At 33.6% G+C, this 72,089-nt stretch overlaps 1 long non-coding RNA gene and 1 pseudogene across 5 annotated transcripts; one reads left to right on the plus strand and one right to left on the minus strand.

Moving 5' to 3' along the window:
• Positions 1–12,655: 12,655 nt before the first annotated feature.
• LOC149551650 (uncharacterized) lies at positions 12,656–34,899 on the minus strand. Of its 4 annotated transcripts, none has more exons than XR_016352793.1 (4): positions 34,622–34,899; positions 33,826–33,908; positions 24,547–24,603; positions 12,656–13,062 (listed from the first exon to the last, which is right to left on the minus strand). It is a non-coding gene; the product is annotated as an uncharacterized LOC149551650 (long non-coding RNA). The 4 variants fall into 4 exon arrangements; XR_016352792.1 differs by having other exon boundaries at positions 23,527–24,603; XR_016352790.1 differs by lacking the exon at positions 33,826–33,908 and having other exon boundaries at positions 23,527–24,603.
• A 13,825-nt stretch (positions 34,900–48,724) lies between these two features.
• On the plus strand, positions 48,725–50,867 carry LOC149551651 (G-type lectin S-receptor-like serine/threonine-protein kinase At2g19130 pseudogene; annotated as a pseudogene). Its single transcript, XR_016353460.1, has 2 exons — positions 48,725–49,897; positions 50,629–50,867. The product of XR_016353460.1 is annotated as a G-type lectin S-receptor-like serine/threonine-protein kinase At2g19130 pseudogene (transcript).
• The last annotated feature ends 21,222 nt before the right edge of the window (positions 50,868–72,089 follow it).

A 72,089-nucleotide genomic window follows, 5' to 3' on the forward strand; every position in this document is an offset into this window, starting at 1 on the left:
ATGGAGAAGAGATTCTAATAAAACAAGTTAATATGATAAGTATAAGTTAGACACTTGTTATTGAAGAGAAATTGGTTTAGAACTTTAATTGTCAAAATAAACATGTTAAATTTAGCTAATGTCATAGAAGTTTAATGTTTCTTATTAAGTAAAACGGGTTTTAACAGGTACCTGAAACCCATCAGTTTACAAAAGATACAGACAATAAATCCTAAACCTAAATAATCAACAAAGAAACAATAGGCCATAGAAAGCCAGGAGAGCTAACAAAATGAAACAATCTCTAAAAAAACATATGAGCAACGGGTTTTAAAAGGACCCAAAACCTCATTCAAAATAGACCATCAAGATTTACATTTTAATCTCGTCTTTTAAGAACATAAAGACATATCAAACAAAGGAATGGAGGACTTGACCTTTTTTCCTTTTACTAATGTCCATTCATCCTCCACCTTCCAACAAACCTTTTGCCAATCAAGGCAATCAGCCCCACAACTACCCCCAAATAGCCTCGCATTAGGGGATAAAAAAGTTGAAGCAGCACCTACAATAATGTTACGAACAGCAACAAAACAGGGACAACACCAATCTAAATCAGAGCTGCCAAAGGGGCAACATTCGAATCAACACATTTCCTTATATATTATTTGATTCTAATATAAGCTAATAGGAGATAAGTTTCATTTTTATTATGAAGTGTACTTTGTTTCGTTCTAACAACTTGATCGTAGCCAGGTTTAATTTTCAGGTTATATTCACGAGGAATTATCAAGAGCAAATTATAAATTCAAAAAAGAATCAGGCCCTAAAATTGATGAAATTATAATGGAATATTTATGTAAAGGCTACGCCAAGGATACCTATCCATCTCTAATCTTTGGTGCCCAATTGAGATGTTTTTTTAAATCTAACCACAATCTTGGGCCTAGTGGCCTACACACACACACATATGTGTGTGTTGTTTGGAAATATATGTCAATTGTAAATTGTAGGATTACATTGTTGAAAATCGATTTAGAAAACTTAGATCTAAGCAATTGGTAAAAATTCAATATTAAATTGTACAAGAAAAATATTATTATCAGTTGGGGTTTGAAAGAAAATTATTTTAAAACTTTAGCAAAAACTCTCAAAAGGATTCATCAAACAAAACATAGGTTTACCTCATATATAAACAAAATTATTGGTTGAAAATCTTTCAAAAAATAAATAGATATATTCAAGATATAAAACTAAGTATATTATGTTTGCATGTTTATGAAGATCATAGACATGTGAAAATTATAATTGCATGCTTATTATTATTTTTAAAATATATTATTTAATTTTCTAATTTAAAAAATAAAAAAACTTTTTTAATCATCAAATATTAATTCTAAAAAAATAAAAAAGATTAGAAAATATATTTTTTCGAAAAAAATTATTTATAATTTTGAAAATTAAATAAATATTTTGGGTGTTAGTATTAATGTTTTCTTATGTTTAGTTAAACTCTTAGTTGCATATAAGTGATTATATATTTATTAATGCAAGTGAAAATTTAATAAATATATATTTTTTATTCTTTTATATTCTAAGAGAAGTTATCATGGAGTTCACTTTGTAATCACCTCATTATAATTATTTGATTTTATGAAAAGAATTATAAATAATTTGATTTAATTTATCACTTCATGTTTAAGTTATCTCTACTTGCACTATTTATTTATTTTGGTTGGTAATAAGATATATATATATATATATTGCATAGCAAAAGGTCCAATTAACAACTAGTCTAGGACCATCAAAGAACACATACACCGCCTAAGCTACAGATTGAGAGAAGCCCCTTTAATTATTTTTTTACAAATATAGCACTTAAACATTTCTAATATAATTTTTAAAAGAATATCCCATCGCCCAGCTACCACAAAAATGCTGAAGTCAATTTCTCAATTGAAGCACACTTTGTCCTTACACCCAACCACCCAAGTTTGCAATTAATGAATTCACACAAAACCAGTGAGCTAAGAAAAAGTCGAATTCATTCTACCATCTTTAATCTTTGCAAAATAGGGGAGCTAAAGAGCTTAAAATCCATCATTTGTCATCCCCCATCGACATAAAAAAACCATTACATTCACCATTAATTTATCCTTTAACTCTCTCGCAAAAAAATCTACTCGAAAGCATCATTTATTGTTCATTATATTTAGTTGCCCAGATCTTCACTTTGGTTCCAAAAAAACATTTCCTCTTCATCCCATTCATTCTACCCTGAAGCTCATCCTCAAAAAAGCAAAATTTCAAAAAAAAAATTGCTAATCATCTCACTCCCCCATAGGAAATTCAACTTGCACCATCATTCTTCGTCGACGAATTGTGGTATACTGACGCATATGAGGATGCCCTTGCTTCAACAATCAACTTTCTCCACTCTACCAGATTTTTTTCTTTATATGCTTCGTTATCCACATCCCCAAGCCACCACAAGAAAGAAAACTTCCCAACTACTTCCCCTTTATCCTCAACTTAAAAGCATTCGCTATAATTGAACCCAACCCCTGGCCATGCCCATTCCAACAAATAATCTAAGCCATCATTTTTTTGGAAACAGGGACTCCACTTCATCTTCTGACACTTCAAGCTCTAAACACCAAGCCATTATCATTGTTGCGACGTCCACATTAATTTTCAAATGGTGGGATATATTTTGAAACATTTCTCCCTGTCCCTTTAACTACATGAATTATGCCCTTTGAAGGGCATTTCAACAAACACTTCAAGCAATGATCTTGGACCGTGCCTAAGGTCGCTTTTTGTTGTTTATTCATCTTGAACATAAAGGTAGCCTCTAGCACAACCAGCTTCAATTCACTTACCATAGATTATCTTCCAATCTGTTATTTTGCACTATCAATTTTAGTTTTTTTTCGTTTATGAGCTTCGCATATATAAACTTGGCTTCCAACTCACATAACCAAACACCCCGTCAAGCAATAATGAAGTGTCACATCATCCTTACAAAACCCCCCGCCCATCATTCGAGTCATTCTCTCACACAAACTAGTTCCACTCATTAATTAATAAGAAGCCAATACTATCATTACATCTGGCACCACAATATTTAATTATTAGTCTCAAATATCCATCACCATCCTAAGAAATCTTCACACACTTACCTCTTTAATAACACACTCTATATTGGGGCTCTTAAACAATGATCATTTCAAGGTCATTTAACAACCCCTCCCCCCAATGGCTACATAGTTCAAATTGACAATCTCCCCCATCTTTAAAATTTGCCACCCATTATAAAAGCTTATCTACCTCACCATTACCTTCTTGGTAGACATAACTAACTTTAAAGTCGTTCAAACTATTGATGAAGGATGCTCTCCTTAATACCATAAACACATAACAGAAACAAAGAAACAACAGCAATTTGCGAGAACGAAATATGGGCTTCTTATTATCGTCGCAAATGCAGAATTCCAAAATTCAGAATTACAATATGCTAACCCACATGGGCGCCTTCATTACAATAATTTGCAAGACTGAGCTGTGAACTATCACCCAGAATTGTCCTAGACAATGTTCGGGCATTTCTTAAATAGGCAATTTTATGTTGTCATGTCCCCAATTTTTGGTGACAGTTCGATTTAATTAATTTAATTAATACTGGTTGTCCAAGAACGACTAATTAATTATTTTAATTAAATAAATAAATAACTTTATATTTAATAAAGTGACTTGGATTATAAAAGTATTTAATAAAGTCACTTGAGGGATAAGATCAAAAATGTTCTAAAAGTCTCTGGAGAGGATGGAGGGAAAAGAATAAATAGGCACCCCGGGGCTCCATTCGAATCAAGCAGTTGTTTATCTACCTTTTGGTTTCAGATTGTGATTCAATCACAGGTGCATTGTGGAACCTAGGGTTTTCGCAATTGTCACAGTTGGCCATTGAGAACGATAACTCTCAATAGGTGCGCAATTTTGAGGGTGTGAAATATCATCTGAATTATTGCAGATTGGAGGTGACGTTACAGTCATTTCATCGGGGCAGAATCTGTGGCCAAGGGCCAACGTGGGAGGAACATCGTGTGAATTATTTGTAGAATAGAGATAGCTGCAGTATAGAATCGCATTTGTTCTTTGTCAGCCAAGATTGAGGAAGAAAATCCATCCGTATTAGCAACGATTGGAAATATATAAATTGCATAGGCATTTAAGGATCAAAGAACGGAAGATGACTTTCATGCTTGATCAATAGCCAGCGGATATCAACAAGGGTGTTGTGCCTCAAAGACAAGTCGAAGGCAATTTAATTAAAGGTGGCGTTTGATACATTAAATCGCATAGACTAGACTGCCGTTTTAAAACAGGGGGACGACAGTATATATTGAATTTCATTACGGTTTGCATGGAATCTGCAGTCGGGCTAGAAGGCGCGGTCTTGGTGTGGTATCGATGACTCACAATCCTCATGCATTTTTCGTCATTGTTTAAGGATTAGTGAATATCACAGGACTTGGGAAAATTTTTGGGCCAGAGCTAGGGTTAAATTACTACATAACTATATTGGGGGTCGGGGTGCATTTGTATGGGCCGGCAGCTAGTCCAAACCCCGTTCCCGACTCTGTTCAGAAACTGCTCTTCCGTAGCTAACTAAGTGCAGATCGCAGGAAGGGACACATAACTTCAGGCAAGCTCTGTCACGCGAGCAGCGCATTGCATGTACATTGTTCAGACATCTGCATCCGAACCTTGGCAAAACGTCAGACAGTGATAACATCATAAAAGATCCACAGTCGGGCCCAACTACAGGAGCGTCTGGGCAGTGAGGGCACCATCTAAACAAATATCAATTACATCGCGATTTCAATACATCGGCAGCCGCGACGAAATATGGAGTAAATAATGTCCAGTGTATAGTTTGAATCTACGGCAATAGCAATAGGACGAAGTTGGAACTTGTTACCGGCAGAACAAATGATAGTTCGAACTCACGCACCAGTCATGGGATTCCTTTGAAGATAATTTGTTCCATTGCTAGCACTCATGAACCAATAACTTGGCTTTCCGACCCGAAATTAACAATCAAGGCACGGGGGAGTTATTTCGTCTCATACTTGAGACAGCTAGACAAAGTATCGACCAGACTACGGATGAAGAGTTAGCTCGACTATCATATTCAGGGAGGTCAGCATTTCCAGTTTGGTGTGCAAATTTGGCTAGACGTCTAGCATTTAGGCTCATACTACCAGCACCGACATCTGCTAGCAACCTTGGTTGCCACAATCGGAGTTGGCATGGAACTCAAATACCAACGAACGTTTCAGGTGCCTAGTTAGCTATTTGTTATAAGCTATAGTTGTAATAACCAATAATTGCAATTCAAGGATTGATCTCAGTTTGTTTAATTTACATGTTATTTGTTTAAGTACTTGTATACAAATAATAAATGAAAAAGCATTCATCCAACACCTCTCTAGAGTGAGAGCCAGCAGGACTCTTATAGTGGTATAAAGCCATTACAGTGAAATCAGAGCTTGTTGGCTAACTGTTTGACAAAATGTCAAACTCTTGAAGTTTAAGATTTTGGTGTTTAAAGAGGCAATAACCTGTCGGGGTTATTTCATATGTAGCCCAGGAAAGTTCTAGAAACTCAAACTTAATACCTAGGGCCAACCCTAACAATACATATAGAGTCGGCCAAATACTTTTTTGATGCTTCTTTTGAAATTTTTGGTCGCCCCAACTTTGGAAGGCCATAACTCTCAAACGGTTGCTATGATTCGCTATTATAACCACTATTTAGAATCCTTGTCTCCTAATCTATAAGCTCAAATCCACGCAATTGCCCATCCATCGAGTTTTTGGGCCTCATCTAGGCACATTTAGGCCTTCAACGGTGAGCCTAAAGTTTTTATACCAAAATTACAAATAAAAAATCCACAGTAAATCCATGAATACTCATGATATAGCATCGAGTCTCTGCCCATCCATCGAGTTTTCAGGCCTCATCCGAGCACATTTAGGCCTTCAAAGGTGAGCCTGAAGTTTTTATACCAAAATTACAAACAAAAAATCCATAGTAAATCCATGAATACTCATGATATGGCACTAAGTCTCAATTGGTAGGCTGATATATCTAAGATGAATGTCCACCTCTAAAATTAGGACATTCCGAGCTCATATGACTAACTTACTAAGTAGCAAGCCTCCACAGATAGCAACTCTGCATTAAGACAACCCTTATTCAAACAATTGAAATGAAATATTTTTTGCTAATGCAAGATTGCTCTTACACTCAAGATGTTCCTGCAACAACTATCTAACTCCTTTCTTATAGCAACCATATAGTTTTCTAAATGCCATGGAGATATATTATTCCTTTTGATTACCTCAATCACAATTAAAGGGTCACCTTCTAAATGAACTTTTTCCCTCCTATATTCTTAGCACATTTGACTACCAACAAGGTTGCTTGAAACTTTGTACTATTTTTTGTTCCATCCTTTAATCTCCTCCCCCCCCTCCCCCGCCCCCCCCCAAAAAAGCCATTGTTTCACCACCCTGATTTCTAAAAATAAATCCTACCCCTAACCACCATGGGTTTCCTATTGCTGCCCCCATCAAAATTTTCTTTAATCCAACCTTCTTCCTAGACTTTCTATTGAGTCCTTTTCTTGCCAATGCTTTTGATTTATCTATATTCCTACTATCTTGTGTCTTGATTTTAATCCTTGGCCACTTTTGTTGAATATCTTCATCTTCTTTAGAAAAAAAAAATTCTTCAAATCTCTTCTAAAAAGCATTGTACTCAATACCTCTTCTATGGCATGATCAATTCACCAAAATAACCTCTCCAAAGACTCAAACTTATCTTGAAAAAATAGAAACTATAGACACAATTGATTTTAACATCAAAATACACCCCCTTGAGGTTAACCATCCCTCCTTCCATCCTTTTTACACATTTCTCCACTAACCCTTTCCACAGGTCAAGCTTGTTTCTTCCTTGAAATGAAGGAATCCCCAAATATCAATTTGGTAAAGCCCCACTCCTTATATTTAGAATCCTGCAAAATGCTCTTTGTTTACAAAGGGAGGTATTGACGAAGAAAACTTCTAATTTATGCCAATTAACTTTTTGTCGTGAAGCTCTATCGTATAAATCTAGCATTTGTTTCATAATTCTAGCCTCCCTTTCAAACGCTTCACTAGCTAAGAAAATGTCATCTACAAACTATAGATGAGAGACAACATCCATCCCTTCAACCACCTTCACACCTTTCCATTGCCTGTCCCTTCTTCTTTTTCCAATCAATCTTCCCAAAACCTCTACTAGATTAATAAAGAGGAAAGGGGAAAGGGGGTCACCTTGTCTTAACCCTTTACCTATTTCAACAAAAAAAACTTAGTGGATTTCCATTTACCAAAACTAAGAAGCGAGTTGTTGAAATACAACTTTTTAATCTCTACTTGCATTATGATTTACAAGAACAGTAAATATTAATTTTGGACTTAAATAGAAGTCATACTAATATTTTAGAAATAAAATTGATACACTCACATATAACCTAATAAAATTATTTAAAATTATTTGAATTAATAATATTATAATATTGCATGATATTTTGTATGAACATAGAGATTTGACATTTAAATACTTATTAATTTAAATAAGTATACAAAGGAAATAATTTATATAAATATGTATATTCTTATTTTATCATTAAACACATCTTTATAGCCAAACTAAACAGTAAAATAATGATGGAATTCAATCATTTCATGGTTGAAACTATGTGTTTCTTTACATTTTATTTTAAGTCTTCTAATATTTATTTCATGGTGGTTTTATGTGAGTTGTGTAGTGTTTAGCTAGCCAACTGGGATATGCACTAGACGCTTTTGATTTCTTTTAAGATTATGTGATTGGATGCCATGATGCACTTTATGATTCAAAATTAAGACTTATGTTTATAAGATTTGTTTTGATGAACATATATGATGAGTTGGGTCTTGAGAACGAACTGTTAATTTCAGGTTGTCTATTATGGAACTAAATTGGACCATTATTATTTTGTAGTATGAGGCATAATTTTGGTTTGTGAGTTTTGGGAAGGTAGTCTAGATGCATCCTAAGGAAGTGGCTTGCAATGGAGGTTGGGGCCCAAAGTGGATGTTAGGGTAACTCATTGTAAGTTGTGTAATAAGTGATATCATAGTAATTAAGCTATTTAGACACACATTAAAAAGATAAGTTAGAAATTTTGTCTCACCCATGCCTTGAGTGCTTGTATAGGCTAAGGATGGAAATGGAATGATACTTAGTGAGAGGTATGCCTAGTTTTCCTCATCTTCATGAGAGGGTATTCTAGTTCCGCATGTGTCATGTTGAGGGTCTAGGGTCCAAAGTGAAAATCCAGGATAACTCGACGCTTGAGCGTGTGGGGTGTAGAGAGACCATCCTAGGGTAACTCAAGTAGTTTGACCATGTGATGACAATTGTTATTTTTTAGTTATTGTTCTTTTGACATTTGGCACTTCGTTTGGAAATGGTTATTCTTTTACTCGTTTATCTCTTTGGTTTCAATACTTGATTTATACTTGGTACCTTTTGTTGACTTTGGTAAATGGTGTTTGAATTAGTTAAGTGTTCTTTCAACTTTGGTTATTTTGTCTTTATCGATAGTTTCTATTATTGTTGAGGTAGATTTGGCTTATATGATTCTTTGTCTAGGATTGATTTTATGATTTGATATTCGTATGTGAATCATACATTATCTCCCCTACACAGTGGGAGTGGGAGCCTAATCAGGTGACCACATGGTAAGAGGGTAGTGACTTCTTACCATTTGAGTCACCTCAAATTGATAGATGATGGATGTTCGATGATGCAGTTGTATCATTATCATTCATGTTCTTGTCTTGGCGACTTCCATTGATTTAATGTATCAATGTATCATGTATTTTGAAATCCTATGGGTTGATGTATTTTATTTCATATACTTGTATTTATTATTGCATACTTTTGGGATATGTGGAGTGGATGTTGTTATCTAGATGTTCTGTATCATTTCACTTGTATTTATGTATTTGTTATTCGTTTATGATTGTGGACATTGTGCTTAAGATTAAAACTAATTAATAAGATAAAATAACTTATTAATGTCCAACGGGAGACCATAAACAGGTCTAAGGGATTGAGAATACAAACAAGGGTCAGAAGGCAGCCAAACCTCCAAACAGTGTCCAAGTACAACAAAACAAAATGGAAACAAGCAGAACAAGAAGTAAAGAAAGAGGAATAACAACAAAAGGGGGATTACAAAACCACAAAACTAGTGGTTCAAAACTGTGGAAAAGTAGCTCAAAATAGAAGGATAGCTAGTTGTGCACAAAGAAATATGAGCTCGATGCTAGGTAGAGGAGGTACATTGCTGCTGCCGGTGCAAGTGGTCTCTATGTGATCTCCTCGATCTAGTGTGAGTCTCTGTAGACGAGCACTGAGGCCACTTGGTTCCCCTAGGAGAGTTAATCAGAGTGAAAAAGGAAGTGATAAATAGATGAAGAGATGCAGACCTAGGGGCAGACAACTCTCGAAGGGTGAAATCCTAAAGACAGAGAGCCTCCTGTAGAAAAAGAGCAAGGCACCGCTAGTCATCATACCTGAAAAAGGAGGACAAGGACCTGCACTCTTTGAATAAGAAATGGAACCTTCCTCTAATCTCATAGTATATGGGACAATAGAATATAAAGTGTATCTCGTTCTCGACCACATCCATGTAACAATACTGACAAATCCTCTCAACTTTTTTGGTTTGATGATTTGTTTGAATACGGAGTCAATGAGAACCGGCTCTGAAAGAGCTTAGCTAGATACGTAGGGCGTGGGGCAATCGTCAAGAAGAGTAGTAAGGATGAACAATGATATTGTCCTAGATGTCAATAAAGTGCTTCGCATAGAAGGCCATACGAGGATGGAGACCCCTCGGCAAGTCGACCCAAGTCACTTGGATATACCTCCTGTAGATGTCCATCTTGGTAATCTCGTTCAACTTTGATCGAGGGGGAAGGAGATGAGTGGGAGCATCCAACAAATACTAAAAAGGGGGAATGTGATGAATATCAATACCAACAGTCCTGAGGAGCCTAGAAACTTGAGCATACCAGCAACAAGCACGTTGAATCTAAGGCAACAATCAAAGTTGAAGAATAGTAAACCAAGTAAGAAGAACAGTATCTACCATCAACAGAGTTTGCAAAACCGTTGAGTTTGTTATGTAACCAAACTAGATAAAATATCGTATAGTCTAAAGGGATGAGCACCTAACTCAACTAAGATAATACTGGTAGAAGTAGTCAACTAACAATGAATGAGGCACTACAGAAGGAGAGTTTGAACTCTCTCCACTGAGGCCTAGTCGATGGTCAGGAGGGAGGGCCCCTAAACGTCCAACCACAAAGGACAATAGGTCTAACCAAGGAGTCTAAAATAGACATCTTAGACATAGTATCTTGGAAATGGTGTTTGAAGCACTGTCACTCAATCAAGACCAGTGAAACCAGCCCCTTATTTACCCAAAGCGTCATGGCTGGTCTCAAACTAAAACATGGTCCTAAAAACAAAATACTCAAATAGGTGTAGTTGGAAATACTCAAATAGGTGTAGTTGGAGGCCCTCTCAATCTCGGTCCCACTTAAAAAGAATTGGCAATCTGAGGCTTTCATGCTATTGAAAACCATAACTCGGGTCCTACCCAAGTTGACCAACAACTCTCGAGAATCACAAAAGGATGCCAAACCATCCAAAAGACACTATAACCCATCAAAGTGAGGACAGAAGCTCCATGTCACCCGCAAAGAGAAGGGTGGACACCTAAACCTCGTAAAGATAACATCCATCCTCATGATGTGAAGCACCCCTCAAGAAAGTCTCAAGCTCATCAATGTAGATGTTGAACAATGTAGGGTAAAGAGGGCATCCCTGCTTAATACCGACAGAACTCTGAATGAAGTCAAATGAGCCCTATGGAGTCCTAAGAAGTCCAATGACACTTCAGTAAAGTCTCATGATGGAAATGAGAAGAATCTCAGAAACCCCAATATCTCTGAGTCGTTGAAATAATGCCACCCAAGGGACCAAATCAAAAGCTTTGTGAAAGTCAACAAAGTAGGAGTAAACTTTCATTGAGTAGTGTCAAGCCTCCTCAATAATGGCCCTAAGAGTGATAATATCATTGGTAGTCTAAAAATCTGCTCTAAAACCTACCTGACCTCTAGCCCTGCAACCCAAACTGTCCAGTTGTCTCGTGAGAGTGATATGTAGCACTATGGCATAGAGTTTGGCAAAGATATGCCCAATCATAATAGTCATGTAGTTGCCTAGATGAGACATCGAACCAACCTTATGGATCAAGTGGATAGTGTGACCAAGAAAGCGAAAAACCGATGCAAACCACTCTGTTGAAAAGAACACAAATAGATTATCCACGGATCAAGATCCCCATCTTGAAGAGCTCCGCCTAGGATCCTTCCTCATTAGCAGCCTTACAAAAACTCATGGTTTTAACAGCCTCGAAGATAGTAGAGACAATTTAAAGGTAGAGATGATAAAAATTTCTTGAACGTGACTCTATAAAGAAACCCTTGAGGAATAGAAATCGTATTTGTAATGTCTTATGTGTACTTGATGTGTGTGTGTGTGTGCACATGTATGTGCGTGTGTGTGTGCATAAAAAAAATGTACTTGATAAAAATCGTATTTGTAATTTCTTGTGTACTTGATATGTGCGTGCATGTGTGTGTGCGTGTGTGTGCATGTGTTGCTTCCACATTATTATCTTGCGTTGTACAAACTTGATAAAAAAAATGTTTGATAAAACATTATAACATAGTAGGTTAATTTATTTTGAGTTCTCTAGCAAGGCATTACACTAGGAAAGTTGCACAACCAATTAAAAGGGTTAGACATTTTCATCTCATTTTAGGAATACCATTCCTCAACTCTATTGCTAAGACTATATAGGCAAGTGGTTTTGTTGTCACTAGCAGAATAAGTAGATATTCATTGAATTAACTTCATATAAGAGCAATACCATAGACTTTCTTGTCAACAATAGGAAAATCCAATTACCATTATCATGCTTCTTAAATCTCTTTCTCAATTCTCATTTTAGCAAATCTAATTGTGCATTCTAGTTCTAGTGTGGGAGCAAAATCATCTGAACATCGTTTGCGAGCACCTTGGAATCAGTTACTGAATAGTGGCAAGGGTTCATTGGGTTCCTTTCAAATTCTAATGAACTAATGGCACAAAGCGGGGTCTAATTCAAAACAAAATGTTGAGAGGAAGGTTTTCTCTGTATCAACCCATATCCTTAGGGAAGCATAGCTGGTGCAAACTTCTATTCGTACGCTATTACATCTTTTTATACCGCCAAGGCATTTGACGCTAGAATTAATTAAGACACCTATCTTTGAAACTTTCCTTACTTTCTTAAGGACCTTTGATAAGGTTTTAGCATCAGTAGAAGTAATTCATGTTTATGTGGTATACTACTCTGTGTTTATGTTTAATAGATGAAGTTAATATTCTTGATTATTAAATCCAATGCATGTGTGTGTGTGTGTGTGTGTGTGTGCGCTTGTGTGCGCGCACTTTGGATAATATACATTTCCATTATAATCATCGACAAATAATAGTATACTTATCAGCAGCCACATTTATATCACATTATTATATGTGATCGAGCTCCTTGATATATCATATACAAGCGAACATTTGTGTTACATTTTGTCTTAACTACACATAACAATAATCATGACACCGAAGAAGCATGACTCACCATGACTCTTCGGAAGTCATGACTCTCCACATTGTATATAAAGAAAGTGCAGATCGTTGAATAAATTATATCAATCCACGACATTTTGTATCAGCAATCTACACTCAGTTTATCACAAACAATTCTCCATTATATATAATTTGCAGGGTTATCAGAAGTCATCTCAAATCATCGGCAATATAGATAAGGAAGTCGACTCTGCTCCCACAGTCCCAGAGATCTGCAATATTCAAAGAACAAGGCTGCTCAACAGTTATACAAGTAAGAGTTACATTATTCTTGTGTTAATTGTTTTATCTATCAAAGATCCAAATAAAACTAACATGGTATCAGAGCCATTCTAATAAGAAAAACCATTACATACATACATATATATATATATATATATATATATATATATATATATATATATATATCATTTTTTTTTGAAAAGAGGCTAAGACTCTAAATTATTAAAATGGTGAATCATGTAAGACTAGAAGATGGGCTTGAGGGTGCATCTAATTTCTCTTCATGGAAAATTAGAGTAATGATAATATTAAGGGAAATGGAATTAGAAGAATTTATTGAATCAAACATGTCTATGCCTGAAAATGGTCCAGAGAAAATAACATGAAAAAGACATAATAACAAAGCAATGAAGATCATTATAGATTCCGTAAAAGATCATATCCTACCATCCATATCTAGTCTCAAGAATAGATTTGAAATGTTTTACACAATTAAAGATACATTTGAAATCAATAATACTAGTAGATTATTAACCTTAAAACAAGATCTACTATACAATAAGATGAAAAATGGAGAATCAATCACCTCATATATTTAAAAATTTCTTAACTAAAAGATCAACTAGCAACAATGGACAATCGAGTTGATGACAAATAACTCAGCATGATAGCACTGAGAGGTCTTCCATTATCATGAGATTCATTTATTCAAGAGTTAACTTCTCTACCCGCACTTCCAGAATTTGATATATTAAAAAATGAATGCACTCAAGAAGAATCTAGACTAGTCTCAAGAGGACTAAGTACAAATCAAGAGGGAGAAATCCAAGCACTTCATGTAAAATCAAATAAGAGAAAATTCAAATACAACAAAAGGGAGTCTAACCAATCTTACAAGCAATGTGATTGGTCAAAAGTTAGATGTTTTAAATGTGACAAAATTGGTCACCCCCACAAATTATGTCCTGAAAAGAAAAGAAAAGAATTCAAGTAGCTCTGGCAGAAATCAAAGACGAGGGTGAAGAGAGAGACAATGGAGCATCTCGACACATTACTAGTTTCAAAGACAAATTTGAAACCTTCACTGAACAAGCCTCAGAAGAAGTTATCATTGGAAATAACTCTACTCATCCTATTAAAGGAATTGGTTTCTAATCAAGTCAACTAAATTCAAGAACCACTCTACAACTCAAGAATGTGTTATATGTACCAAAAATTAAAAGAAACCTAGTTCTTATTTCTGATCTTGCTAATTAAGGTTTCAAAATCACATTTATAGAGGACAAAGTTCTAGCTTGGCCCAAGAATTCTAATATTAAGAAAGTCATTTATGTTGGATTTAGAGATGGAAGTCTTTATAAATTTTGTAATAGCCAAAATTCAAAATTAGCTCCGAGTCATGAAACTTCAAACTCCACTGGAATTTGGCATAGGAGGCTAGGTCCACCTTCACTACCGAGCATTATCATCCTTGGTAAAAATTGTAAAGGTCTTCTTGGCCTAAAATTTGATCACTCAAATCTTTGCAAAGGATGTACCTTAGGCAAAAACACTAAACACTCATTCCTATAAGTGGTCACAAATCTAATTGCATCCTTGAACTAATTCACACTAATCTTTGCAGTCCTATGTCTCAATGTCGTCTCTTAATGGATGCTTCTTGTATATAATTTTTATTGATGATTATTCTAGAAGAACCTGGATCTATTTCTTGAAACAAAGGGAATCAACTGAAGTCTTAATAAAATTCAAAGAATTCAAAGCCTTAGTTGAAAATTAGTCGGGATATAAAATAAAAAGCCCTTAGATCAAACAATGGAGGTGAATATATTTCTGATACTTTTTTTAAAAAAATTGCATTTCTGTTGGGATTAAGAGGGAGTTTTATGTACCCTTATAAATCCTCAACAAAATGGAATTGCGAAACATAAAAATAGAACAATTGTTGAATCAGCCAGAGCAATGATGCACAATCAAAACCTTCATACTTCCTTCTGGGCCGAAGCATCTAATATTATAGTCTATAAACAAAATAGATACCCACACTCAATTTTAGAAAACACCACTCCAAAATAAGTATTCACAGGCATTAAACCTAACCTAAGTCATTTAAGAATTTTTGGATGTCCAGTTTATATTCACATACCTAAAGAGAAAAGAACAAAACTAGAACCTTTCGAAAAAAAGGGAATATTTATTGGATATAGTGAAACAACTATAGGATACAGAATTTTCATTCTAGGACAAAGAACAATTGAGATTAGCAGAGATGTAAATTTTGAAGAAGATATTACATTTAAAATTTCCAAAAACAATGATGAATCTACTACTGAGTCTATTCCTGAAGAAGATCAACAAAGATGAATACACTAATAAAAAGAGACCACTCTGGGCTAGGAAAATGATAAAAGAATATCATGTTGAACCTAATGAAATAATACGAGAGAGCAAAAGAACAAGAAATCAATCATGTTATGTTGCATTGTTAACTAAACTTATCAAATCAGAGCCTTCTACTGTTAAATAAGCACTTTCAAATCACTATTGGAAAGAAGCAATGATTGAAGAATATAACTCTATATTAAAAAATTGATGTATGTGATGTGGTACCAAGACCTAAGAAAAAATCAATGGTTTCTTCCAAATGGCTATTTAAAATTAAACATGCATCTGATGGTAGCATCAAAAAATACAAAGTTAGATTTGTAGCACAAGGGTTCTCACAAAAAGAAAACATTGATTATGAAGAAATTTTTGCTCCAGTTGCTAGAGATACTTCTATCAAAACTATCTTAGCTATTACAGCATCCAAAGGATGGAAAGTACACCAGATGGATGTTAAAACAACATTCCTTAATGGCAAGATTGAAGAAGTTTATATCGAGCAACCAAAAGGATTCAATACTCGTAACAGCAAAACTCATGTCTATAAATTAAAGAAAGCACTTTATGGTCTCAAACAAGCTCCCAGAGCTTGGTACGAAAAGATAGACAACTACTTGCTAAAGTTAAGATATTCCAAAAATGAAGTTGATCCCAACTTATATTTCAAATCAGATGGTGATGGTATGATTATCGTTGTGTTACATGTTGATGATTTGTTGATAATAGGTGAAGCATATCTCATAGAAAAATGCAAGCAAGAGCTCACAACAAAATTTGAAATGAAAGACTTAGATCTACTTCACTATTTTCTTGGTTTAGAAGTTTGGCAATAGGATAACTGTATTATTCTAAATCAAGGAAAATATACAATAGATATCTTAACTAAATTTGGGATGATGGAATGTAAAGCTACAACTACCCCTATGGAAGTAAATTTACATAAATTAAAAGATGATGTGATCAAATCAGAGCCTACAAATTCTACTTACTACAAGCAAATTATTGGATCTTTAATGTATTTGGTTAATACTCGTCCTGACATATGCTACTCGCACCTTGAGTCAATTTATGTGTGCACCTAAGGAGATACATCTACATGCAGTTAAATACATTTGAGATACTTCACAGGCACTATTGGAATGGGAATCAAATATAAGGTCAAAATTGAACTTCATGGATATTCAAATTCTGATTGGGCAGGCAATCCTATTGAACGTAAAAGTACTTCTAGATATTGCTTTAGTCTAGGATCTGGCATGATTTCTTGGTCTAGCAGAAAACAAACTCCAGTTGCACTAAGCTCCATCGAAACAGAATACATCGCATCTTCTTTAGGTGCTAGAGAAGCAGTATAGTTACAAAAGTTGTTAACTGATTTGTTTAAAAGACCTTTGAAGCCCACTATGATTTATTGTGATAATCAAAGTTGTGTTAAGCTTTCAACCAGTCCAATATTCCACAATCACTCCAAACATATTGAAATTCATGTTCATTACATTCGAGATATGGTGAATCAAAGAATCATTCAATTAGAGTATATCTATATTAATGAGCAAACAGTTGATATCTTTATCAAACCTCTTGCTAAAATGAAGTTGAAATACTTCAAAAAAAAACTTGGTATGATTAATTTGTAATATTGAATATTGTATCAAATTTAATTCATGTATGTTTATGCTTCTATTGTTTGTTAGTAGCATCATATGTAATGAAAGGTGATGATCTTTCATATACATATTTATTCAAAAGGTAATTATTAACAAGGTGAAGATCTTGTACGTAATAGGCCTGTTATCATGGACATCTCTAGACATTGCTTAAAGCAATTAGAGATCATAGATAACAAATTCATGTTTTATCATGGACAACTCTAGACATTGCTCGAGCAATTAGAGATCATGAATAGCAAATTTTCGTAGACATCTCTAAACATTGCTTCAAGCAATTAGAGATCATGAAATCCTATGGACATCTCTAGACATTGCCTCAAGCAATTAGAGATCATAGGTAACATTCTTATTGTGGCTTCTCTAGATATTGTTTCAAACAATTAGAGATTTTTAATATGCATTATGACTAGTGTTCATAATTTTGTGTTCTGACTTTTAATTGTTTCATAGTATGAAGATCAAATAAAGTAATTAGATTTCTATACGAAAATTCTAATGGTATTTACTTCTCCCTCGCTAAAGAGGAAGTGTTAATGTTTTAGCATCAATAGAAGTAATTCATGTTTCTCTGATATACTAATCTGTGTTTATGTTTAATAAATGAAATTGTTACTACTTATTTGCATTGCAACTTATTATATGATATACTCCTTTATTTTGCTTGCTTTAATTTGATGATCATGCAAATACTAAAAGCATATGTAGAATTTAGTAAATATTTAATTTCAAAATGTGATTACTTAAAAACTCTGGTTCCTACTTTCTCTTTTATATATATATATATATATATATATATATATATATATATATATATATATATATATATCATAGAAAACTAGTGTTGTGTTCTTTTTTAAAAGGTTAAACCATGATTCATAGTAAACTAATTGAAATTTTCATATTAAAAATTATAGTTGTTCCTAGAAAATTGCTATACATTGTAATTGGTATTAAAACAATAAATAAGAATTAGACGTGCAATTAATTTATGGTACGCCAATGTTAACAATTTATAGATATTGTCTTTGTATTAATTTATTTTCTACAATACTATAAGAGTCGGTAAATTTCCACAATCCTCCAAATTATTAGAAGTTGCTTCTTAATTCAATTGCATATGATTTTTTCATCAAAATTTTCAATCACTCCATGATGCATCATTAAGATGAATAAAGGAAAGTCAAAAGAAAAGAATAGTAATAAAGCTGAAAGGGCCAGCTTTAAAAGACAGAGAAGCTAGAGGTTAAAAATTAAAAAGGGCAAAAGACAAAAGAACCAATAAATCTAAGGAGAAAAGAACAACAAATAAAAATCAAACAAAGAATAAAAATAAACAAACACTTAAAAAAAAATTATATTTTTCTTTATTTTTAACTGTGATGATTTTTTGCCTTTTTTGGTTTGATTTCTATTTTGGGTTTGGTTTGATTTCTATTTTGGGTTTCTTGGGTTAGTAGAGTTATTTTCTCCTTCAACTTATTGGTTCTTTTCTCCTATAGGTGAGGAAATGTTATGAGAGAAAGAAGATTTAGTGAACCAAAAGAGATACTTGTGAAATATAAATTTAATTATAAAGATATTATCCATAGCAAATAAACAACCAATTAAAACTACAATGAGGAAATCATTAACAAAAGTATATAAGCATATATAAGCATATTAATAACATTAGTAACAGCATGGCATGATTTTTTGTAATGTCTTCATGACAAGCCTTCATGACAGATTCATATACTCAGAGCACCTCAAATCGATAAACACATAAAAATAAAGTTCAGTCCTAACAAGAAGATGATACTTCACTCAATTGAACATTAATTGATATCAAAATTTATTTACATATCAAACCGCCCAATCTATAGATGATTTGATGGTAATAACAAAATTACATTTATAAATATACCTTTTCATAATTGGATTGACTTGTACAATATCAAGAACATTTGGAATATGATATCTTAAATATAAAGACATCTTTCGAGTACAAGCTAATAAAATATTTAAGTTTTAGATTATTAAAGCTATCCTCATATTTTTTTGGGTTCTAATGAAACAGACCTAGAAATCCCATTTATACCTATTAGGTTGTGCATCTAAGTTTAGCCCCTTGAACGGATTGCATTGATCAATCAGTAAATCAGATTTCTACAGATATCATATTCTTCTCAAAATTTTGTAACTCTAATGAAATATCTCCAGGTTATTCAAGAGTTCTACAATAAGAACCTGCAATTTTGTTACGTGTATACACAGTTCTAGGAAACATAAAGCATTGCAACCTAAACTAGAAACAGATCATCAAATATGATGCCAACAACCATTCGTATGGGAAATTTCACCATAAATACCATTAAGATAAATATCAACAACTAACATGACTTGTACAGCATATAGCCTTACTGTACCATATATTTATCATCTTTTTCATCCAACACAAATTTACACACAATTCTATCATTTTGTTATACCCAATTTCACCAAGCAACAGAAAAATGGTAGAATACAAAACTCTAGCTCATATTAATGATATGAGATTAATTACATTAAAATGGGACTGATGTATAATAATAACAACAGCAACAACAATCCTAAGAAATCTGAAACAAATGCTCAGATTTGAACACTATTTGGTTAGTATGCTGAGGATTTATGACAAAGACAGTGTTAGTCATCTGTTCAACATATTTCAAATGAAATTTGGATTGCAATGTTGACAAATAATTTTCAGATTATATATGCTCAAAAACGTTTCTGTCAATCAGACCTTGTGTGTAGCAGATGTGGCACAAATAAATTGGGAAAACAAAGTAATTAAAGAAGATTCTTATGGGCCAAAAGATCTGATAAGGCTGCAAAAGAATGCCACTTGTTTTGCAACTAGGATCTATCAATATGAGAATAACCAATAAATATTGCTCCTACTCTAGAAGAATATGAGAAGCGAATAAATCAACTAATCTGAAGATAAAAGAAGGAATCATATGATAATATTGCTGCTGCTGCTACTACTTTAATGGAAACAGTCACCATAATAATTTCTTATGCATATCTCTAAACAAACTAACTAATACATAATTAAGTTTAGCATTAATAAAAATAACTGAAATAAAAGACTACTCTATTTGATCAAAGCTCATTGTAACGAAGATCCTACTACTTCCAATAAATCATTTCCAGAAAATAGTTCCATCTTTCAGGCTTCTTCAGATATAATTGATAAAAGCTTTGCAGTAAGCGCATCCTAATGCCCTACTTAATTGTGGCAGACATATTCCCACTGGTAAATGGGATAAAGATTGAGGTAGATAAAAAATGGACGAATACGTTAAATTTGCATAGGAATGCAACTTATTCTACGAATGATGTCATGGAGATAGAAAGGACTTTTAACACTTATGTTATAATTGGATGCTCGGGTAACTACCCTAAGACCAATTCCTGATTATTTTTATTTTATTTAAACTTAGTTTACAGAAGAATTTATTGCTAAGTTACTGATTTGGGTTTCGGAACGGATTGGGCAGAATTTGGGTTCTTGGGTTCAAGCAAATTTGTTTTTTTCCATTTGGATTCATGGCTGGGTTCGTGAATATATAAATATATATATATATATACAAAAAAATAAGAGAAACCCGCAGGTCCTTCCGTGTTGCTGTGGGTCCTCCCGGACTCATTGAAGGTCCTCCTATGTTCGCCATGGGTCTGCCTGGGTTCACCCAGGTCTGCTGCAGGTCCAGGCAGGGTCCTTATTTTGGACTTTGGGTCCGCACAAGACTGCACCAGAGCGGATCCACAGTCCAAAATAAGAACCCTTCTGGGATTCACTACGAATCCAGATTTGCACAAACCCGGACCTGGATCTGGGCAACAGGGTCTGAACCCGGTAACAGAGATTTATTGTTTTATGATAAAGTGTTCGCCCATCTCTCCTACAGGCAATAGACCATCTTTGCTTATGCTCATTATTGGGAGTCCTTGGTTCATGAATCAATCCCAATCCAAGGTATGTTGGGAAAACATGGGAAAGTTGAGGGCATAATGCAGAATATTGTTTAATGATTCATGCCTATCCAAAACAAGATGACTGTTAGAGTTTGACAAAACAAAAGTCTGTTCTTTGGGATTAAACTATTCCAAACTGCAATTCAATATAATTGTTGAAAATGGAACAAGCAATATCCAGAAACTAAAACCCCAAATAATTTCAAAATTTAAAGAATATATAAGAATCTATAGATCGATGCCTGCCATAACTTTCAAAATGAGCTCCCATGGTCATTTATATTGTCAGCCTTCCATTCTCATCTTCTGTCTACTTTTATATGCACATCTTATCAGCCAATTTATTGTTCTGCAGCGTATCCCATGCATTGTCTACAGACCACAGCTCATTCACGGTAGCAGTTCAATCTTGCAATTTGGATCAACATTTTACATTAAGAATGCTTATTCTACTTGATTTGAGATGATGGGAAGCACAAATTATAAGAGATTAAATTAATTACGAGGTAGAGACACTATATATAAATGTTGATTAAAAGGATGGGAGTTCTAATTGTTTTTATTTTAAGTTGATGAGAAAATTGTTTTACATTATGATTGGTATTGAAAAAATATTATAAGAATTAGATATCGGAAATTAATTTATGAGTCATGACAAGTCAATTTTAACAATTTATAAATATTTTGTCTCTGTACTTACTTGTTTTAATACTATTAGGAGTTGGTACATTTCCACAATCCATTAGATTATCAGAGGTCGCTTCTGGATTCAACTGTAAATGACTTTTTTATCAACATTTTCGATCACACTCCATGACGTATCATAAGGATGAATGAAGGAGTGCCAAAGGAAAAAATGAGTGATATAGTATATAGGGCCAACTTATAAAGAGAGAGAACAAACAGAGATTAAACATTTAAAATGGGGAAGGAGAAAAGAATCCTACAAACCCAGGGCCCCAAAACAAAAATCAAACAAAAAATGAAAATAAACAAGCACTGACAATAAAAAGATTATGATTTTTCCTTGTTTTTTTATCAGTAGTGGTTATTGTTTTTTGTTTGATTCCTATTTTGGGTTTCTTGGGTTAGTTGGGTTCTTCTCAAGTTTATTGGTTCTTCCCTCCCCCCCTCCCTGCCCTAGTCTTAATATTCTTTTCCATTTTTCATTTTTGTCCCTTCTCTCTCTCACACACAGATAGCCCTATCTACTACTTATCTCATTTCTTTCCTTGGTTCTCCAACATTCATCCTGATGATATATCACAGAGTGTGATATGAAATGTTGATGCCAGAAGCCTTACACAATTGAGCCAAAAAGCAGCTTGTAATACAATACTAATCTCAAGCTTTACTTGTTTTCATTCATTTATTTAACTAAAACAAAAGATTTTGCTAAGAAGCATAATTAAGTTAGTGGTACATATAGGGAAGACTCTTAACCTCCATAATAATAAGTTGAATCTTATTACTACTAAAACAATATTAGTCACACCAGAAAATAAGATAACTCTTATCTAAGACAATATTAATGTATTTGATGGCGTAATTCCTGTATTATAATTCTTTAACGAATCCCTGCTGTTGCAATCTTAATTCTATATAATGACGACAAGACAGATACCTCAGATTTTTTTAAAATATAAGATCTTGGACAATCAATTTGAGAAGTCGTACCATATAAATAACATGCTAATTGTCAAAGTTATATAAAATCTTCCTCCAGAAAAGAAAAAAGAAAAAATTGATATTTTGAAATTGGGGTACAAGGCTCACAGTAGTGTTTTCCACAAGTTCCATCAATCAATCAATCATACTAGTATATATGCTAAGAGATTCAAACAAGAACCATAGACAACAAATAGAATAGTTTAATGAATTATATAGATATATTTGATCATGTATCAAATAACACAAATTGGATGATAAAATTATGGATTTCCCAAAACCAAAATCAAATGTCAAAATTTGGGATAAGCAATAGGATGATTTAGGTATAATTTAGATTGTCTAAACTAAGCAGATTAGAAAAAGTTATACCTTATTTATAAATTTACAAATTAGTATTAAAAGATTTATTTTTGTTTAAATCGGGAAGAGGCTGAAGCCAAGATTCCTTATCATTATGTGATGTGATTAATTATTATTATTTATTAAGCTTGTGTAGAGTCGAACCCAAGACCTCTCGGATAAGAGGCTTGCAATTTACCGTAGTGTTGTAGGCTCTTGCCTAGTATTAAAAGGAATTATAGGTGATGGAATGGAACTATTTAAATGATATGCTAATTTGACTTCTCATTTAAGAAATCCACACATTTCTAAGATGGGGAAATCTACGAAACACTAGCAAGCTTATTCTGATTGCACTAATAAGTGTTTAGTATCAATTATACTTACCTCACTTTGTATCCAGACAAAGGTCCAGAATCACCTTTTTATCATATAGGTTCAAATGGCTCTACAGTCTGCATCATATTCTGTTTGCACATATGAGCACGAACAATCTTAAGAGCCAAAGAAATCCCATTGCAGAAGTTGACAAACTCTTCTTGATCTTCTTTGAAATACAAATTGTTGGGTCACAGCACAAAATTGTTAATACATAATTATCAAAGATTTTTGGCCCAGTAATCCTTACATTGAATGGAAAGCCATTTTTAAAATTTGTTATTGTGTTTTCTTATAATCATTTCTTTCAAAAACCAGATCTAACTCTTATTCTAGCATAATTGTAATGATTTCTATCTACTTTGAAGACATCAGCTTTGATCAGAGTTGTCCTTCCTCAACTCCAGCTGAAGTTGTCTCTAAAGTAGATAAAAACTGTTACAACTATGCCACAATAGTATTAAATTTAGTTTTTGAAATAAATAATTGTAAAAAAATGCAACAACAAATCTTGAAAGATGACTTTCCGAGCTATGAGGATGGAAGAAAACTAGAATTGAGAGATGATGGAAATGGTAGGAATCACTTTAAGAAGGCTTTTAAAAGTGATTCAAATAAGTCTATATTTTTATTCATTGACAATTGCACCCACAAGAAAGACTTATAAAAAATTATGACCGAAGACTCACGAGGTCTACCCCATTATAGTAGAGTTTTTATTATGACCAAAATGTGAAATGAAATTTATGTGTTTGACCACCGTGGTTTTCATTGTAAGGTTTATCACAACAAATATCTCTTTAAACAATTTTGTTAACAATTTCATGCAGTGACCCAAAAACGTGTGATCATATCAAAGAAAATCTAGAGGAGATTGTTAAGTCTGCAACGGGATTCCTTTTAACTCTCAAAATTGTCGGTGCTCATTTGCGCAAACAGAAATATGATGTAGGTTGTAGTCCTACTTGAACATATATCAAAATCATAACTCTAACTAAGATCATGCATTTACTATTTTGTGCAGTGAACCTTGCAACTCCGTGTTGAGGACCTCATTCACTGCCTTCAACTTATCTACAATTCCAACTGTTAAAAAGTAAAAGAACTTTATGTTAGCACAGGAAAAGGAAATCAATCATATTAATCAAAGTCACAATAGGATTTATTTTATGCACATTGAGATATTTGAAAAACAAATAGAAATTATCAAACATTTAATTTAAATAATTGATATAACATAAGGATTTGTTCTCTATGTTGTCATATAACCTACAAAAAAAAGCATGTTTGTTATGTTGTCATATAACATATTAAAAAAAGCTAACCAACCACTGGAATCATTTGCTTTTAAAAATGGAAGAATATTTTTGTTTAAAAAAATAATTGTTTTTATAATGGGAAGAAAGTATGTGTCAGCAAATACTATCACCATAACCTCTACCTCTAAAAAGTCCATTTTATCCCATGTAATTTCATTCATAGGACCTACAAAAATGCATCACCAACAAAATCTAATTACGACATTTTAAGAGGGACATAAACACTTTTTTGGGGAATAGCTCCATACTAGGGTTTAAGGCATAATGGAGGTATCTTGTTGTTATGAGGATCTTGTGCTCTCTCCCTTCCAATAGCAATTTGTCCAAACTTGATTGCAACCAACATTGTTTAATACCCAACAAAATTGGTTTGCACTTTTATACAACTCTAATTATCACAATGAATGATTGTTGGATCTAGCTCCAAATCAAAAAGCCCAACTAGATGTTTGTGAAGCTAGATAGCCTCGAATGCAACCATATTGGCTGTAGTATACTTGACCTCCAAAAAAACTTAGTGCAACTCCTTTCTGCTTTCTATTATACAAAAGATTGCTCCTAATCTCAAACTAAAAGTGCACCCTATAATGCTTTTACTCTCAGTTATACTACCTGCCCAATTTGTATCAGTGAACCCTTTGATCTTCACTCATTTATGTTCAACATACCTCAATCCATAATCATCTTTGCCTCAGGGATACTACAAAACATGTTTACAACCACCTAGTGCACTTGCTTAGGCTCTACATAAACTAAGTGAATGAGTTCATTATGAAACAAATATGTAGCCATGTGTTTACTAGATATATAAGAGAGCCACCCTAAAATGCTTTTACTATCATTTGTACTACTTGCCCAATTTACATCAGTGAACCCTTTGATCTTCACTCATTTATCTTCAATATACCTCAATCCATAATCATCTTTGCCTCACGGATAATACAGAACATGCTTCAAAACCACCTAGTCCACCTACTTAGGCTCTACATAAACTGAGTGAATGAGTTCATTATGAAACAAATATGTAGCCATGTGTTTACTAGATACATAAGAGAGCAAATTAACTGTATATCGTCCATTAATCCTAATTTGGAAGCACCAATCTTCTTCTAGTTGGTTTCAAGTGTCGTGCACATAAGCTTACAATCCTCCATCCTAATTCGATTCTTTGTCCAAGGAAGATCTCATCCCCTTTCTACTGTAACTCTAATACTAGAAAGTAATGCATCAACCCAAATCCATCTCGCACTCTCCTCCAAGATCCTACTTGCAATGTGCAATGAGCACCTTGGATCCTATGAGAATTACATCATCAACATACACCACCAATATGCAAGACTTATTGGCTAAACGTTTTGCAAGTCATAGTAACCACAACTCACAAAAGTAGTAACTTTAGGAAATATTAAGTGAGGTTACTCCCTCCTCTCGCTAATAGGAGAGGTTCCCTTCTTACCATAGGTGGCTCCAACAAGGACTTCACGGGTATTTATAAAATATGGTGGTTATCACAATCTATTCCTCTTTTTCTAGTAATGGTTCAAATAACGTCTAAATAGAACTGAAACAAAAAGTGCTTGTTGCTAGGATAATATCACTAGCTTCTAAGTTTCATAAGAACAACACAGAAGATACCAATCTACTTTCTAGTGTGCAAAACAATTGTGAAATTCAAGGTCTTCTACACTTATCACGAATGATGAATTAATAACTTAAATAAACTGTAAAGCTCAAAGTCTGTTGTCAAACACTATCTAGGTATTTGTCAGTGAATACTATCACCATAACCTCTGCCCTAAAATGTTCATTTTATCCCACTTAATTTCATTCATAAGACCTACAAGAATGCATCACAAACAAAATCCATTTAAGGCATTTTAAGAGGGACATAAACACTTTTATGGGGGACAATTCAGTACGGGGGTTTAAGGCATAATGGAGGTGTCTTGTTGTTATGAGGATCTTGTGCTCTCTCCCTTCCAATAGTAATTTGTCCAAACTTGATCGTAACAAGCATCATTTAACACCCCACAAAATCAATTTGCACTTTTACACAACTCTAATAATCACAATGAATGATTGTTGGATCTCGCTCCAAATCAAAAAGCCCAACTAGATGTTTGTGAAGTTAGATAGCCTCAAACGCAACCATATTGGTTGTCATATACTCGACCCCCAAAAAGCTTAGTGCAACTACTTTCTAGTTTTTGTTATACCAAGAGATTGCTCCTAATCCCAAACTAAAAGTGCACACTAAAATGCTTTTACTATCAATTGTACTACCTGCCCAATTTGCATCAATGAACCCTTTGATCTTCACTCCTTTATGTTCAATATAATTCAAGCCATAATCAACTCTATCTCAGGGATACTGCAAAAAATGCTTCATAACCACCTAGTGTACTTGCTTAGGCTCTACATAAACAAACAGAGTGAGTTCATTATGAAACAAATATATAGGCATGTATTTACTAGATACATAAGAGAGAAATTTAATTGTCTACTATCCATTGCTACTAATTTGGAAGCATCAATCTTCTTCTAGTTGGTCACAAGTGTAGTGGACATAAGCTTACAATCCTCCATCCTAATCTGATTCCTTGTCTAAGGAAGATCTCATCCCCTTTCTCCACACCTCAAATCCTAGGAAGTAATGCATCAACCCGAAATCCATCTTGCACTCTCCTCCAAGATCCTACTTGTAATGTGCAATGAGCACCTTGGACCCTATGAGAATCAAGTCATCAATATACAACACCAATATGCAGGGCTTATTGACTATCTATTTTATAAGTCATAGTAACCATAACTCACAAAATTGTGACTTTAGGCAACGTTAAGTGAGATTATTCCCTCCTCTTTTGAATCTGGAAAACCATTTGGATGAGCCAATAGGAGAGGCTTCATTCTTACCATAGGTGGCTCCAACCAAGACTTAACATGTATTTATAAAAAAAGGTGGTTATCACAATCTATTCCTCTTTTTTCGATAATGGTTCAAATAACATCTAAATAGAACTGAAACAAGAAGTGTTGGTTGCTACAATAAGATCACTAGCTTCTAAGTTGACAACACAGAAGATACCAATCTACATTCTAGTGTGCAAAACAATTGCGAAACCCGAAGTCTTCTACACTTATCCTGAATGATGAACTAATAACTTAAATAAACTGTAAAGCTCAAAGTTAGTTGTCAAACATTCTCTGGGTTCTATAAAGAGTACTCAAAACTAAGCACAAAGTCTTTTAGTCTTAAGCATCTGAAACCACTACAAACTATATCAACTTGTCTTTTGTAGCATGAAGTCTACAAAAACTCAAATCAAATGCTCAAAAGATAATGAAAATAAACCACTTAGTGGATCAAAATTTGAATAAGCTATGCAACATAAGAATACATAAATTACTCGCAAGCCTCACAACACAAAGTTTGGGAAAACTTGTTATCTATTATTCATTTTGAAACCTCGAACGATGAATAATAAAATAAATATCATTAGTTTTGATTTTTTCCCCAATTGTTTATGATGGAGATTCGTGTTATGGTTATAGGTGCAATAGTTGACCCTGATGAAAAAGAAAAAAAGCTAGGCCCACTTTGTTTGTCGGACTTCGATCTCTTTGTTAGTAATGTCTCTTGTATATCTTGGTTTAGTGTTAGATTAGTAGCATTTGATGTGGTTACTACCTTTCCATTGTATTCATTGACACATCTGTCTTTAACCATGACAACAATTTATTTCTTTTGTTCTAACTTTTGTGGTAGTTGAGTCACTTGTCTGCTACTGGTCCCCATAGAGTGAGCTCTGTAAATTTTTCACACTTATCTACCAACCTAATTGTACATCACAAGACTTATGTCCCATCCTATCTCATTATTGTTGTTGTTGAGGCCACAAAAGTGACAATTTCAAGTGCATCAATAGTTATGTTGTTTCTCTTCTCTGCAATCTCTTTGATAGGTGTAAAATATTATTGATGCTTTGAAATGGAAAGGTCACCTTGGCAAGGAGTCATCTTTGATTCGATAGATAGATAATTTATAATTCACTATTTACATTGTTATAAATTCTATTAGTAGTCTTTATTGCTCCGTCAAACATTTAAAATGTTGCACCTTTCTTAAGTTGTTAATGATTATCAATTGCTATATTGAAACAAGTAACATGTGTTTTGATTCCTTGTTTTTTCTATTATGTTGAAGCTACATACTTAGTCAGTGCTTTTTTGGTTAATGTATTGTTGTTTATCCCTCTTTATTTTGACACAACCTTTTAGAGTCCATCTTGTTTGGTATGGCTTCAAGTTCTCGGTAGGTGTAATTTGGATTGGTGCTTTTGATAGACTTTGGGTAGCTTGTATACTAAACTATAAATGTTGACAACCTTATGGCCTTTGAGACACGACATTATTTAACTCAACAGGCACGCTTGCAGGCTCAATTGTTGGCTTATTCTATGTGGGCTTGTTGTTTTGTTGAAAAGGAAACCAATTGTCTAATTATCTCTTGGTTTGTAACCATGATCTCAAGATTAACAATTATAACCCACTTGTATATTTGAAACAAGTGTAGTTATTAATATCAACATATTGCAATGGCAAGAGTAATGAGGATCTTGTCTTTATTATTAATGCAGACAAAGGCATCTTCCTTACCTTAATTTACTTGTACTCGAACTATATACTTTGTCAAATAAATTATTGTTCTGATAGTTATGTCCTTTGATGTTATGTAGTGATTGTACCTTGTTGGTAGTGATGCCTTCTTGCTATGCACCCTGTTTGATATCTCTACTTTTTATTGTTTGTTTTGCTCATACTCGTGCATAAAGTTGGAGATAACAACTATTTGTACAGTAGGCTCACATACAAATTCTCCATTTTGGATGAGACTAATTGTATCTTTCGTATGTTCTTTAGCCATGTTCAACAAATCGTGACTATTTCTGCAAACCACTGTGCGTGTAAGTTTCTTGGTAGTTGAAAATTTCTTTTCTACTTTGCTTGTTTCCACTTTTTTTGAATGATGAGTTTTGTTTGTTGCTCATGCTCATGCCTAAAGCTAGAGATAACAACTATTTGAATGGTAGGCTCAAATAGAAATTCCCCACTGTGGATGAGGCTAATTGTATCTTTACTCTGTTATGTAGCCATGTTCAACAAATCATGACTATATCTACAAACCACCGTGCATGTAAGTTTCTTGGTGGTTGTCATATTTTTTTCTATTTTGCTTGTTATTATTTTTTTTAAATGATGGGTTTGAGACCATAGCTAGTTATAACCAATAGCTTACATATTAGGGATTCTCCTTTTGTTTGGTCTTATTTTCTTTTCCTTGTGTTATAGTGCATATCTACTACAAAATAGTGCCTAAAGTTGTGTAGTAGAAAACTTATATAAGATTGTTGTCTCATACAATGATAAATTGATGAACTCATGAACTCGTGAGAAAATCTAAAGATAACATTGATATATATTGGCTAAAAAAATAATTTTTAAGACATCAAAATTATCTATACAATATTTTATGAGATTAATATTACAAAGAGCTATGTTATCAAAGGCAATATTTTCAATAAACAACATTGTTCAAGAAAGCATGGATATTGCTATGTCTATTATGTAAAGAGATTCATAGTACAAAAAACTATCCAATCAAAGGCAATACATTTAAAATAATACACTAGAAAGCCCAATCCACCATTTTAGAAACCATTATTGAAGCATAAAACATATATTCTTGAAGACATGGACATAATTCTAGTATTTTACGAGATAATATTCTAGAGAGCTATGTTATCAAAGGAATTATTCTCAGTATATAACGTTGTTGAAGAAGTCATGGACATCACTAAGTCTAATACATAAAGAGATTCATATTCCAGAAAGCTCTTAAGTCAAAGGAAACACATTTAGTATATAATACTAGGAAGCCTAATCTACGATTTTCGAAAGTATTGCAAGAGTGCATATAACGCATTTTTCAAATTTAAACAAGTTTTATTTGAGAACCTCCCAAAAAGGTTTAGATCATTTTGTACGTAATACAAAACAAATGTTTACTTATTCTTCAAGCTTTGACACAAATAGTCATTTTTCAATAATGTTGTTATAGTTTGGCAAAAAAGTTATGCATTGCCATAGTGATTTTGTTGTGATATTGCTATCAAGATTCAAAAGTGGAGTTTTTCGAGTCAAACTCGTTGGTTTCCTAAGTAGTGGTTCACAGTCATACATACCCCATCTCTCATGAGAATGAATGGAACACTTAGCACTTGCCATCAAAATTCAATAGTGTAATTTTTTGAGTGAAACTCATTGACCATGTTTCAAGGTTGATGGTTTGCACGAACCAATCTCTCATGAGAATGTATAAAATACTTAGCAATCATTTGAATCCTGGTTGCAATATCACAATTTGACTTGTGCAAAAATATCTCCTACTTATAATAGTGGTCTTGTTCAACATGATCAAAAAATCTTGGAGCTTTTGTAGAGTTAAGCAAAGAAGGTGTTCCATACATTAGACAAGAACATTTTAAATCTCTATTTGATTGTAGAGGCATTCCTCACTATGTAGTGTTCATCATATTTTAGTTGTGGTATGCTTCTAAAGCCCTACATGTTATATGGAACTCACGCATAAAGTCTTCAACCATGTTAATTTCATGGTTATACACACGTTGCACTTCTTTGGCTTACTTCTTCAATCGTTACACAGGAGTAGTATGTCATATGTACATGCTACAAAGCTCCTATTGTAGTCTCTTACATATTCAGTTAATGCACAGCCAGATGTTGATACCATTGTCTCATTCATATTTGTTTTTTGTATATTTATTTCAATGTGTCACTCGAAATACTATCTCTTCACATATGTCTAATACATTGTTGGACACACTTATAGCCCTTCATGATATCTCTAAATTGTGTCATTTCCTGAAAGAACAACCCAAGTACAGAAAAATCTAATTATCTTGTGAGTGCTATTTGTTTTCACTCTTTTCAATGAATAACAATTTATATTTGAAATAATAGATGAACAAAACTGAAGTGGTTCTTAGAGGATGAAATCAAGTGGTTCTTAGAGGATGAAATCATACTCAAAAAATCAAAAAAGCGGTGTAAAATATATTTATGGATCTTCATACAATCTTACCCATGTAGACACCCATGGATCTTCATACAATCTTACCCATGTAGACATACATTCTTTGAGAAGTATGCCTTGGGAAAAATAACCTGTAGACTCAATTGCAGGCCTAAGAAAGCATTATGTTCCAAACACATTTAATGACAAGCTTGCTTATTGGACTGTCAAAGCTATGAGGCTTCCTACAGATGTCTCCTTTTAGGTGCACAAAATAGATTATTGATTCATATTTCACAACATATATTTCTTGTAATCTATATCACTATTTATAATTGAGCAACAAAATAATACAAAAATGTTTTAATTTCTAATGTACATGAGATTGAAGACTTTTATTGGGTTTGATTTCATTCTAGGAGTCTGCTATTTAGGAATGTTCTTCACAACAATTATTGTGCTAGGAAATGCCTTTATACACAGGAAACATGAATTTTTGGGGGATGCGACCTGTGGAACACTTCTTTTTAACCAATTACATAATTGTGACTTGTTTTGCGCTTTCTCTTTTGAGAGTGAATAGGTAATAAACAACCAAGCGAAAGCTAACACTTACTCCAAACAAGAAACAAGGGTTGTTGAGAAACTAACCAACCAAAAAAACCACCTTGAAGTTGTTTTGGCGAAATGGCTATGCAGACGACAGAATAATTGTACATTATAATTTATTAATCATTTAAAATTTATAAAAGAGTCAACTTACAATTTTAATTTAATATCAAATAATAAATAAATACCTATTACTTCAGTTGGGTAGACGCTTGCGTGTTTTGGGGCCTCTGTTTAGCACGAATTAGAGACCCTCGTTCATATTTGAGGGGGGTGTTTGCTAATCATGTCCATATCTTGCTTGAGAAAATCAAACAAGTCCAAATCCGTAACGAGACTAAATCTCTCATGATACACCAACTATAGTAGGTGACTGAGGCCATATGTTTTAAAGAAGTCTCCCTTTGAGCTTTCAAATTATCAATCTCCTCATGCAATGCACTAACCCTCACGTGTAGGTCTTTGATCTAGAAGCATCTATCTAGCAGGCTAAATTTCCCAAATAAATCATTTTCCGTTATTTAATGAATTCTAAAATTATTGTGCAATGATTTCTATTTTTTTATTTAATAAATAATTTAACAAAATGGGGATTTGGTTGGCTAGTTAGCTAGTGGCCTTTGATCTGATGGGTCAAATTGGTGCATCCTAAGAGAAAGGACTTTGATGTGCTAGATTCATGGTCTTCTCCTTCACAATTACCATTTTGGAAGTTGTTAGACATGTATGTGAGATCTTTTCCACTATCAATCAGCAGCAAGTTTCTTACAAGTATTGAGTCCCAAGAGACCCCTTCCCCTTTGATTTGCAGTTGTTCATTTGCTCATTATCTACATGCCAATTCACATCCACTTTGTCATTCTCATCCTAAAAACCCACATCCATATTGGTTCCTCTAGTTTGGCACTCTTGGATCGTCATGCTTCCCCTTAGTTCCCTATTATTTCTCCTTAGAAACACAGTTCCATTCTTCTATTTATGGTTGACATGAGCTTGTAGCTCATCACTTGCAACACACTATATTGGGCAGACTTTTAAATTTTCAATTTGGAAGGAAAGCATGCTCACACAATTGTTGGCTGAGTTTGAATGCCAGTGTTGTACATATACTTACACTTGGGTGCATGATGTCTAATTTAGTAGTTGTTACTAGGTGAAACCTAACCCCCATGTTTAAGTGTAAGTGCATGTGTTTTCCAATTCCATGGAATTGAATAATGATATTTAGAGTCCATAATGTACCAAATAATTCTTCTAAGGTGAAGTACACAAGGCAAGGAAACACACCGGTAGACATGAGGCCACTCCTCATAAGCAATCATGAGATTTTAGACTCCTCGAGGACCGCAAAAAGGTCATCAAATGAGGGCCTACAGATAAAAATGAAAAGGCAATTGATTACATACAGGAAAGATGAATAGGAGGAGGTTATATATGTCATAAACAAGCAAATGCTATCAGAGTGACACACATGTACAAAACAGTAATTGCATTAGACAATTTTATAGAGGATACACAGCCATTAAAATGAATGTGATAGATTTGAGATCCTTTGTAAATGTATGTTCACTGTTTTAGCTCACAGTGAAAAGATAGCGTCCTGAAAAGTTTTACAGGGAGACAGAGGATGCCTTTTGGCATCACCATGGCAATAAGCTGATAGTTACATACAAGGAGACTGTCAAAATGTAAAGCCAGACTTGACAGAACCATAAACATTATACGATCATTATGGCAGGAACATATATGACAGAGATGGTGATTAAAGAAACAACATTTACAACAATGATATAAAAGGCCGATGAAAATCTGTTCATATTCATAACTGTTAAAGCTTCTACAGTTACAGCAGTATGATAAAGTGGAAATGAAAATGATAAAGCTTATACAGAAAATACATGGAGCCGGGACCTTCGGCTTTTGACGTTTTCACTCATAGGAAACCCAAATCAGAATGTACGGAGGGAAGAAGATTTTCAAAAAAAGATATGCAGAAACAAGGAAAGCAAAGTTTTCATTTCAAACCCTCAAAGGATTCTCAAAGATCAAAGAGAATACGCAATTTCCTGAAAGAAGAATGTACCTGTGATATTGAGTCAGCATACAAAATTCTTCATGAGAATCCTACAGGTAGCAGTAAACTCCGTCAAACCAAAGCCTCAGCCCCGCAAAAGAGAAAGTCTAAAAACGTGTACTGTAAAAATTGGAAATAATGTTTTTGATTGACCTGTTTGGGTTCTAGGGTTTTCAAACCCTGGCATCACCATCGTAGCTTCGGGGGGACTTTTTACCTTGGTTTAAAAGGGGATGTTATTACTATTGTTATTAGGAACTTGAAAAGTGTTGCATCCAAGAGGAGGTGCAATTGTAAGCCACTAGTAAGATAAAATAACAAGAGACACAATGCGTCAAAATTTCTGTTAATAATTGGAAAAGAAGAAAAATAGAGATTTATAAGTAAAAAGGAAGAATATGAAGAGAGCGCTTAAAAAAAGAGAATGATATGTTATTATATGGACAATTAAAGGTAGAATGATAGAAAGAGGTGAAGGGAATTTTAAAAATATTAATAATGATATTATTTTCAAAAATATATAAACAAGGACGCAAAGCGTCTAGTTCCTGTCTTGTTGTGTTGTGATTGGAAGTTTATAGTGTTGAAATGAAATATCTTTTTCAATTGGCCACATATTTGATTTGTTTGTATTTGTTTAGTTGAATTCTTAAATAGGCATTATTTTTTTTGAATTTTTTAGTTAGATTATGTTGGGAGGAAATTAACTTTAAATTGGAGATTTTGGGTTAGAATGCTTCATAATTGTTTACATTATTGCATTGTAAGAAGTTGTGAAGTGCTATCTATTTTAGCTCTATGTTTTGTTTGAGTTTTTGGTTGTATTTGTGAAGTAAATTGTATGTTTTTTTTTATTGTTTGTTATTTTCATCTTTGACGTTTTGCTAAAGATGTGTTAGGTAGTGTAGTTACTGTGAAAAGCATTCAATACAGATTCTTTTGCAAGTTCTTGAATGGGCTATTTGATTTGTAACTATTTGTATTAAAGCATTAGATTGCGAAGATAGTTGTGTAATTTTTTCATCTACTTTATACTGTATCAAATTACTTATTTTAAGAAATAAAATTTATCAATAAATGGCTAAGGCCTTCATTAATTTTATTTAACTTAACTAGAAAGTTACAATAGCTTATCTCCGTTCAAATGGGCACTGGTAGGAAAGAACGGAGAAGAAAACCTCCAGTCTAGCCCGAGACTAAAATTATTTATTTTACAGGTTTTATGCTTTACAGAATTACATAGGAGTTAAACTTGAGTAACCATTGACATTGTAGTTCATGAGGCTTGCAAGCATTTTGTAGCAGAGATTCTTTTCATATTGTTGGCTGTACTTTATTCATTCTTCTTTAGCCTGCAATTTCACCCACAAAATAATGTTACATAGTTGTTTTTGACATATGAAACATATCTCTACTAATTCCTATTTGTGATTTTCTTAAAATGTATTTGTTAACTTACTTTATGACTTGCCTGTGTGTTCTGGTTCCGGTTGACATGCATAATTGCATTGGCCTGGGTCAAGGTGAAAGTACCTTTAATGCAAAGCTCTTTAAGCATGAAGATGACATTGGATTTCTGTTGCATATATTCCTCATACTTGATGCTGTGGAGTCGTGGGATTAACTGTTCAATTAATGTGTCATCAATGAAGCATTGGATTGGCTGTTTATTTTCAGCAAGAAGCAATGTCTTCAAGTGTAACTTGTGCAGATAGTTGACATCTTTCTTGCATCTAATGCAGTGTGCAGTTTCTTCATCAAGGATTCCATATCCTTCAAATTTGTGGTGGCAGTGTGGACAAAATGCAGCAAATGGGTTAGAGAATGGATTTGCAATTTTCAATTTTCCATGTTCCTGTTGCAAAGTGCAAGGTGTAAGTGTTGGTCACATTTAATAGAGACAATTGTTAGATTTTCATATTGCTTATACGTTACCTCTCTATTTTTTTGCATTATGTCTTGTAACATTTGCAATGTCATTTTGTCATTTAGCTTGCAAATAAATGTGGAGAGCCCTATACGAAGTGTATGCTTTTTGTCTGTCTTTGTTACAATATTTCTAAAAAGCAATGTTGGTGTTTCATTTTGAGCAAGATGTTCTTCTGCTGCGGTGTAGTGCTGAAGGAAATTTGGATGGATTTCTAGCTGCATAAAATATACATATACGGAGTTGAAATGATTACGTGGATTATTTGCATATTGAATGCTTTACTGATTAGACTAAGTGCAGTTTGAGAAATAATTGCCATTAATTCTTACCTGTGCTTTGTCTTCCTCAGATTGACCATCCTTTATTTCTAGAATGTTGAGATTGCCTTGCTTTTTTGTTGCAAACACCAATGCACCTATTGTTCCAATTGGGTAGTTGCTTGTGCTATTCAGTAGGTTGCTTATTGTAGTGTTGGGGATGAAATTGTAGTCATTGCATATGCGATTGATTGTTTCCACTGTGCTTGTTTCCTTTAGTAGAATAATGCAGTCGCAATCACCTCTATCAAAGTCTGATTTTGGTTGGATGTCAAATTCGGTAATGCAAACACCCATGCCTGGGATTATTTTGTCTTCAAATTGTTGTACTAAATTTGGATTGACAGTGACTGTTATTGTCATTTCTGCTTTATGATCTGTCAGATCTGCTCGTAGCACTTCTCGTGTTTTGTTGACTTTGTCCAAGTTGACTTTGTAGACAACCAACACATCTCCTTCAAATATGCTGCCTCCTTTTCTTGCATTCAAATCTTCTATTGTAATGGAGCCAATAGTTTTCACTTTTGTCCTGCATTGACATGTATGTTAGTGCATTTTCCATGTGCATATAGAATTATTAAATTCATGAAAGCAAGTAGATGTTACCTTTTTGTAAATTGTTCTTGCCTCATTTGTGTAGCCTTTCCTGCTCTTTTGTTTGCATCCATTGATTTCTGTGCATAAATTGTGGAAACGAGAAGTTGCTTTAGTGCATCAAATTTCTTCTTACTGTAGACATTTTCCATAATTTTTAGAATGCAATTATTGAAATTTGAAGTTTATTGTTCATATAGTGGTTAATAAAATTTGTTATGTGGAATTGTTTTGAATGTAGAAAATGAATCTTGTGAGTAAATTTGTATTTAAAGTTTTATGATAGAATGACGGAAATGTCATTTTTTTATAGTCATTATGTCAGGTAAATGTATTTTAAGAAATGTAGAGAAATGATCTGACCAATATGCCTCTGTTTTATGGATAAAGCATACATTTGATGTTTTATTTGACCAAATGTGATCTATGAGTGGCTTATTCATGCTATTTCTATGTTGAAGCAGAAATGTGTATTTCATTTGTTGCATATGATTATTTATCTCTTTTGTATTTTTTGTATTAGCTAACATGTCAATGTTAAAATCTCCTAGAATATAAGTGAGTGCAGTTGGATGCATTTTGGAAGTTAGAGTGTCTAACACATTTTTAATATCTATGAAGGGAGTATTTGGCCTTGAATAGATATTGCAAATATTCAATATATTGGTAGATTTTGTTATGGTTAATGTGATCGCTTCTACATGTTTTGATGTATTAGTTGATGATGTTGTTACATTGATATTGTTTCTTACTAATGTCATAATGTCATGTATTCCATGGTTGACATGAATAGTGAAGTCTTTTAGAACTGAATTTTGCTTTATTGAATTTGTGTGAATTTCTTGTAAACATATAATGTCTGAAGACATAATTTCAATATCATTGAATAAATCATTGTCATGAGCATGTAGACTTTGTGTGTTTAATGTGCACAATAGCAAATGTTCAGTATTATTTGTGCATGAAGCCTCATTTTCAAGTTTCCAACAGGCACTTGTTTGTAGGCGTTCCATTTGCATGTTTATTTTTGGTTTTACATGAAAATGTTTTTGAGTGAGTGGTTTCACAAGATATAGGTTTTGTATTGTTTTTGTACGTGATAATGCAGTATATGTTATTCCATGGTGTCTTATACTTGTTGGATCAAAAGCTAATCTTTCCATTGTCAATCCTTGAGATCTATGAATTGTGCGTGCAGATGCTAGTTGTATTGGAAATTGTTTTCTAATAGTAATTTTTTTGCTTGTTGAGATTTTTTGGATTGGTCTTGAAATTTGTACAATAGGGACCCATGCTTTCTGAATACTTTGGTTGTAGTATTGTGCATATTTTATTGTTTGGAGATTTCCAATATTAGAATCATTAAATTTGATCCAAACAATTTCTAAATTGTTGTGGTTTGTGTAATCTTTGAATATTCCATCTGAACCATTGACTAGTCCATCAGTTGTATTGTAGTTTCCTGAGTATAACTCTATCAACATGTTTCGTTTTAGTTGTATTTCAATTGGGAGGGTTGCCGTATGGTTGTAAAGTCTTATGCCATTTATGTTGTCCTCATATTCATCTATGGCCCTTAGAACAATAACTTCTCCAGACATATTTGCTAACATTTTTTGGTTGTGTACATATACGTCATTTTTTCTATAGAAAAGGAAAGGAAGTGTTGGGTCATTTGGTATTGGCCGCAAGCATTGTTTGTTCAGATATGTTATATCATCTATTGTTTGTTTTGCCAATCGAATTCTATTAAGTATATGTATAAAATTTTCATCCTTTTGACGCATTGTGGTATGCAATGTGTAACATTTGATGTTATCATTCCAAAAGTTGTAAGGCATTAAGTCTTTGTCTGTAGTTCTATTTTCAAATACTGAAGAGTCAAGAACTGGTTGGGCTTGATATAGGTCACCACAAAAAATTGTGTCCAAATTGCCAAAATAAGAGGTTGGTGTGCGCATTATTTCTCTTAGTCGTTTGTCTATATAGCGTAGGAATGTTGAACCTACTAAAGATATTTCGTCAATCAATATAACTTTGAGTTGTTCATAATGTTTGGACATTTTGTCTAGCGTGTCACTATTTAGTGGAAGAAATTCTGATTTATTGAAAGGAATATGAAATGCAGAGTGTATAGTCATGCCACCGATGTTGTATGCTGCTTTTCCTGTATAAGCTACAACTATTCCCTTTGGTTTATCTGGGTTGTTGTTAATTGTGTTGTTATATATACGTAAGAGTGCTTGATAGATCATCTTTGCCGTAAAGGTCTTACCAGTGCCTGCTCCGCTAGTAAGGAATAAGTGAAGTGGTGTTTTATTTGTGACCTTTTTGCAGACAATGTCTTTTACTATTGCCTGTTGTTCTGTATTTAGCATTTGTCGAATTTTAAAGTATTCATCATTGTCAATTATTTCTGGGTGTTTTCCTATTTCGAAACCTACATATTTTGTATTTGTAATTTTGTTATATTTTCCAATTTGAATATCATCATGAATGTCATATGTGTCATCTATGACAGTTGTTTTGTTTGTTTTATTATTGTGATTGTTTTCTAATAATCGATTATTGATTTCTGTAGCTTCTTTATCAATGTCACCCCATGCTTGATTTAATTTGTAGTAGAATTTTGAACTATTTTGTCTTATTATATTTTCATGAAAAGTATATGCACTTTCCCAAGTTTTGAAATTTTCTTTTAGTTGAGATTCGTTATTTGTAAATGGTACAAAATGAAGTAGTTGTTCTCTGCAATAGTTTTCTAAGTCATTGTGTTTATTGTAACTAATAAAGCGTATAATATTTTCTTTTTGTTTTAGTTTTTTATTTTTTCCTCTAACATTATAGTTAGAGATGTACTCAGCTAGGCATATGTTTTGTACACTATCATGGCGATTTTTATAATGGTCTATTAATGATTTTGCTATTACATTTTCTGAGTTATCCGCTTCTTGGTTTAATTCTGAGGCAGATTTGAGTACAAATACTCGCTCATTGTCTGATCTTGTATCAATGAAAACACATTTTCGTGAACTCTTATTAAGGGGAAGTGATAGAACTAAATGTGTTGCTTGTTGTGCTGACATTTGTTGCAAATTTAGTAAAGCATTTCCTAATTTTGTTATCATTTTAACCGCATCTATATTTTCACTTTGCTGATCATCTCTTATTCTTTTGAATGCACGTGTCATAGACTTGTCAACCTTTACCATATATGAACTACAATACATGGCAGCAGCATATGCGTTTAACACAAATTGGGCATCTGTGTTAGCTCTCCATAGTTTTGGCATTTGTTTGCAGAAACTATTGTTCCATATTTGGGAAGGATTTCTTTGAAGGAATATAGTTGGCTTGTCTATTGTTGATCGTAGTAGAATGATGTAGTCATTCTTTGTTATTTGCAATTCATCAATGAACATTTGAAATGTGAAGGAGCTATTGAAGTCTCTTTTTTCCAAAGATTCAAATATTTCGTTGGCAGTTCTGTTAATAGTAGCATCTTTATCGCACAAAGGGTCCAAAATCATTGTATTTGGCATAGGTGGAATTGGGAAATTATATCTACATTTTTTGTACGAAGTTCTTTTGCATTGTCTAGTATGGTGATGTTTATGCAAATTAGCATATTGTGCTTCCAAGTTATCAGTATTGCATGTGATGTGCATGTTCACAAAGTCTACTATTTCATCATTTGTTTGCTTGTCATAGATAGGTGCATTTTCGACCCAAATTAACATGTGCTCATGTTCATTTCCCCTATTTTGAAATTCAGTGACCGAAAAATAGTCTACAACTTTTCCAAATAGTGAATTTTCTTGAAATAGTAGTTTTCTTAAAGCATTAATCCTATGTCGATAGTACCTTGCACATGTTATTGGGTCTTTTTTCACAAGTATTATTTTGTTGGTGTCGTTGCATTGAAATGTGTCATTTGTTTTTATTTTTTGTTGACGTAATTTTTGTAAATATTGGAGAGTCGACATTAGGGGCTCCCAATTCTCTTTCGCACTTGTAAAAGTGAGGAAAAATGTAGGTGGCCCAAGTTGTCGAATCATAGCAAATATGTTTTTTTTCAATTGATGCATGTAGTCTGGGGATATTCGAATTCTTTTGAGATCTACATATCCAATGTCTGATCGTAAATTTTTTTCCAAATTTGGTTTTTGCTTTACATCTTTTGCGAGTAACTTGCGTCCTTTTAATTGTCCTTTTCTAATTCGTATCCATAGTGTCGATAAGACCTGATGTATAATTATTTTTATGGCTTTGAAGAAAAGGTTTGTTGTATGAAGTGAAAAATCTTGCTCATAATGAAGTAATTCCCACTGTGATAATTTTTGATAACTAAATTTGTCCATTATGTCATTATTGCGTGGCTCACCAAAGAAGAGGGTTGGAAAATTCATTTCTTCTGCATACTTGTCTTTGAAAATACCAATAGGATAACAGTTCTCAGCAGGTGCAATTTGAATGATTTTGTCATCCATATTGTGGATGCATGTAGAGTCTGTGTATCCATGTATTAAAGAATCAGTTGGATTGTCATATTCAAGATCACTTTCACTTTCACTTTCAGAACAACTTTTGTTTTCACAACCATTGTCTTCATTGTTGATATCTAATGTTTCTATCCACTTTTCATTTATTTTTACATTTTGCATTTGGTAAAGGGTTGTTTTGCTTAAATCGAATAGAGCTTGCATTATTATATATGGTCGTACCATGCCTTTTTGAAATGCATTTTTATATTGCAATTGTCTTTTAAGAGCCACTGCAATTGTTGTTGTGTTTGATAGTGATAGTGGTAGAGCATTTTGAATATTGTATATGTTTACAGGGACATTTATGATGGAACCAGTTAGTCCAAGTTGAGACTTTTTATATCCTAATTCCCAAATTTGTGCAAATGCAATTCTTAGTGAAACTAGACGTTCCTCTAGTTGTGTCATTTTTTGTACACTTGGTAATGGCTTATTTTTGCGTATGTTGTGAGGAACTGCATATTTAGGTTTTTTTTTTTTTTTGAGAGAATCGTTGCATATTTTACATATGTACTCGGTAAGTAGTGGTATGTAAGATTTTGTCAAATTGCGGTATAGAACTGTATGTTCCTCTTTGTATTGTTTTATATCTTTCTTGAAATGGAGCATTTGACAAATTGTGCAAGGATATTTTGGTGTGTCTTTTACTGTGGAAAAAAATTTATCAATTGGTGTCAAAGTTGTCTTAGTTGATTTCCTTTTCCTATTTATTGTTGTTCTGGATTGAGTTTGTGGTTTTATATTATTTTGGTTATTAGTCGAGAAAATATTATTGTTTTCAGTTGTAATTGTTTGTTGATTAATGTTGCAAGCTTTATTTCTAATTAATCTTTTCACTGCATGCAATGTTATATTGTGTTGATTTTTTGCAATATTATGCTTATCATTGGTAGACATATTGTAGTTCTTTAATGTTTCTTTCTTTTGCTTTCTTTCTTTGAGTGGTGTGTTGCCATTGTTTCTTATCATTTTTTTTAATCTGTGCAATTTGATATTATGTTGTTTTTGTTGTAAGATTGCATTGGTTAGCAATGGTTCAAAGTGCCCTGACAAAGGATTTGCATCATGAAAGAGGATATTGAATGGAGTAGAATTGAGGTGGTTGTTAAAATCTAAATATCGTTTTCCATAAGATGCAGACCAAACACATATACGAATATTGAGCCACTTTGATATCCAATGTATGCAAAATATATCCCCCCACAAACCATTTTGCTTTGTCTTAGTTGATGGTTTTGCGGATAAACGCATTCTTTGCAAATAAGTTGTAATATCTTCTTCATTGTGAAGCTCTCTCAGGCTTTGAGGGTGGAGTTCATGGTTATAGGAATTGATAGCTTCCTCATCTCCATTTTGGAGGCAAGCAATGAAGAAATATATTGTTCCATTACGAATTTCATTTGATGTATGTTGAAATTTTAGTAGATATTCAAATGTATCAAATAAACAATCACCGATATTGTATTTGAAGTCATGAGGCCTATATAAGCCATGCTTTAGAAGAGTTTTGTTAATGTGAGTTGAATGTACATTACAATTACATTTGTTTTGGTCTTGCTGCATGATTTGTAGATGTTTGATTGTTCAATTTGTTCATATAATGAAGTCTTCTACTAATGAGTTTGATTCTTTTTTTTTATTATTGTTAAATTGCAAGTTGTAGTTTTTTGTTTGTTTCAAATGTAGTATGTTGATAGTTATGTCCTACATTCTGATTGTGCACCATATGCTATAGGTTGGCATCCTGCATTTATTACGAATCAATGTTTACATTAATGTTTCATTTATATTGGGTCACTTTATATATAGAATATTTTTTGTAGAAAATTTTGTTAGTTTACTCAAAAACGGCTATCATCTGAACATTGCTATTATACTATTTCAACCAATAGTACTAGATATATAAAATGTTTTGAATTATGGACAATAGTATTTTACAAATTCACTCATTTACACATGATCTATTACACTATTAGTAATTGTAATATTCTGAAAATTTTGATAATCTAAGAATACAAGGCACTTTTTTTGAATTATTTTTCAAGAAAGATTTCTTTAAATGTTGGAAAATAGTGACTAGTTATAAGATTGGCTAATAATTGAATAAACTTGATAATCTAAGTAACAAAGTAATTACATTTCTAAATAAATTTTATGTGAAAGACATTGTAACAGTATTTTTTTGCACACTTTTACACAAACATTTATACTTTTTATAAATATTGATTTCTGAACTCTCTGAATAATCGTTGTTCAAGCTTTAAATTGTTAAATAACAAGACCCTTCATATAAATGTGTCAAGACATTTCATAGTGGTTGGCTACTACCATTGAGAGCATTAAATAGACAGTGTTCAATATTAGTTACAATGCTCTCAATTTTCGATACCTTGCACTTTATGACATTCATTTCCAAATTAATTTTGTCATACAATGCAAGGTGTTTATTGTCAAGATTGTTTGAGGCATGCAAATCACCAGATGTTGAGCTAATTCTTTATTTGTTTGCTGCATAGGTAGACCCGCTTCTATGGTGCATACTATGTTCAATGTTCATTGAACTCAAGTCACAATTGTATGTATTTTTCTGGATGACTGGGCTAGTTGGGTTCCATGGTAGTCTTTCTTCTCTTGCAGGCCTTGCCATAGTATCATTTCCTACATTAGATTGTGGAATGATATAGTTAGATAAAGTAGTTAGCAGAAATGAGGATATGTACAGAGGCAATATTTTGATTGTAGTAACTATTTTTTTCCATTTAGAAATGCTAATCAATTAATCTATTAATGTAAAATGTAGCAACAGGTTTGAGGACATACCAATGCTACCATGTACTTTCATCCATTCTAAGTCTGTAGATTTGAGAATTCCGATAGCTGCTTGGTCAAAATTTGTATCTCCAACATTGGAACTGTATGTTAATGTTGGCTTTGTGGTAACAACTTTGTGCATGGTTGAAGTACTATATGGCTGGCATATGCTTTCTTGTTCTTCTATTTGTTGTGGATTCTGGGTATCTATGGTGTATAATGGTTGTTGTTGAGGATAACTATATTGTGTGCAATAGTTGGGTTCATATGAGGTAGATAATTTTGTTGGACATTGTAAATGTTGAGAATTTCTTGATTGACAGTGATTCATATCTGTAGATGTCAGTAAATATTCTGCATCAGAAGCCAGTATATTCTCAAATGCAATATCATCAAGGCATGGTGAGTGGAATTTTTTTCCTTGACAGATATCAGTCAACTCTCCACAGACATAACTTTCCATGTTTTTTGAGATATGGTTGCTTTGAGAAAGAGATTCTGTCATTGTCATTATATCAGCACTATGAATTGCTTCACTATTTGCTCCCAACAAATTTATATGACAATCTATACAATCTGTTACACCTTTCATGGAGAGAGCTGCTTCTCTATATGCATTTGCAGCTTCCTCAGGAGTTCGAAATGTTCCAAGCCATTTTCGATCTTTAGTCTTTGGATTTCTTATTTCTGCACCATAGCTACCCCAAGGTCGTCTCCTCACACCCTTGTACTTTTTATGCTTGGAACATTTCCTTCTTTTGCAACAGGTCTGCTTGATTTTTTCAAAAGTTGATGTTTCTTCATTATCTAAATCAACAATTGGTATTTGCATCAAAGTAGTCATGGTTTTGATTGCTTCTGTGAAGAGAAAAAAAAATTTACATAAACATGATTATTTGAACGGATGAAACAGGGAGAAGTCATTATATTTGACAATTTTAAATTACTTTAATTACAAGATATACTTATTCATTAGATTGGGTGATGCAGTCGTGTCATGATATCATCAACATTAACTACATTTGAATGCAATAATATTTACTTTATTGTCTGTGAAATTCTTCTTCGCAATGGACATTACATATATTTCTCAAATAAATAGAGAATTACATAGAAGAGTACTACATTCAAAGTCAACAAATAAACGAAAGTAGGTGTTTCATTCACAGTGAAAAATAGAACCAAGAGAGAGAAAAATTCAACTCCCAATACTATTTCAAGAAGTTCCATTGTTTGCTGAGAGTTTCCAACAGCGACTTTTGAACAACTTCAATGGCTCTTGATGTGAAATTGAAATTTATAGAAAATAGATGTGTCCCTGAAATGTGTCAATCCTGCCACATGAATATATTTTAAAAAGATGACAACCTTCCAAGCTAAAGAGATTATTATCCTTCCATGTTAAGTGCAATTCATGAAATTGCTATAAGTTTGTAATAGTAAAAGACATAGTTAGGTAAACTTAGATATGCAGACATTATTGACATGCCAATGAGCAGATACATATTGCTCTAGATTTTTTCAACTTTTCAGAAATGGAGGCTAATCTTATACATCATAAGTATTTGCTTCTATCAATCGTCATGATGTAATACTTAATTCATCCATTTGGGATATGCCATCTTCCAATATCTGCTACAAGATGAATGCCAGGTGACATGTCACTATTTGAAAATTCAAACAAATAATGGTATGAGTAATGATGCTTTATGGTTTTAGTTGCTAGATGTCCTCTATCATCATCATACCATTGTCCTACAAGCTCTATATTATCATATCTTATAATCCATTCAAGTGAAAGAGTTCGATATGAGATGATAAGGTTTATTATGTACATAAGTGTGTCGTTTTCAGTACTTGCCCTAAATGGTGATAGCTGACAAAATAGCATTTTAGTTGCTGGATTGAAAATGGCAGTTAATTCTTGAACACTATAATTTTCGTGAGGGAAATGAATTAAAATATCTTGACAACGAATTATTATATGAGCTTCCCTATATATCCGCACCAGATATTTTAGGTAAATTAATTCTCCATTTGTCATGAATGGAGACAAAACATGAATTTCATTGGTCTCTTCTATCGGCTCAATGTTTCCCCATCCATGATATCGAAACATTGGAGCATGGTTGTCATAAAAATAGCTTTCCAATATTTTTCTTTGGCATTCACTTGGAAGTTGTTGGATTCTTTCAAGGATACAAAGTTGTGGAAATTCAGAGAATTCATCTGTTCGAGGATATGTTATAGTAGATGCATTTATAGTATTCATACTGATGCAATGTGGACAGAGGAAAACCTGTTGAAAACGACCAACATTTCTTAGTTTTTTCTACGAATAATTGAATTCTAAGATATAGCTTAAGTTCAATGTTTTCCATTTTTTTAGAGATATTGTTGGCGGGAAATTCATATGCATCTAATTAATATGTAGGTTTCTATAGATAGATAGCACAAAAATTTCAGATATGTACAATAAAGAGTAGGATGATGTAGTAGGACCCTATACATTGTTACTATTTATAGACAAGTATGCATTTTGAGGCATATGAATGCATCGTAAATATTTGAGAAACCACAAATTATAAATGCACTTTAATTCAATGACATATGATAGTACAATTTTCAACTTGTAAAATAAATTCTACCCATGTCCTGTTATTTATTGACTAATTAAGTTCTCATTTTTAAGACTAAATGTAAATTATATGTTTTTCGTAATACTTGCGTTATTTTGTAAGAAAAAAAGGATGGAAACATACCAGTTAGTTATCAGTTGTTTTTGAGACGTTGTTCTACTTTCACAACCTTCAGTGTCTTTTTTACAACCTTTGCACCTGAAAAACAAATAGAGGAGAACAATTAATTACATAATTCACATTATCATTCCTTACAAATGTACTATATTTATTTTGATAAAGATTACTGAACGAAAAAATTGTATAAAATATAAATATTTCAATCATAGAATGCATTATAGAATATTTCAAAATGAAGAGGAATGTGTACTAAAAATAGTACAAATATGGCTTATATCACTTGTTCAATATTCATTGTCATAATCTAAATAAAAATAAATACAATGCATCCAAAACAAAATTAGGTTGTGGATAAGGAAAAGCAAGACAAGGAAAAGGAGAAGGATGCTAAAAAGGATGAGGCTGTGGATAAAGATAAGTGACAGAAGGAAAAGGACAAGGATGCTAAAAAGGGAAAACACAATCAACAAGGAAAAGCAAGACAAGATTAAGGAGAAAGACCAAAAAAAAGGAAGACGATAAGAAGGGTAAACATAGTGGTAAAGAAAAGAACTATGAGAAGAAAAAGAGAAATACTGACCAAGAAAAGATGGAAAAGAGAAAAGATGGGGAAAATAATGATGAGGGCAAGAACAAAGATGATAAAAGAAAACGAGGAAATGTACATTAAATTGATCAAGTTTTGGTTTAATTCAAGGAATATAAATGCATTGCAAATATTTGAGAAACCACAAATTATAAATGCATTTTAATTCATTGACATGTGATAGTACAATTTTGTGAGCAGAAAAGGATGGAAACATACTAGTTAATTATCAATTGTTTCTGAGATGTTCTTCCAGTTTGACAACCTTCAATGTCTCTTTCACGACCTTTGCTGTTGACAAAGAGAAAGAGAAGAACAATTAATTACATAGTTCACAAAATCATTTCTTACAAATGTATTATATTTATTTTCATAAAGATTACTAAACCAAAAATTGTACAATATATAAAGAATAACAAACTTTCTATAAATTTCATCCATTCGCCAGCATTGCCACAAATTCATTTTTTAAATACAATGTAAAAAGCTCAATACCCTAGTGTTCACCACAACAGCCAATGGGAAATGTGAATTTTACATGTTCTTATAAATTAAAATAATGGCCTGAAACAAATCATGGAAATGCAGGTATTTTACCTACAGCGTCAAGCCGGAAGTAACTGCGCCGACTCGTTTCGTCATGTCAGAGACGGGTGACATTAAGGTGTGGAGTCAGTTGGACAATACAAATGTATGGACCATGTTTTGGGCCCAGCCTCGAGATCAATGCCAGGTTTATGCACTTTGTGGGGCTTATGGGACCTGTACGACGAACAATGTGCAATTTTGCAGCTGCTTGAATGGTTTCACTCCAACCGATGAAAGGGCATGGCAGGGTCAGGTCTGGTCTGGCGGCTGCACAAGACGGACCAGATTGGATTGCAGTAGCAATATGAGCACCGATGGATTCACTGAACTTACCGGGAAATCGACTCCGAAGGGGTTTGTGAATCTGGGTCAATCAGGATCTGATGAAAATTGTCGGAGTTCTTGTCTGAGGAATTGCTCCTGCACGGCGTAGCAGCTCTTCTGGTGGTGGGATTTGTGGTTTTCTGCTACATCTGGCGCCGGAGATCGCCGCTTCAATCGGCGGATTATTTCGGTCCTCTCACCGTTTACAGCTACAGGGAGCTTCAATCTGCGACCAAGAATTTTAACGAGCGGCTGGGTGGAGGAGGATTTGGATCCGTTTTCAAGGGGACTTTGGGGGATAAGGGGAAAACCCTAGTGGCGGTGAAGAAGCTCGAGGGTATCAGTCAGGGGGAGAAGCAGTTTCGAATGGAGGTCAGCACAATTGGGACTATTCAGCATGTGAATCTGATCCGCCTCAGAGGATTTTGCTCCGAGGGATCGAGTAGAATGTTGGTTTATGATTATCTCCCCAATGGATCGCTGGATAAATGGTTGTTTTCTAAGAATGAGGGCGCTCCGGTCTTGGACTGGAAGACCCGATTCGGCATTGCACTCGGAACGGCCCGTGGGATCCTGTATTTGCATGAAAAGTGCAGCGATTGTATCATACATTGTGATATCAAGCCTGAGAATATACTGATTGACGGGGATTTTTCCCCCAAGGTTGCCGATTTTGGGCTGTCGAAATTGATGGGAAGAGAGTTCAGCCATGTTTTGACGACCATGAGAGGAACCAGAGGGTACTTGGCGCCTGAATGGATTTCGGGGCTGCCCATTACTCCAAAGGCCGATGTCTATAGCTTCGGCATGACTCTGCTCGAAATAATTGCAGGTTAGTTGAATCTAATCTTTCCCCCAAATCAATTTTCCAATTCGTTACAAATTATCTGGAATCGATCATGTTTCTGGAAGTTGGGCAGTCAATTGGTAGGAATAGGGCAGAAATAGGTTATAAATTTTGCAATAAAGGATCAGATTCATTATAAAATATCTGAAACGAATCATGTTTCTAGAAGTTGGGTGACATAATTGATAGGAATTGGCCAGAACTAGGCAATAAATTGAGCGATCAAGGAGTAGATTCATTACAAATCCCTACAAGGTATCTCAAACCTTAAATCTATCATGTTTCTGCAAATTGGGTAGCATAATGGATAGGAACTGGGTAGAGAACCAGGCAATAAATATAGCAATCAAATAGTATATTCATTACAATTCATTGCAAACTACACGAAATCACGAATGAATCATTTTCCACGGATAGGAACTGGGTAGAACCAGGCAATAAATTAGCAACAATTCATTTACAATCCATCTCAAATCTCAAGTCAATCGTGTTTTTGGAAGTTCAGAGTACAACTATCTGAAACCTCAAATCAATCCTATTTCTGGAAGGTGGGTAGTATAGAATCGACAGGAACTGGGAAGAACTAGGCAATATGAATCTTCGCAATCAAGTAGTAGGTTTCTTTACAATTCACTACAAACCATCTGAAATCTGAAACCATTTTATGTTTTGTGGAAGTTGGGCAGCACATAATTGATATGAATTTTGAGTTGCAGGTCGGAGAAACATGGAGGAAAATCAAGAGCATAGCGGATGGTTCTTTCCCACATGGGCTGCTACACAGATCAATCAAGAGAACACCTTTAATCTGTTGGACAAGAGATTGAATGAGACTGCGGATGCGGATCAGTTGAAGAGGGCTACAATGGTGGGGGGATGGTGCATTCAGGACGATGATCAATCTTTCGTCAAATTCAAACATTGCTCAGGGTCGAATTGCGTGAAGTATTTGTAGAGCTATGGAGGGAAAATCATTCCTCGCCAGGCCGATGGAGAGCTCTGTTACATTGGAGGCAAGACGAGAATCATGGCTGCCGACAAAAATGTCACTTTTGCAGGTTTGGATCAATAATTTTTTGATTTTAGAAGAACACAAAGACTAAATAGAAATGAATTATGTATATACCTAGATTCGCTTGTTTATTGATTGATTTGTTGTTGTTGTTGTTCGGTACAGATTTTGCAGAACAACATTTGCTCCAATACCAACCTATTGGATGCGTTTTTTGGGTTTTTAGCTGTTGTTCTGGCCCCATAGAGCTCACTCAACCGTGGGTGGAGAGGAAAGGGAGGAAGGACCCCAGGTGCCGACAAAAACGTCACTTTTGCAGGTTTGGATCAATAATTTTTTGATTTTAGAAGAACACAAAGACTAAACAGAAATGAATTATGTATATACCTAGATTCGCTTGTTTATTGATCGATTTGTTGTTGTTGTTGTTCAGTACAGATTTTGCAGAACAACATTTGCTCGTAGGAAAGAACTTTTGCCTAAATACAGCGACTCAACAGAGCTTGCTAAAATATAGGCCTCTATCAGGCACGCTGAAATCCTCACAAATATGAGAAGACGAGCTACCAAAAGGCCAAACCAATATTGAAGAGTAAATAGAAAGATAAGCCATCTATACACACAGAACGCATATCAAACCTAAAACAATTTTCTAGAAAAAGTCGTGAAGGAAGCAGTATCAACAAATGAAAAACATAGCTATTCTCTGCAACAAAATCTTAAGCAAAATACATCACAGAAGGAGAAAAACATACCTGTTTTCTGCAACAAAACTACTTCTCAGAAGCATACAGAAGGGACTGTCCAATTTTCCCAATGCCTCCGAAATCAACAATTACTAATAAATAGGAACTTTAGATGACCAGAATTGAAGAATCCAATTAAATGCAGTCGACAGACAGCCGGAAAACATTTCCCAAGACAATGAGTAAAAGACAGACCAAAGAATTGTGACCACATTTTCTCCCAAAACTGACATCTTCGCTAACAATATGACACCTATACAGTGCACAGTATAAATCCAATCAAAATACGGTGGATTTCCTAAAGATTTAGATCTGGGAATTGGCTAAGCATAGTGGTTCAGATAAGACAATTGACGAAACATAAAGTCAAGCAATAAAGACTACAAAGAAAAAAATGTCATTGACAATACGCTTATTTAATGTTAGATCAAATGTTGTCAAAATTGGCCAGATATTGTTCAAAGATAGGTGAATAATATTAATGAAATCACTATTGCTATGTTCCATCCATCCGTCAGCATTGCCACAAATTCATTTTTTAATACAATGGAAAAAGCTCAATACCCTACTGTTCACCACAACAGCCAATGGGAAATTTGAATTTAACATGTTCTTATAAATGAAAATAGTGGCATGAATTCAAAAACATTATGAAACTAGGTTGGAATGCATATATAAAACATTTCAATTGGTCAAAATTTATTGAAAATTTGCATCCACTTGGATGCTATAGTATCCTGCCATACGGCAGGATAATAACAATAGAAATAATATTATATGAATGAATTAGTCATATCTACCAATTCAAATATAAGTTGAAATATTTGATTTAAAAAAAATAAATTGTTGATTATTTAATTCAAACTACCAAAATATCTAATTAATTTGAGGGGTAGTATTAGTTTTACAATTTGTAAAATGGTATTAAAAAATTAGAATAAAATTGTAAAATAGTAGCTAGTAAAAAATAGTATAAACGTAAAGAAATAAAATTTTACAAGTGAAAAAAATAAACATCAATCTAAAACTAATCAATATATTTAAAATAAGAAATATAAAACATTTAACTATATATTTAGAAAAATAGATAGTGATAATTAATATTGATTAGACATTCATTTGTGAGGTGGAAGATAAAAATGATTTTTTTTTTTGAAAAGTTAATCCACTTGTCACAAATGTGGAAAAGGCAAAGTTGTGATTAATGCATGATAGGCTTGTTATAAAATATTTGCATTTTCAAACATTAGTGAAAATTAATCCACTTGTCACAAATGTGGAAAAGATAAAGTTGTAATTAATGCATTCATTAATGCATGATAGACTTATTGGAAAATATCTATATTTTTGTTGGAGAAAATTGGATTTTCTCCCTACCAAAAAAAGCATGGTCCAATAGACGGAATGAAAAATGTGATTTATAAAATAATGACAAAATCAAAAAAAGATATAAACATTTGAAATTTGTTTTAATCTTTTAAATCATATGAGTTGATTGGTCAATTGAATTGAATGATTCTAATACTTTCTTTTCCTACCAAAGGTATTAATAATAATAAATAATATAATTTAAAAATTGTAACACTTATCAATTATACATATTACAAACACTATTATAAAATATAATTAAAAAATAATATTGTTTAATTTATTTTTATAAAAGTAAAATAATAGTAATAATTTAACTACTTTTATTTAAAAAGTAAAGTTTTTAAAAATTTAGAAATTCAAATACAAAAATATAACATATTGAAATTGTATATATATAATTTGAACTTATGCATTACATGAAGTTTTATGAACAAGTTATATCAAATAGTTAAAAAATAAACATCAATGTAAAACTAATAATAACTATATTTAAAATAAGAAAGTAAAAATATTTAATAGATTGTGATAATTAATATTGATTAGACATGTAGTGTGAGGTGGAAAATAAAATGATTGGAAAAATAAAATTTTATCAACTTGTCACAAATGTGGAAAAGATAAAGTTATAATTAATACATTCATTAATGCAAGATAAAGTTGTTAGAAAATATTTCTATTTTTTGTTAAAGAAAAATAATTTTCTCCCCTACCAAAGATAGTATAGACCAATAGAATGGATGAAAAATTAGAAAAAGATATAAACATTTGAAATCTCATATAATCTTTTAAATTATTGAATTTGATTGGTTAGTGTTAATGTCATATTTAGATTGACATGAATGCATAAGTATTCCTCCTTGGCAGGAACTAATAATTATACTACATTAATTTCTAGAGAAAGATGTAATAATGTGTTTCTCAAAATTTTAAATATAAAACATTTATTTAATTTGAGAAAGATTGAATTAAATTTTATTTATTTATTTATTTGTTAAACAAGGGGTTAAGACATGTAGTTGATATCTTTAAAATGTAATGAGATACAAAAATGAAAAGTCCAAGTTTTACAGATTACCCTCTGCCAAGTGATCTAGCTCATCTTCTTCCTCAAAAGTCTCTTCTTCTCAACATCTTCCTCTACACCATTCTCTAGCTTGACATCCTCTTCCCCCACCACAATGAAAGGAAGCAAATGTATGAGGAAACAATTCCTCACTAATCTTGAGAGGATTATTATATAAATATCAACTTTTACAAAGATTTCAAGAGACAAATAAGAGAATATATGAAATAATCGTGAACACAAAATACATTGATTATCATGGGAAACCCTTGCATGAGAAAACCCCCACACTATAAGACCTCCATAATGTATTATCAAATCAATGGAGATTACAACACACTTGCAATGCAAGTTCTTACAAGAGTATCATCTCGACTCAAACATAGAGGAGCTTCACAAGCACCCTTCTAACACCCAATCTTACAAACAAAATGCAATGCTTAAACTCCTCTTTCAAGCCCTCCTTTTATAGGCTTCTCACAACCTAGAAACCACTTGTGGTTTTACAATACCATGTGCAAAACCTCCTTGACACTTGTTCACATGCATGACTTGTATTGCCCAAGATAAGCATGAACCACGTTAAAATAATGTCTCATGTCCAAACTCTTATCCTATATTTTGAACCCTCATAATTGTCATGACAAGTGTCATATAACATCTAAAAATAGCTCTCCTATATTATACTATGGATAGGGAATATTTTTACAACTCCATTTACCTTTTCCAAGGCATGGATATGTGGAAAACTTCTGATGCATTGTAAGGTAGGTGTGTCCCCAAAGGAGGTGACCTAGCCCCAGCAAATAACCACACAACAAAAATACAAAAAGAACACAAAGATTCAGGTCAATTGCAACACATATTCCCATAATAGAATCAATAGATTAACATCCAACATGTTTGACTGTAAAACATTCTGGGTTACGACCATTTCAAAGAAGAGTACAATTTGATCCTCATATTTAAAGATTCACCTCCTAGCTATCATCCCTCAAGATGCTCCTAGATACTCCATGCTCATCTCCATGATCTAACTCCTTAAATTACTCTAGACATCTCAAGACCCTCTAGTTATACTAAACCAAGCCACAGGTTGATGTAACAAGTTACATTAAATAGACAGTCAAGCCACAAGTCAACCTGGAAAATTAAATAACACTTAGGATAGGCCCCAATTTTACAATCATGACTAACTCCTAAGACAAAATAAAATTATGTGGCATTAGATATAGGCCTATGCGCTATCTAATGATCTGTATATAAGATCACACAAGCTTACTCTTGCAGATCAAAGCTTATCAAAACAATCTACAAAGTCTGCCCAAGAATAAGGAACATGTTAGCAACAACCACCAAAAGAGCTCTAAATCCAACATGATCCATCCAATCATTTAGTGCACATAGGACAAGGTCCACCAATATGCCTCGAACATAACCCTAACCACGTGAAGCATAGGGTTCACAAAATCCAAGCTCAATGCTCTTGCATCAGAGTCCTGAGGTAAATAAAAATGTGTATCCCACACTTTGATGACAAAATAAATACCTGCACTCCACTTCATCTTCACCAAAGGATTCCACTTCCTCCCAGAAAAAGAATAAATTTACACATCAACCATCTCTACTTCGTCCATTCAAACATCATAATCATATGAATCTTAACAACCCAATCAACATGCTCGCTCCCAGGAACAAACTAAACATAATGCTTCACCAATAATTCTTGTAATTGATCACAACCAGCAATAATAATATCCTTAGACATGAAATCCATGTCAACAATAATAGAATCCCCAATCATATAAGCAACAAGATATAAATCCATATCCATATCAACAACTATATGAAAATCCTCATCCATATGTAAATCCTCATTGCCACAAATGCAAATCTCATAATGAATAATCTCATCATCCATAATAAGATGCTCTACAATTTCCATGTCAATCACAACTAACTGATCATGAAAACAGATCTCCTTTCTAGTCTCGACAAGGTTAGGAACCTCTTCGATAAGCTTAGGTATCCTAGCAACAAGCACACATTCCTCTTTTACATCTACCTCAACCTTGTCATGCCCTCTTCCTTCTCCAACAAGTCTTCTAACCAATCATACAACTTTCTTCTAGATCGGTAGACTCCAACTCCGATAATATATGCAAAACTCAACTATCCTTTCCTTGATTTGATTGGTTAAATCAACCTCTAATCGAGCAAACTTATATATGTTATCTTTGTCTCCACCACATCATGGAGATTTGCAATCACCCAAGTGTCTAGTCTTCTCGGAGGCATCTTCCAAGATCTTCAAAAAACCTAAAAAGAAAATCCTACCCAAGCACCTTGTGACAAACTCGAGTTGCTTGCAAGTCAAATCATAACCTACCACCTCACATGAATAACAAGAAAGGGTTTCACAAGTCCAGGAACACAAATCTACAAGAAGAATTGCACAAAATCTCTACAACCTATGCTCTAACAATCACCAACCATATCAAACCTCTCTTATAACACTTGATGCAATACAAGACATGTGTGTCCCCGAAGGAGATGACCTAGCCCCCAACAAATAACTATAAAGTGGAAATATAACAATAACACATAAATTCAAATCAATTTCAATACATATTTTTATAATATAATCAATAGATTAACATCCAACATGCTTGATTGTAAGGCATTACAAATTGTGAACATTACAAAGAAGAATACAATTCAATCCTCATATGCAGAGATACACCTCCTAGCTACTTTGTGCTTGTCTCTGTGATCCAACTCCTTAAATTACTCTGGACATCACAAGACCCTCTACTTCCACTAAACAAGTCACAAGTTGACCTAACAAGTTACATTAAATAAACGCTCAAGCCACAAGTTGGCTTGGCAAATTAAGTAGCACTTAGGACAGGCCCCAAGTTTACAATCATAACTAACTCATAAGATAAAAATAACATTATGAGGCCTTAGACATGACCCATGCATTATCAAACGATCCACATCTATGATCACACAAGCTAACTCTCACAGATCAAATCTCACAGAAATAATCTCCAAAGTTTGTGCAAGAATAAGAAACATGTTACCAATTACCACCAAAAGAGCTCTCACTCCAACATGGTCCATCTAATAATTATGTGTTCATAGGATAAGGTCCAACAATATGCTTCAAACATAACTCTAATTGCAAGAAACATAGTGTCCAAAAAATCCAAGCTCGATGCTTTTGCGTCAACTTCCCAACTACTTTTGGAACTATTTGGAAATATTAAAAGGTTGACACACATGTTTTCTCAAGACTCAACTCCCTCTTCTTCTAACTATGCGTCTTCCACTTCCTTGTGTTGGAAATCTAATAGGGAAAGTATGATATTGAGAGGGGGTGAATCAAGATCTATAAAAGTTTAACACTCAAACATGAAACATATTTGATATCTCCATCATAAAACCTTAACCTTATATCAAATCAAACATATACTGCAATGTAACATCAGATCTAACATATAATAACATGAATCACACATAAGAAATAACTCAACACATGACACCATATATGATAACATAGAAACCCTCCAAGGTGAAGGTAAACTTGCAGTGGGGATGACGCCCACAAAGATCTTCACTACTATAGTAATAAAGTGTGCATGTTAACGCTACAAATTTTGATCACTTCCGATGATCTACCCTTTGAGGGATCTTCCCTATTAAGAGATTAAAAGACTATTAGGTTTACCTTGATCAAAGGATTTTACATCACAATTAAGTGAGTACTATGTTATGAGATTTACAAAGGCCTTTTAGGAAAACTATGTTAAGAGATGTACCTTGAAATACCTATTAGAATGTATCAGTAATTGATCCTTCAGTATGCACTTTAATGTTGATAACATATCTCCTCTATCTAATGTAATATCATGTATTTGTGATAGACCTTCAATGAATCCTCACTGCACTACTTGGTCACCTTTGTCTTTCACCTCTGATTCACCTCAAAACTTCGCATCTGAACTTCTAATTCGCAACCTCTCAATCACATACATGAATTAGGTCTATAAACCCTCTTTAAATAGTTGTTCAACGAAGCTTCGAGATCATGATCAATGATCTATATTCATCCCTTTTCTTGCTTAGTCCTTCTAATTTTCTAATTGGTCGATTACCATTCATAGGGATTAATGATCTTCAACAACATGCACAATCAACTCCTTGATCAACTCCTTGATCTGTAAAACATGCTTCTAGTTCGACAAAAATGGGTTACATAAGATTTTGTGTCATTACAAACTCGTATACAAAATCTATCTTACTTAGCACTAATACTCTTTTGATGCTCAGTCATGCTTATTCTTTATGTTGTCCCTTAGCTTTAACTCTGCTCAGCTTCTAATGAAATTCTCTATCTTTCTCGACATTCATTGTACCATAAATCATTTAGCATTAACTAAATTGTTCCTTCTTTGAGTTGTTTGGTGTCTATTGTAGCTCACCTCTAACTAAAGTGTTCAACGACACTTATGCATACTCAACGCTAACTAGTGCTCAACATGAACTAATTATTCACTATTATATTTGCTCAAGCTATATAGTGGCTCCATCGCAGTGTTGACCAACCAACATTTCTTAGATAATGAATAAGTGTTTTGCACTAATAAACAATACTGAGATTGCCTTTACGATCAACAATCTCCCCCCTTGGCATTAGTGGCAAAAATACTTACCATGATCAACATGTCATACTTCAAAAACTCCCCCTTGGGGTGCGCTTCATACCTTGATTCGACTCGACAACTATGCACATGTTCTATTTCTATCTGATTTCCCCCTTGTGCTTGATCATACATATTTTCCCTCTAGTTTTAGTTACGATTGGAGTGGGGTATTAACTGGGGTTAAACCATACTTTTCCAAAAATGGTTTATGGATCTACAAAATCATTGTTAATTTACTATCCCATGCAGTCCTTCAAGACTTTATTGTTTGAATTTCAATCTCTAATTTTGCCATGAGATCTACCATACTATTTGCTGTAGAAAATTTTGGATGTCTCTGCACTAATTCCTTACCATTCTTTAAATGCATTCGCATAACCTCTAAATGAGGTGTCAACATAGCTTGAATTGACATGAGCTTCACTCTTATTCTATTGTCTTATGTCATCAATTCAAACTGTCTTCCTTGCAAATATCTCAAGTTTTGAAAATGAACTTAACTATAACTTGCATCCACGTTCAGTCTATTTGCACTGTACTACAAATCAACTTCATTCTTGTCCATTTTTTATCTTATTTCCTTTGTGAGCATATAAACATCACATAGCTTTCTAAATAGTATATGTACATTTTAAATTACTTTCTCCAAATTATCTACAAGTTTTGAAATTTCTACCTGTCTAATAGTAATCTCTATTGCAATCTTCTTCGTGACCTTTTTCTCAAATTTTCTCTTAGACCATTGCATAAGTCTCTCATTTGTGTCAATGTCTAGAACATTTACTCTCTCTTCTATTTGAACCATTATTTCAATGATTGGAGCTTATTCATTTAGATTATCAACAACAACTATTTCAAGAATATGTCCTTGATCTCATATATTACTTCTTTCTATGTTGTTCCCTTTTCATCTCTTCTTGTTAGGTCTTCCTAGCTAACAAATCTTGAAGTGTCTTCATTTGATCATAAGTTAAGTTATTTATGTCTCAATTAGGTATCATAATCACCTCATCGAGTGTAATAGGTTTACCTTGTATTCCTCTAGGAGATTTCAATTTTCTTTTCTTGGATTTCTTCCCCTTTTAATCTAGAGTGTTGATACTTGACATAGACAATTGTCGACATTGAGTGGGAATTTCATCACTCTTTCTTTGCAACTTCTCAGTTCCTTCTATCCTTTTCTCCACATTGGGTTGTTCTTCAATGATTGTCAATTGTTATTTGGGTGCATTGTCCTTATTATGGTCATTAGTAGAAATTAGTTCACTAATTGAACTTGGTTGTACAACCTCCTTTGCTCCCTCAATCTAAGGTCCTAAGGCACTTGTTGTGGTCTACTTGAATATAAGAACTCTCTTCCTTATTCTCTCCATCTAGCTTAATATTTTTACTACCCTTATTGTTATCATTTATTTGTTTAGGTTTTTGTGCACTTTCATCTTCACTAGCCAACACAATATGTTGCTTAGCACCACTCACATTTGCATTCACTTGACTTTCAACTGAAATCAAAGCGATAATAGAAATAGGTGATTGTTCTGTTAGCATGAATGTTGATGCTATGGGGGAACATTGTAGAATAGTGTTATGACTTTGTTTGTCATTGATGACAACATAGTAATAAGATTACAAAAGACTGACATAGCAGAAGTTTTATGTATTAAGGACATCATATTACATATCTACCTATGTGTAGTTACCAACATATACTACAATATGTATTTGACATATGGGCAAGTGCACATAACCTGAATTGACATCGTATAGAAGATATTAATGATTTTTAGAGAACTGCAGGGAAATAGAGCATTCTCTATTATATGATTGATACAACACATTGTGTTTGGAATGAAGGGTTGCATAGTTAACTGGAGGAAGTACACTAACAATTGATGATGTTAGCAAGTGCTCAGGTACAAAAGTCGCATGCATGGGAGTCTATGTATAACTGTGAGCTGAAAACATTATTTAAATGTGTATTTAATTTAATTAACTTAAATTAAAGTATGGAGTCAACTCAAGGAATTGATGTTGAAGTGTGGTATAAAGCAAAGATGTCTTCTAAGTTTTGGAGACCATCATTTAGATTGAGAAGCAAAGAAGACTTGTGAATTGCGAAGTAGTAGAGCAGAGTGATCTGCTAATGCATGTAAGTGACCTTAAGGGTTACTAATGAGTTTTAGATCTGTTTGCATGATTTGAAGGCAAAGAATTCTGGCGTACTGGATAGAGAAAGAGGAAAGAGATTGATTCCACATCTATTATTCTAAAAGGAATAGTCCTGAGATCAATTGGACAATGGGTTCATTGATATGATCTTGAAGCTATTTGGACAGTGGGTTTAGCTGCCTTCTACAAATCCTAACAGGGTTGGCACAACTCCTAACAGGGATTAAAAGTCTCATAATAGGGGCTCTTTGTACTAAGCATTGTAATAGACTCTTAACAAGGTCCATCCTCTAACAAGGAATATTCAGATTAGTACATTATTCTATGGGCATCATTCCCACCTAGGTTTTCCCTTTGATCAAGGATTTCCCTAGTCAAAATATCTAGTGTAATTGAGTATGCACATTTCTTTATGGTTGCTATTTACTATGGTTGAATGATTAAGAGGTTTAATGTTTGAGATTTCCATATAATTGATTCACACCCCCACATTATACTAGTGAATTACTATTTCTGACAATTGGTATTAGATCCTCAGGTCCTTGAAGGAAAGTTTAACAACTTTGGGAGATCCATGGTGAATATGTTCAGAAAGGAAAGTCCTAGATTTGATGGCACAAACTACGACATTTGGAAAAATAAAATGAAGACTCATCTCTTGTGCATGGGTCCAACATATTGGCTTGTAACTAGGACATCCAAAAACATTGTAGAAGAAGACAATCTTGAAACCTATACCAAGGAATAGAGAGAAGTGTTTATGTATAACATAAGGGTAAGAGAAGCAATATTGTCAACATTACCTGAAAGTGAGTACAATCAGGTAAAACAACTCAAAACATCTCATGAAATTTAGAAAACTTTAGAAGCAATTATGAGGGTGATACACATGCAAAAAGAGTTAGATTGCAAAATTTGTATTGCGCATTTTCAAGATGCTAGAATGATGGAAGATGAATCTATAAGAAGCTATGTTGGGAGAATATCTGAGATTGTTGCAGGAATCACATCTCATGATGGAAAGAAATTTGATGATGAAGGGATATGGAAGATCTTGAAAAGTCTAATACCACCTTTCAAGTCAGTCGCACAAATGATTCAGCCGATGATACCCTGTACCACTAATTTCACCAAAGGGACATTGCTTGGTAGATTAGAAGCTACAGAATTTGATCTAAATCAGTATCAAGAATTGGAAAAAGTTGAGACAACATTTAGTGCACTAAACATCAAACCTGGCTTAGCAAGGAACACAAAAGCACATGAAGGCATTGCTAGCAGCAACAAATCTATTGAGGAAAAGATCCAGGAAGGAGCGACTCTTCTTGTGGAAAGAAAAAAAGATGGTAATAATATCTTTAAATGTTGGACTTGTAATTAATATGGTCATTATGCATCTAAGTGTCCTAAAAGAGAAAGGAAGTTTAAGGGTAGATTCAAATCTAGAAGACCTAGAAATTGTTTATGTGTTAATGAAGAAGAAGATGAAGAAGAATCTTATTAAAGAAAAAGTGAAGATGAATTAGGATTTGTAGCTATAAAAGAGAATGATATTGATGGAGAAATCAAAGAAGAAAGTGCACTGATTTCACAAGTTGAAAATAAAGATTGGATCATTGACCGTGGTTGTTCACATCACAGGACTAGTGATATGAGCAAATTTGTCAAATTAAAAAGCCATGATGGAGGAACTGTCAGAGTAGGAAACAATGCAGCCTATCACATTATAGGAATTGGATCTACCACTCTAGATGGTAAAATACATACTAATGATGTTTGTTTTGTTGATGGACTAAAACATAACTTGTTGAGTGTTGGACAACTTATGGACAAAGGTTATCAATTGCTTTTTGGTAATGATATATGCATTATCAAGAACAAGGAAGGAAATCTACTTGGCACTAGCACAAAAACCAGAGGTAATGTATTTCAGTTAAACTCCACTAAAATAACATGTTTGGTAGCTAAAGTTGACAACAATTGGTTATGGCACAGAAGATTTTGTTATATTAATTTTGATAACATTATGAAAGCCAACAACATACTTGTTGTGAGAGATTTACCTAAGATTATTAGACCCACTAACATAATTTGTAAGGAATGTATCTTGGCTAAGCAAAAGAAAGTCTCATTTCCTTGAAAACAATTTGGTACTACACAAAAGCTAGAATTGGTTCACACATATTTGAGTAGTCCTGCAAGAACAAGAGGATTCTACGAAGAAAGGTACTTTATGATTTTTGTTGATGACTTTACTAGAATGATGTGAGTAGCTTTTCTTAAAAAGAAATCAAAAGCATTTGAGAAATTCAAGATATTTAAGAACAAAGTTGTGAATGAATATGGAGTTAAAATCAAGAGCTTAAGATTTGACAGAGGAGGAAAATTCACCTCTAGAGACTTTAACATCTATTGTAAAGAGCATGGTATCAGGAGATAGTTATCCTCACCCCATACACCTGAGTAGAATGGGATTGCTAAAAGAAGAAATAGATCAATTGGTGAAGTAGCAAGAGCTATGTTATTTGAAAATTATTTACTGAAGACCTTTTCGAGAGAAGCAGTTAATATAATAGTATACAAACTGAACAAAGTGCAGATTAGGAAGGGCATGGACAAAACACCTTATGAGCTATGGTTTGGTCACTCACCATTAGTCAAATATTTTAGGATATTTGGAAGTAAATGTTACATCAAAAGGGATTATGATATTGGTAAGTTTGATCCAAGGAGCAATGAAGGTATGTTTCTTGGCTATTCATTAAAAAGTAAATCCTACAGATGTTTCAACTATAGAACAAAAACTATAGTAGAGTGCGCAAATGTTAAAATTGATGAAAAGTTTGGCACCAGGGAAAAGATTATGGATTATAACTAACTTTAATGGAGATGATTACTCTGGAATGACTAATAGAAGTAGCAATTTATTTCTCAAGACTAACAATGACTTCTAGAATAATGTGCAAATTGAAGATGCAAGAGAAGAACATAGCGCAGTGCCTAAGATAAGAGTTGAAGCAGTGACTCCTACCCTAAATAGAAACATGATAAGAAATCATCCTGCTAATCATATAATAGGAAGTAGAGAAAAGGGAGTGATGACAAGGAGTAGAACTAATGAAGAACTATGTCAGATATCTCAAGTAGAACCAAGGAGCACAGATGAGGCAATCAAAGATGATCGTTGAATAAAAGCAATGGAGGAAGAACTCCAACAGATAATTAAGAATGACACATGGGAATTGGTTCCTAGACCAAAGGAAAAAAATGTGATTGGCACAAAATAGGTATTCAGAAATAAAATGAATAAACAAGGAGAAGTGATAAGAAACAAAGCAAGACTTGTAAGCAAATGCTATTCTCAACAAGAAGAAATTGACTATGAGGAGACATATGCACCTATAGCAAGAATGGAAGTAGTCAGAATGTTCCTAGCATATGCAACAAATAAGAATTTTAAGGTATATTAAAATATGTCAAGTTAGCATTCTTGAATGGAGAACTTGAAGAAGAAGTATACATTGAGCAACTAGAGGGTTTTCCTTTAACAAAAGAAAAGGACATGGTTAGCAAATTAAATAAAGCACTGTATTGATTAAAGCAAGCACCAAGAACTTGGTATGAAAGGTTGGACAAACACTTAGCAAAGCTTGGATTTGCTAAAGGAACAACAGATAGTAATTTGTACTTGAAGAAATTAGAAGATGCTTTGCTAATAATCATTGTATTTGTTGATGACATCATTTTTGGTGGAAATGATGAAGCCAACATCAAATTCTCAGAAGACATGAAAAATGAGTTTGAAATGAGCATGATAGGAGAACTGAAATTTTTCTTCGAATTACAAATAGTTCAAATCAAAGAAGGTATCTTCATTTCTCAAACCAAGTATTTAAAAGATTTGTTGAAAAGATTTGGTTTAGAAAGTTGTAAACCTATTGGAAATCCTATGGTAACTAGTCATAAGTTATCAAGCAAATATGAGACGCCTACTATTGAACAAAAGAAGTACATATCTATGATTGCAGTGTTACAGTATCTAACTCATAGTAGACCAAATATAGCTAATGTAGTTGGAATTGTGGCAAGATTTCAAGCTAATCCTAAAGAATATCACTATGCAGCAATAAAGAGGATATTCAAATATCTAAAAGGGACATCAGATTGTGGCGTTTGGTATGATAGAAGCAATGACTTCATTCTTTACACTTATACAAATGTTGATTGGGCTAGAAATAGGGATGATAGAAAAAGCACTAGTGGAGGAGTATTTTTCCTTGGAGGAAGACTAGTTTCTTGGCTCAGCAAGAAGCAAGACTATACCTCACAAAGTACTGCAAAAGCATAGTATGTTGCAACAACAAACATTTGTAATCAAGTCATATGAATGAAGTAGATGATGAAGGATGTTGGAATTACATTCACAGAACCTATTATCATTTACTATGATAACACAAGTACAGTCAACATGTCTAAGAATCTTGTTTTGCATTCTAAGACTAAGCAAATAGCAATAAAATATCATGTGTTGAAAGAGAAAGTTGCAAAGAAAGAAATCAGATTGGAGTACACTGGCACTAAGGAATAGATTGCAAACATTTTCACAAAGGCCTCACTAGAGATACATTTGAGTACCTAAGAGGTATGCTTGGGGTTATGCCCCTACCTAGCTCAGAGTAAAAGATGCAGAAGTGCATCAGTCCAAGGAACATAGCACCATTGTTAGACTAGATTGAATGTTGATGCTTCCTCAATGGGGGAGTATCTGTGATGAATATAGTTAGTCAAGGACTCTTGGTAATAAGTAATTGGTATACAACAATGTGTTTAGAAACTTGTGTTGTTTATAGAGCTATATGTAAAAGTTGTCAAGCAACAAATTGGCTTGTGGTCATGTTGATAGATTTTTGTACGTACTATCTTTGACATTGATGTTAATGGGGGAGAAAATGACATGAAAAACATTAGAGAAAATTTGCACTATGGGGGAGAAGTGTTGAAAGACTTGCATGAAGCAAGATTTGATCGATGAAGAAAACTTGTTGGTATTATTGGAACTAGATGTTTTTCATCTATGTTTCCATCAATGCCAAAGGGGGAGATTGTTAGCATGAATGTTGATACTAGAGGGGAACATTGTAAAATAGTGTTATGACTTTGTTTGTCATTGATGACAACATAGTAATAAGATTGCAAAAGATTGACAGAGCAGTAGACTGAGATTTATGTATGTATTAAGGACATCACATTGCATATATGCCTATGCACAGTTACCAGCATATGGAAGATATTAATGATTTACAAAGAACCACAGGGAAACAAAGCATTCTTTGTTGTATGATCAATACAACACATTTTTTTTGGAATGAAGGAATGTGCAATTAACTGGAGGAAGTAAACTAACAACTAATGACATCAACAAGTGCATAGGTACGAAAGTCACACATGTGGGAGTTTGTGTATAACTATGAGCTGACAGCATTAATTAAATGTGTACTTCATTTAATTAACTTAAATTAAAGTATGGAGCCAACTCAAGGAATTAATGTTGAAGTGTGGTAAAAAGGAAAGATGTTTTCCGAGTTTTGGAGATCATCATTGAGATCGAGAAGCAGAGAAGACTTGCAAAATCTGAAGTAGAAGAGTAGAGTGATCTGCTAATGCGTGTAAGTGACCTTAAGGGTTACTAATGAGTTCCAGATCTATTTGCATGATCTGAAGGTGAAAAAGTTTGACGTATTGGACAGAGAAAGAGGAAAGAGATTGATTCCACATCTATTATTCTAAAAGGAATAGTACCAAGATCAATTGGATAGTGGGTTCATTGATCTGACCTTGAAGTTGTTTGAATAGTGGGTTTAGTTAACTTCTACAACTCCTAATAGGGTTGGAATCTCCTAACAAGGATTCAAAGTCTTCTAACTAGGACTCTTTGTACTAAGCACTGTAATAGACTCTTAATAGGGTCCATCCTCTAACAAGGAATATTCAGATTAACACATTATTCTGTGGGCATCATTCCCACCGGGATTTTCCCTCTAATCAAGGGTTTCCCTAGTCAACATATCTAGTGTAATTGAGTATGCACATTTCTTTATGGTTGCTATTTACTATGGTTGAATAATTTTAAGAGGTTTAATGTTTGAGATTTCTATATAACCGATTCACCCCCCCTCCCTCATTTATACTGGTGAACTATTATTTCTAACATGTTCAACCAAATGAGAAGTTACCTGTTTGTCAATGTTAGGATATTCTTTCACTCGTACTAACACATGATTAGTGTTCATCAACACTTCTCTTGTTGACTTTTGTGTATGAGCTTGCTCTCTTTATTTTAGTTTGGTCAACTTATTCTTCTCTAGCTCTCCCTTTGCATGAGTGTCATCTTTATTGATCTTCTATAGGTTCATCCTCTATGGTGACTATTTTAGTTTTCTTTTCACTTTCTTGAGCCATCCTATGAATTGTATCAACTAATTGCTCAATACTGTCATATATATCCTCCTTGTTATCTAGTTCTTCTTCATCAACCTCTTTCTCTACCTCATCCTTTCTTGCTTCATCATCAAACATTAAGCCACAAATCTTTTTCCATGTCATTTTGCTCTCTTGAACTACCTCTTCTACTATGTTCTTCAATAACATTTATGCTATTCTTTTGGTTACAAATTTGTTTCTATGATTTCTCATGGCTAAACAATTTTGTTGCTTTGTTAGTTCATATACAAATTCAATCCAATCACGTTTCCCTTATTTGTCTTTCTATCACTAGTGCCCATTTATATTTTGCATAAATTTTATTATATAAGTCCTCTATAATCATCTTTCTAAATTCTATGGGTATGTATTTGAAAGTCACCATCATATTGAAAAGTACTTCTTCTACTTTACTTTTACTTGCATTACTCAGTGCATCATAATATATGAAACGAAATTGAGATAGTCCTACACTATTTTTTATAATCTCACATACCTCATCTAGGTTTTGTGGATTCTTGTGTGTAGAAATATTGAATTGACTCGAGTCATCTGACTCAGTCATCTCTACTTCCTCTTCTCTATCATCCTTTCAGACTATGAGCCTTCTCTTTATTTTCTTCCTTTGTTTTCTTGGCTCTACTTCCTCAGAGGTTATCTTTATCTCTATAGAGTTCTGAGATGACTTGGTTATCTTGACAACTCCTTTCTTCTGAGGCATGGAAACTATAGTGCTAGTTTCCCTAGTTCTTTGTTTTTTCACCCTTGGTGATTTAGGTGTGGTAGTCTTCTTCAAACTTTTCTTCACCTCAAGCTCAACAATAACAATTTGTTTGTCTTTAGTTGCCTATGGCTCCATATCCACCAATTCCTTTCATTTACCTTTTGTTACTTCTTCTTCTTCTTCTTCGTTGGCTTCTTCTTCATTATCATTCTCTTCTTCTTCATATCATCGTCTTCTTTGTCACTACTCAAATCTTCACCTTTGCCTTGTGTAATCTACAATGGTGCATCACCAAATGTACCTTCCAAAGTCTTTATCACCTTCTTTATCTTTCTTTCCATCTTAGGCACTTTGTTTCTATCATTATCTTTATCTTAGCTATTTCATAAGTGTTGAATGGCTAGGCATTCTTACGAATACACTCATCTAGTAGTGTTGTTATGGCAACAACAACCTCATCAATGTTTATCTCATAACCAAGTGGCCTCAATCATGAAATTCTTGGTATAATTGCTTGAACATAAGTCCAATCTGTATCAACTAGGAAACAAATGTTGTCACAATACTTGTCTACCAATGATTTAGGTATCCTTGACCTATTTTTCATATTTTGTTTGAACTCTTCAAAGTACCCATCCATGGTTGTTTCAAAATCATCTCCTAATTGTTTAATAAACTCATTAATTTGCTTTGTCACTGGCTTCTTCTTACTCCAAGTTACATTACCAATGGTAGGGAATGAATTTTACACATAAAAGAATATGAAAACTGATGCAACAAGGTATGTTGAATGTATTCAAAACACAGTAAGAGTTTGTAATTTCATAGATTTTAGGTACTCTAACCTATCAACTACCTCTAATGTTGACTTGTCGAGGCTTTCACAATATTACACAATGGTACATTTGGTTTTATAGACTCACAACCAAGACCATATTACAACTCCATATCCCTACTTCACAATATCTCCTTAAACTGAACTCAAACAACCCACTAACTCTGCTACATACTTGGAAAGTGAATTATTCTTCCTTTTCTCAAGACACTAATTAAGACAATGACATTTCCAAATACCTTTTACCAAGTTCCAAAAAATATATTAGAGGCTTTCATATAGTCACTTTGGACCCACATACCTATTCAGCACTGGTACCCTGTTTCAAATGCATAAAAGTGACCCAATCTACAAAGGAAGTGTCACATGATGCTCTCCTATTAATCCCAACTTCTGGACAGTAGTTTCTTATCATTCTAATTGCTCAAATCCATAAGGAATTTGCTTTAAAGATTCTAAAACCCCAAATTCTCAATTCATGCCCTCAAGCCTTTGTTCTGCACGCTCTCCCACAAAAAATTGGTGATTGAATCACCCTCCAATCAGCATCATAAATTGTTCCAAAACATAAAATATATATCCTATGTGGATAGATCTTCCTCTACTATACTTGACATTTAATTTCACCATTTTTTCCCACTGTTTTGGACTGTGATCACACCATTTCCCCATGACTCCACATATGCAATGATAGAAACCTATAATACAGGTTAAATGATGTCATTCCACAAAAGTTAGGCCTTCTACATTCATGGAACAACCTCCATTCTTATTAAAACCTTAAAGTGACAGTAATGGTAAAGTGAAGAAAATGTTGTTTATGTCAACTAGTGCAACAATAGGCTCAATGCAATGGGAAATTCATTAAAAAATAACAACAATTGGATAATCAACCCTTGTAAATCATCAAAATACCATACCAAATGTTTTGAGATTGAAAGATCAAGGAAATCTGCAGAAAATTGGAATTTTATTACTTGTTGTCTTACACTAGTTCATACACACCGACCTCTCCTGTTCATAACAAAGACTCCTACATAAGACTCCCTAATAACTAATTCCAACCAACTATCATCGCTGAGATGGAAGGTTTAAATTTTAAACAAAACAACTAACATTTTCCCTCCATTTCCAAATTAGTCGTCCATGTTTGAATATTTAATTATTTAACTTTTAAACTAACTTGAACATTTAAACAAACCTTGGTTATTATTGTAAACATTCCTATTGCCTAAAAACTTCTTAACCCCTTTGGACACTATAGGTCCACCTAGAATGCATAATTGGTCCTATTAAGGACACATTCAGACATATTAGATTTATTACACCAGTTTAATTCATCACATCAGTGGAAAGTCATTATAGACTTTAGGACTTGCCAATTAATCTCCTAATTTTGATTTGGCATTCCATTCCTCTGGTTTGTCTTGATATTCTAATTTAGTATTCCATTCCTCTGATCTATATTGGATGTCCTTGTGGTCTTCATAGTCTACATTTCTTGATTGGTTGAGTGTGGTGCTCTTGCACCATACTCCCCATCATGAAAAAAATTCTTGCCCCAAGATTTACCCCGTTGATACCTATTATAATTGTTCATAGAAGTCTGGTGTTTAGGGATGACATACTCCCAAAAAGTGACCTATTGTTGTCCCAGACTCCCTACATTCATACACCAAGGATTAGAATAAAACTTGGGTGTCTTTGACTGTTCTGACTCATGACAGTGTTATTGCTGCTTGAAGATCCGCCCTTTTTCCTCTTTGAGTGTGTCCTATGGTTGTTGGCCTCCCTTAACTACAACTTCAGTTATTTTCCCAATCATTGGACAATTGATTTCCCCAACTTGAAAATAGTATGGATCTCCAAGTCCTCTTGATGTACAATTATTTTGCCATTGCTCTGATCTCTATCGGATGTCCTTGTGGTCTTCATAGTCTGCATTTCTTGATTGATTGAGTGTCGTGCTCCTACACCACAAACCAACATTGAGCCAAACTTACACATTGTATTTTTCACTTTCTTGATGCTTTTCAGATTCTCATCTAGTTGTTGAAGTTTCAAGTTAGCAAGATCATATGAATGATCTTTCTTCACAAATTTCCATCCTACGTCAACTGTAACACAAGGTACACTTTCTGGTCTATTGGATTGATAAAATTTGTGAGCCATTACCCTCAGTACAAAATCTAGATTTGGATATGTGATGGTGGAAATCAACATTCCTCTCTTGTTCGATTTTGACGAAGTATTTGTCTTAATCACTTCTCTCCCTTGGCACCAAATAGATTTTGCAGTGACTCAATGGATAATTTGTTTAGTAATAAAAATTGGTCCTCCTTCTAACCATAGATTCATGTCATGCACATGACTCAAGACTATTTTGATCCATTCTTCTATGAAAACCTTCAGTAAATTTAGGGTAAGAGTTCAACCTTTTATCGTAAAATGTTTATGTTCCTCCTTTAGTTTTCCATCAACACAAAGCTTCTCATATGTGTTTCACAATTCAATGAATCCTATTTCACCAATTTTGCGCACATAACAAAATCTAACATCATCAATTAAGATTACCATAGGACTGATGACAAGGCTCTAGATGCGTCACCTTTAACTACTATCACAGGGTATGAACTTAGGTGGATTGCAAGCTTCATTATGAACCAAATGATTGTCACTAACCTTGGATGATGCCCCTTATTCCATTATAGTGGAATTTGATGCTATTGTTCATGTTCAAGGTTTGATCTTCTAGCTCTACTTCACTCGGTAGCAATACGACCCCTAAATCACACTCGATTGTTGAAAGCACACTGTGAAATCTTGACTCAAATTGCTTCTTGATAGTATGGAATTACTCTAGCTCTTTGATCTTTTGAAAACTTGAATGCATGGTGTGTGAAATGATCGATGAGATCCATTATAAAGGTTAAAACATTCAAATTATGGCATCTTTAATGTGTCATACTTATAGTGGGTGTGCCACAATTGTCTCAACGATCTCTATGAAACTTGAAAAACATAATTTAGTTTTGCTTAGTCTATGCCACTACAGTTTTCAGCTCAAT

Source organism: Cupressus sempervirens, chromosome 6 (genome assembly GCF_028749045.1).
Source record: "Cupressus sempervirens isolate cs-2001-9-10 chromosome 6, ASM2874904v1, whole genome shotgun sequence".
NCBI classification, from domain to species: Eukaryota; Viridiplantae; Streptophyta; class Pinopsida; order Cupressales; family Cupressaceae; genus Cupressus; species Cupressus sempervirens.